At 42.1% G+C, this 66,879-nt stretch overlaps 1 protein-coding gene across 1 annotated transcript; it reads left to right on the forward strand.

Moving 5' to 3' along the window:
- Positions 1-11,815: 11,815 nt before the first annotated feature.
- T265_01138 (hypothetical protein) lies at positions 11,816-57,477 on the forward strand (the record flags this gene model as incomplete). Its single annotated transcript, XM_009165099.1, has 4 exons — positions 11,816-11,846; positions 35,079-35,184; positions 42,289-42,400; positions 57,394-57,477. 4 exons carry the CDS (start codon positions 11,816-11,818, stop codon positions 57,475-57,477), a joined length of 333 nt encoding a protein of 110 aa, XP_009163363.1.
- Between the last annotated feature and the right edge of the window lie 9,402 nt (positions 57,478-66,879).

The raw sequence follows: 66,879 nt of genomic DNA on the forward strand, positions 1-66,879 counted from the left end.
GCAGGAGCCTTAAAGCTTCTGTGGCTATTGGGCGACGTTCGGTGCCTTTGTCTTTTGTAAGAATGCCCCTGATATTCCCGTCGATTTATGATGTTTCTGTGCTTCCACGGACCGTTGGCATTTGACTGGGGTTGGAAAACGGTTTCATTTCACCGAAAGAGCCATCTGGATGTTACAAGACAGCTGTCACCACCACCCAAGATTAAAATGTTTGAAGTGGGTGGGCGTCAGATTCACCTATCTCAGTACCCGGTGGATACTAAGCGTAATGAACCAAGAGTCTTAGTGGTGGTCCCCAAAGATCTCCAAATTTTGATTCGGAAGCATTCTGGGTCAATTATCCTCACAAATTTGTGGGTGTTTATTCTTGAAGACTAGTACTGGTCATCAACTCGTGGTGTAGAACAGTAAAGACATATCTTCACTCTGGCTGAGGGGGTTGATGCCTATGTCCAGAAACGCCGAAAAATCATTGACAGACATCCCTGTGGATCCTTTTTCCTACGCATTCTGTGACTTGCTTTCAATTCAGAAGACCAACACATGACAGGAAATTATGGTGAACAATCTATTTTGGTATTTGGTCATAACATATTTATTGACAAGACCAGCTTAAAATTTACCTCAGAATCTGTTGTCTTGGGCTTTCAATGGTTGAGCCCTCTGAGCCACACCAAAAGTAGCTCAGCTGATTTCAATCTGCAAACGATACACGGTCGAAACAACCCCTTTGCTCAATTATATTGAGTCATAAAATTTCTCTATTTTTGGTGCGATCCAACGCGAAACTTAAGTAAAACTAAAAATGCACGTATTTGTAGAGGCTCCTACATTCGGGACCATGAAACCTCAAGATTTCATGGCCAATGTCTTCGCCACGCTTACTCTGAATTTTCCGCTTAAGCCGCTGCGGCTTACTTCGCAGTCGGTCTTTCTTCTTTTTGGTGCAGTAAAACAGGCTAGATAAGTCAATATAAAGGCGGCGAAATGCGTGCTGAACTATATGTCTAATGTGTAGGACAGATTATATAACACAAAATACGTACTCCAATAAAAACGGGTCCCGGTAGACAGATAGGCATAGATAGATAGATAAGCCACCAAATCACCAGTCTCACTGAGAAACAAACCACCTTAGGGTTTAAGAAAACGCCTAAATCGAGGATGCTACTTTTGAGGTTACATCTTCCCTGAACAACAGGTTTTGAAAGTCATGGGGGAGGATAATTGGGCAAAACCATCAGATGTGACAAACATGATTGTGATAAAATGGTAGACACTAAAGATAGGCGCAAGTACCATAATAAGAAAACTGCGATAAGCCACAATACCCGCCATTTAAAAATTGAGGCAGACAGTGCCAACCGTTTTTACTTGGCATGATGTTTCCTATTTGCGGCCTAGAATCAACCACGTTAGGAATACAAAACCTCGCACTGCCGTGATGCGTCGGGTTGGGCAAACCAGTATCAGTCAAATACGGGCTCATTCTTCTACGGATAATTCTAGCATCATTTCGAATCACGGATTCAAGGATTCACGGATTGATACACAGGATCGAGGCTATTGCCCAATTTTCCCGGGTCGCTTTTGTTCTTGTCGGTCAGTGGCTGTCGTTCACCTGAAAGACACAAGTGAAAAAGGGTGTAGCACTGCTCTCTATGTTCTCAGAGCGGGGCAGTATGCTCGCCAGCGCGAAGATTCGCATAAATAAATGTCTAATATTGCTTTAAACTGGGTTCTAGAAGCAGCGTGAACAACCGTCGGGGGAAGGCCATTCCACGCACCTACTACCCGAAATGAGAAAAAAATTTGTCTAACGAATGTGTGTGCTCTGAGCTTGAAAATTTTCTTACTATGTCCCCACCGTGTGTTTGCTGGTTCAATGGTAAAAAAACTGTTTGCCAAGCTTTGTTCAAACAGGGCATAAGTAAGAATTAGGTCCCCTAAGAGGCGACGGTTTTCCAGGGGAAAGAGATCAAGCATCGCGAGACGCGTTTCGTAGTCCACGGATTTGAGACCGACAACCATTCTCGTAGCGGCTCGCTGGACACGCTCAATGAGGATGACGCCTTTCAGTCCCGCCGGAAGGTAGTTCACTTACTTATGAAACCAGCCCTTTTCGGAAATGTGGCGTCATTCTTCCAATCTTCGGACAGGATCCCTGTGAGATGTCTCGTTGATTTGAGGGTGAATCTACTGACCGGAAGGTCCGCAGTGCGAACCCGATCTATGCCTCTCTACGTCCGCTGTCTAGACTTAGGCAACCTGGCAGTATCCAAGCCGTCGTGCTTCCTTCGGATAGCACGGCAGTAGGCACGGGAATGTGTTACAGCTAAACTATTATTTATATTTTTATGTTATTTCATTCCGTGTGTGAACAGTCTTAACAAGTATGGTGAAAACTAAGTGATACTGTCCATCGGTGGTTTCAACATTCGCGCGTGCGGTCTCCCAGGATCAGAACAACAGCCTGGAGGGACATTAACGTTTATTATTAGATTCACTGATGTATTGGCACGCAAAATGACTGCGCAACTCTGCGAGATCAAGGGGGTTTCTGGAACGTCTTTATGAACAAAACAACTGTGGCAGGTTTTAGGTAACATTCTGGAAACCCACAATGAGCTCAACTTCAGCACATTAAACAGAAACTCCGTATTCTAGCTTGAGAATGAACATACCCAAAAAACCACTTCATATTGTTTGAAGTCTGTCGTGGTAAGCGCAGATCAAATGCCAGACGTCATTCTTTTTTGATGACACGATGTCATCTCTTGCTGCGCGTGATGCAGTTGAGCCAAAAAAGCCTTATAGGAGTGCGACTCCAACTTCCAACTGGTATCGGCGGACCGCACCCTACTCCAAAAAAATGAACCAGATGTTCATCGCGGTATTCTTTCGGCAACGCTTTCCTCAGCTAACATTCATTTTGTGTCTGGCACAGTCTTGCCGTCCTCATTTAAGCGCTAACTTCTATCCTAACAGTTACGCGTCAGCTAACGTCGGACAAACGTTCGGTCGGCAGAAGTCATCGAGTTTCGAGGCGCAAGAGGGAAACAAAATATATTGAGAGCAACTTCAAAATTGCAAGAACAGCATGCCCCGAAGGGTTAGATTCAAGACCGTCTTTAAAATCTGCTGTGCAAAGATTCGAGGGAAGGAGCATAATAGATGCTGATTACACGAGACTCTGTAGCCAGCCCCACACATCGCTGTTCTAAGCGGAAATGATTAAATATATTGTCGACTGTTTGGTACACACATGAAATTTCTCTGAAACAATAGTTTAGCCAGAGGAAAATTTTGCGTAGATTTTAGCAGCTGAAGGAGTTTATTCCAAATCCTGGAATCCCCCCACACAGTCGCAGTTTTACTAGAATTTGTTTGAGCGTACAAAATATTATTTGTTGTGTTGGACTAGGAGATGTATTACGCCGACTCTATCTATGCAAACTCCAAAAGGAGCGGCTGCACGTAAACTGCGTAGGAAAAAGTTTTCCATCTTTGAAGCCGGCATCTTGAGAGACAAACCCAAAAAACTTGTCGCAGCTAGTAAGTTTGGTCGATTTTTCGTGACCGTCAGCGCACGCCGTATCGGGTGCCAGGCGAAGATCTACCTCCACCGGTATGGTAAATACTTGGGTGGCCTATTTTCGGAACGCCGCGCAGCCGATAAACAAGCACGAGCATCAAGTAAGAGTTTGATCGACTGCAATTCAGTGGGAGGCCGTGTAACCTAACATGGACTACGCGTAGTAATAACGGTTGGCATTGTCACAAATTTTACTCTTGGGATCAGTGTGAGAATCTGTTGCAACTGCACTGTTGACCTATGGTTGGCGTAATAAATACAAGGGATCCGTTCGAAGGTGACGCATGGCTGTTTCGTGTTTACCTTCGACACACCAAATCAGCCTACCATAAACCAGGCACACCAAGCTGAAGGCACGCCTGAGGGCATAAACAATTGTCAAATGTTTGTTGACAGGAGCTCCTCTGTTTGTTTTGGATGCTACACCCAATGTAAAACATGGAAAATAGATATTTTGCCCACGTTCTCGCCATTTACTGCCCTCTAATTATACTGCTAACAATGGCGTAGCTTCTTTCCGTTTGATACTGGAAACCAGGCAACTTGGCTTGGAAGTCACCAACGGTGACCAGCAGCCACAAATCAAAATATCAACAATAACAGCATTCAAGGTAGCACTGAGCGCCGAGATTGCTGTTGCACGAAAGCATCTACCATGTTGCGGATACATGTTTAGCAACACACTCTACACTGGACATGGGTCATGCGACAGGGTGCCACAAATCATTTGCTTGAGTTTAGCTTTACGTGTATCGACTCATGCGATTGACCGAAAACGAGTATGCTGACTGGTTAACTTACCAACCAACTAGAAAGAGTACGTGTTCAAATCCAGTTGACTCAAAAACTGGAATACTAGAAGCAAACCGAAATTAATTCCACCTGAAGCTATCGGGTTAGCGGAGTTGAGAATTTCAGAGTGAGTCAGTCTATTCAGGCTGCACTTTCAGGTTGTGTTGCTCATAGATCGTTACTAAAGTGCACAAAATTTCAAGTTTAGCGACCACCGCTGATTCGCATGTGATTATCAGTCCACGAGATGAAGCACAAAATCAAAGCGTAGCAAAGTTTCATGGCCCACAGTATTTTCCTAATGGACGATAACATCTACAAAATCCCCAATGTAAATTCCACCAAGGTGGACAATTGAACAACGTTTGGATCAGACTTATCAGACGTGACAAACTCGGTGAGTTTGTTCACCGAACTCTGGCACAACACTGCAGTTTGGGAGGCTAGTATTACGTGCAGCACGATACTGGAAGATAACTTGATGCAGCATGCAGTATTGATGCGAATATGCATCTCTGTGAGTGATATGCACTCTCGGGTAAGCATAACTAGTCAGAAGATAAAGTAAAGTTTTCAGATATCTGCATATAGATTAACACCATCCCAATCTACGTCCATATTTTGCCAGATCACCGAATTTCATTGTCCACTGGAACAGTCGTACCTCTGGCAGAAAAGTGTGGTGGAATAATTTCCCAGTATCTTTGAGACCCGGGATGCAAAAACGGGGCTCTGAACTCAACTACCCGATTGCTTTAGTCCATCAGGGACATATCATAGCTTTCGAAATTTCAATAACTCTGTGCGAATACTAAGTGCCGTTTTTGTGTGGATAGTTTAGTCATCATTCACAAGGTTGCTGAAAACTTTTCGACAGCCCATGATCGGTTTAGCCCTTCTTGGGTCTCATCAGGTAGGCGCAGTCCCCGAGTTTCCGTCAACCCTCTGTTCTACTCAAACCCAACTTGGACCGTTTTCAAGAACTACACTCACTTGCAAATCAATTTGATTTTCACGAGAGACTCAACCGAATCTCTCGTTTGTGACATTCTACAACTGAATGTCTTCCACACAGGCCGCCTCATGACTCAATTGGCACGATATACGAGATACCGCGGTATATTTTCGTAAACGAAACTACTCACAAGTTTGCTGAAAGCTTTTCTTCAGTTGAGTCTCTCGGGAGAACCAAACTGATCTGCAAATGAGTTTAGTCTTCTTCAAATTTCTGCCAAACTATGAGTTCTGATGCGGTACACTAAGAGAATATACGAAGTCCAACACCTAATAAACACGTTTACGATTTTGCAAGTGGTTTGCCATAAGTAGTATCACAGAAAAATTTGGTTGACCAGTGGTTGTTGGTTCATGTCTCATTTAACGGCTGCGGATAAAGGTGGGCATAGCTTGACGCATGTTAAGCACGACCGCAATAAGGGGCATCAGTAGATAGCTCATAGAGATGACCAACGGATGAAACAAGTTCCTGCGAGTTCAACGCGTGAGACGCCGGTAGTAAACAAGAAAGCAATTACAGTCTGTGTGCTTGTAACTTACTGAACTATTCTAGCACACATATCTTGTAGACAGTCACCGAATAACAGGTAAACAAGTAGGTGACTCCAGTCGTTCAATGGACACAGCCATGTATGAGTTGGTCGAGTGTGTTTACTTGGCCGGTTTGCCGTTGATGAAACAGAAGTGAATCTCGATTTGGATCCGTTAACTTCGTCTCATGTAGCGCTAATCAATAAGGAAATTTATATCCTTCAGGTTTGTGATACAACAGAAAAACGTAGGTTTCAGGTAAGAGAAGGAGATCCCGTAACTCGTAGTGTGGAGTCAGAACCCAGATATTTTAGGTAACACAAGACTCAAGTTGGGGGGAATAACTGACGCATAATCCATCAGTTTTTTAGCGACCAATTCGGAGTTTCTTAGACGGTACTGATCAAATCCACTGACTCGGCGAACCAAATAATGAAGACGACCAGTCACAATTTATGGCGACAGTCACAGAGTTTTGATGCCGACTATTTTATCAAAAGCATCAAAGGACAATGGACCCATCATCGATTCGCCTTCGAGTGGCTTAGCTAAGCCGCTGGGTAGTCGGTTCATCAGATGACTGGATAAGAATTACAGCCCAGTAAACAGTACTCTGCTGTGATCCTGTTTCATTCAAAACTGAGCTTGATTTCTGGTATAAGTGTACAAGTTAACCATCCCAATCACTTCTCATATGACAAGTGGAAATGGACTATGGATGAGAGTACGTCAAATCCAAACGGGCACCATGGATGCAGTTTTAACGTTCTAATGTCACATGGAACATGCTGACTACGAGAACCATTGAAAGGTCGAAGTGAGTACCAAAAGCGTGTGTGCCTGTAACACTCACATTAAAGTATGTCACATTGTGCTCTTTGAAGTTTTTGGGATGTTAGTTCTATACGTATACATTCTAACGGCTGCTGGAGATTCATACTTACATATTTGTTCTGTTCCAAATGAGCACAAAATACATCATTGTAGACTATATTTCCTGATTTTTGACCGTACCTAACAATTTCAACACTGATTAACGCACTTTTCAATGTTAAGATAGTCCGAAAAATCTCTTTTGTTCTTCTAAGGTTATCGTTGACGACCCCTGACTGTGTCATAGCTAGCCTATGCACCCTGAACTATTCGCGCCTACTCCCACTGAACTAGGGCACCGTATTCTCTAATTTCTACAGTGTTTCACACAATAGATTTTCACCTAAGCAATCAAACAACCAATACTTGACGCGTTTTAGCTTATAAAACTTACCAGTTTGAAAATAGCCAAACTATCCAGCGTTCCATCAATGATGCGGAACACAAGCGACAATTCCATGCACATAAAGCTGCATTTCAAAACCCACATATTGTTCCACTAGACGAAAACTCAAAAAAGACAGCGAGCAATACATCTGTAATTAAGTTATAAAGCGAGCGAAAATAACTCTTCCGGTATCTCTATGATTCACTCATTTTTCAGGCAAAAGCTAAAATTTACTGTGCAGTATATTTGTCAACCAAACGTTCGATTGGCTCAACATACAAACTCGTTCATTCTACAGGGTGTCTCATAATACACGCAAAATTTAGTTGGGTAAATAAACGCAAACATTTAAAAAAATGATAACAAAACTTTGTATTTTAGTAGCCACATAAAGGAGGTTTTGTAAGCAAGTGTTAATATTTTCTCTTGTTTACGACAGATGTCAGTACATTGAAATTGTGAAACTCTATTATTCCCTTGGTGAAAGCGCCAACGCTGCACTTCGTGGTTACATAACCAAACATGGTCTCATCAAAGATCCGTTCACCGTGTCGACCATTACACGCTTGATTGCGAAATTTGAGTCCACTGGATCTGTATTATTTTCCTGGCAAAGGAAGAAAGTATCTGAGTGATGAAAGCGCACCCGTTGTACAGAATGCCGTCGAGCAACTTCAGTCTCAGAGCACCATGGCATCTTCGTCAACAACTCAGGTGTCTCAGTTGACCGGCATTCCCCGCGCCAGCGTGCATCGTATTATGAGACGCCACCTTCATCTCTACCCGTATCCTTTCACTTTATTATAAAACATCACGGAAGACAAGGAGCAACGTGTCACGTTCGTGTCACTTTTTCTATGATGCTAGAGTACCTGGCGACAGTTACCTCCATATGTTGCAGACGCATTTTATTCCGCAACTCAAGCAGCACAAGAAATCATCGACCGTCTTTCAACAAGATGGCGTTCCACCTCTTTACCTCCAAGTGAGAACTTACCTCCGAGAGCAATTTTCTGATGAGAGAGTCACTGCTCGTGGATTTCCATTTTTTTGGCCCGCAAGGTCACCCGATCTCACACCTCTGCTTTATTGGTTTTGGAGAATGATCAAGGCTCGCTTGTATTATGAAAATAAACCGAAGAATTTGGTGGAGTTAAGAGCAAGAATTGAAGAGGAGTGTGCACTAGTGACGCTTGAGGAAATTAAACATGCTGTGTCTCACATCTCATACCGCCTCCAACTTGTTATAGAAGAAAGGGGCGGTTTGTTTCAACATCTTTTGTATTACCAGTTTATTAATAATATACCTCCATAACGGCTGTATTTTTAAATAAAAAAATAATAAACGTTTAAGTTAGTGGTGAAGTTTTAACATGGGTGTTATTTATCCCGTTTATAATGAGACACCCTGTACATTCTCTAAAGAGTATGTGAGTGCATGCCCGGGTTTATCAACCAGTACGCTAAACCAAAGTCCTGTTGACAAAGTGAATTAGTGCCGCATCTTCGGGGTACAAAAAAACGCGACTCCAATAAGCTCTCCACCAAGAAGACAGGCAAAATATAAGATGGACAGTCTAGGTTCCGGAGTGGTCCGAGAACATATTTGCGGTTTTCACGACTGATGTGTTCATAAGTTTTCCAAAATTAAGCCTGGAGGATAAATTTTTAATGTTTGCTACGTAAATCCGTGTGCAGGCCATAGACATACGGTCCATAGTGTAGACTGAACTCACTACTCATATGGTTTCCGAAGATCGGTTTCGCACTTCTTGGGTCTTATGAGTTAGGCGCAATCGTCAAGCGCAATCGTCAATCGTGAAAGAAACACAATCAGAAATACTACAGATTTTCATTAGCCACTAGAATATTGTTGGGTCGATGGAACACGAAATAAAAAAGACCCAACGCAAATTAACGGTACCGAAAGACGAAAGAGGTCATTTCTAACACAAACATCTGCAGTGTTAGAGCTTGGAGACCACAGTTGTCCTCAGTTAACATTAAAGCTGAAAAAGTTAGACAAGTGCTGGCACGCCAAAGATAGTTTTTAATAAATTTTGCGGCTAGAAGACCTTTATCTAAACACCGTCTTTCGTACTTTAGATGCTCATACGAGTAGTGATTCAACGCCATGTTCTTGTAGTAAGCCCAAGTCTTTCGTGTTCATGAATGAAAGAACAACTAACAGTCCCGCGGATGCTGATCATAACGACACCAGCGATTCCCTCCAACTGGTTTTGCGCCGTTCCGTCAGCAATACGGCTGCCACACGTAAGAAGCGAATAGCTTTATTTGTCTTTCAATTGTGAGCAGGGAAATGGAGTTTCTATTAAACAACAATCTGCTTACGATGCGACGCACATACAAGCACAAAAACAAGAGTCGCAGCTACCTCACATTTGAGAAACACGACCTTACTGGGTGTATTCTCGATCCTTCCTGGGTTTTGTCCGAATGACTGAAATCAACAAATGACACATGGGAAAACAGTAATTTTCAACCCAACTTTCAGTTGCTTTTGGAATTGGGGTTTCAGAATACAAACGGATATTGCCTATGGCTCTTGTTACCGGAACCCTATCGCTACTGACGAACGCGTAGACGGGTTGTAAGAGTGTAATTAAAACAAGTCGTTCCTGTATTGTTATCAAACAACAATTGAAAACAGAACTTTGATGTGATTTGTTAGTGGTTAACTATCCTCAAAGCTACATGATGAACCAATGCACGCGAAAAAAAGATTAATCATGCAAGTGGCACACAAGAGCCTCCGAGAGTGGCATTACCATCAATGAACGAATGAGGACAAAGACAAAATGGGACGGTAACTGGGACACACGACAGATGAGAACAGTCACATTAGGTTAGCAACACAATGGGACCCACTAGCCCTAGGACAAATGGGCAGACAAGTTGACAGATCCAGTTGATGCATGTTTCGGGACGAAACCAAGCGGCCGAATTCGGGCCGGGATTAAGGCAACGGAAATATAGATGAGGATAATGATTATACGGAAGCTATGGAAGTGAATATTTGGAGATATGGTTATGGATATGGATATGGATATTTGGGGTATATGGTACTCTAACGGCTGCAATCAGCACTATACACGTTCATGCTAGTAATTTGTTGAAATATTGGTAGCTCGGGTGAGTTTATTGGTTGCTGATCAGGTGGCTGTTGATCTGTTCACCGAGCTTGGCAACTGGCGTGTAAACGCTTCGTCACTACACGAGGAAACATCATCAGTGCGGAGTTGATTGGGTACTTCTTCCTTGCCTGCGTGCGTTTATATGCCATTCGAAGGTTATCTGTTATCTTCTGACGTGATTGGATATTTTAAGTATAACGAATTTAGTGAATCTATTGGTTCGCTTACTGGCTCAAGCAAGAACAAAAAAGAAAGCGAATTTATGGAAACGTGATACTCCACTGAAGAAGCAATCAACAACCAACCACTAAGAGCGAGAGGACGCCATAACCACAGAGCTTTGAGGTGCAATAGTAACTAGACAAGGAACACATTAGAGAAGCAGGAAAGCCCCATTCAAACGGACACATCAATTGGATTAGATGAGACGCTCAACCAAAGCACGAAATTAACCGGTGGATGCAGGGACACCAACCGCAGTGGTGGAGAAAATAGGGCGATATAAGCAACCAATCAAGCTCGAGGACGTCGGACCACAGCGCAATGCGAATCAAGGCCTAAGAGAACAAGCTAGTGGAAATAGAAGGCCTTGGGATAACCAATCAACACAGGGAAACGCGGAACACAACGCAATCACCAGCGATTCCCTCCAACTGGTTTTGCGCCGTTCCGTCAGCAATACGGCTGCCACACGTAAGAAGCGAATAGCTTTATTTGTCTTTCAATTGTGAGCAGGGAAATGGAGTTTCTATTAAACAACAATCTGCTTACGATGCGACGCACATACAAGCACAAAAACAAGAGTCGCAGCTACCTCACATTTGAGAAACACGACCTTACTGGGTGTATTCTCGATCCTTCCTGGGTTTTGTCCGAATGACTGAAATCAACAAATGACACATGGGAAAACAGTAATTTTCAACCCAACTTTCAGTTGCTTTTGGAATTGGGGTTTCAGAATACAAACGGATATTGCCTATGGCTCTTGTTACCGGAACCCTATCGCTACTGACGAACGCGTAGACGGGTTGTAAGAGTGTAATTAAAACAAGTCGTTCCTGTATTGTTATCAAACAACAATTGAAAACAGAACTTTGATGTGATTTGTTAGTGGTTAACTATCCTCAAAGCTACACGATGAACCAATGCACGCGAAAAAAAGATTAATCATGCAAGTGGCACACAAGAGCCTCCGAGAGTGGCATTACCATCAATGAACGAATGAGGACAAAGACAAAATGGGACGGTAACTGGGACACACGACAGATGAGAACAGTCACATTAGGTTAGCAACACAATGGGACCCACTAGCCCTAGGACAAATGGGCAGACAAGTTGACAGATCCAGTTGATGCATGTTTCGGGACGAAACCAAGCGGCCGAATTCGGGCCGGGATTAAGGCAACGGAAATATAGATGAGGATAATGATTATACGGAAGCTATGGAAGTGAATATTTGGAGATATGGTTATGGATATGGATATGGATATTTGGGGTATATGGTACTCTAACGGCTGCAATCAGCACTATACACGTTCATGCTAGTAATTTGTTGAAATATTGGTAGCTCGGGTGAGTTTATTGGTTGCTGATCAGGTGGCTGTTGATCTGTTCACCGAGCTTGGCAACTGGCGTGTAAACGCTTCGTCACTACACGAGGAAACATCATCAGTGCGGAGTTGATTGGGTACTTCTTCCTTGCCTGCGTGCGTTTATATGCCATTCGAAGGTTATCTGTTATCTTCTGACGTGATTGGATATTTTAAGTATAACGAATTTAGTGAATCTATTGGTTCGCTTACTGGCTCAAGCAAGAACAAAAAAGAAAGCGAATTTATGGAAACGTGATACTCCACTGAAGAAGCAATCAACAACCAACCACTAAGAGCGAGAGGACGCCATAACCACAGAGCTTTGAGGTGCAATAGTAACTAGACAAGGAACACATTAGAGAAGCAGGAAAGCCCCATTCAAACGGACACATCAATTGGATTAGATGAGACGCTCAACCAAAGCACGAAATTAACCGGTGGATGCAGGGACACCAACCGCAGTGGTGGAGAAAATAGGGCGATATAAGCAACCAATCAAGCTCGAGGACGTCGGACCACAGCGCAATGCGAATCAAGGCCTAAGAGAACAAGCTAGTGGAAATAGAAGGCCTTGGGATAACCAATCAACACAGGGAAACGCGGAACACAACGCAATAAAGATCACAAACGGACCGATAGATTCACTAAATTCCTTACCCTTTAAGTAGCCAACCACGTCAAAAGATGACAGATAGCTTCCGAATGCCATATAAACGCAGGCAAGAAGGCACAAACGGACCGATAGATTCACTAAATTCCTTACCCTTTAAGTAGCCAACCACGTCAAAAGATGACAGATAGCTTCCGAATGCCATATAAACGCACGCAGGCAAGAAGGAAGTACCCAACCAACTACGGACTGATGATGTGTCCTCTTATGGTGACGAAAAGTTTGCAATTCAAGTGCCAGCTAGGCGAACAGATCAACAGCCACCTGATCAACAACCAACTGCCACGCTAGTAGCCAGCTGCTTATTTGAAGGTTTACTGTCTCGGTGATATCGGCCAAATAAACAGAGTTCCTCATTACGATTTCATCTATAAGATTTGCACGCCCACGTCTCACCTGAATTCAGCAGATAATCACGCACCAGGCAACGTTACCAATCCCGACCAACCTTTAAAGTTGCCGATACATAGTCACCTACCCTGGATATTGGTTTCATACACTGCCTTCACCCATGAGTTGCTCAACACCGACCGGCTAGTTGTTCTACCGGATTGGAAGGGAATCAGTCGTAAGCCAAAATGTTAACCGATACACTTGTTTGTCCATGTCTATCCACTCCAACCATATAAAATACCTTGGTAGATAAGTGATCGACTACCTTCACACAAAAGACCCAGATTCTGGCTAGTACCAGTGAAAGGAAGAACGCCTTCGCTGCGGAGTTACTTAATGGAGGACGCCAACTGAACGGCTACAGACTATTGGACAGGAAAGCAAGTCTCTCATATGCATCTTGGTTATAAAAACTGTCTATCCGTCTTCTTCTCGAACGTGTCTTCCTAAGCTTTCCTGGATACACATTGCCTACCACTCAAACGTAAACGAATGCTACAAAGCGAATCCACAAATTCCGTAGTAAATTTCACTTTTCAATAGACGCAAAATCACGAACTACTCGCATGCTTCGTCAGTAGTATCCATCGTTATACCAGTGTAACGGTGATACTACTGATCGGGAGGCACGCGAGTAGTATGTGTTGTTCGTAGAATTTCGCTTGGCGTCGATTGAGAAATGGAATTCTGTTGCGGAATTCGTGGGGCCAATTTGTGACATTTGCTTTTATTTGACCGACGAATGATTGGAGGCAATGAATCTCCAGGAAGACTCGTTCAGGAGAAGATCTGTGTCCAGGTCTTGTAACTAAGATGCAGATTAGAGTTTTGCTTCCTTGTTCAATGGTCTGTAACCGGTCAGTTGGCATTTCCGAACAAATCTCTGCGCAGCGAAGGCCTTCTTCCTTTCACCAGTATCATAGCCGTTTCTGACTAGCCCATTACCTCAGGCTGCACAAACAACAGGTTGCTACAACTGATTGTAAATTAAGTGTTATGTGAAATTCAGTTACTCTTGTCGTTCCTCTTCAAAAAAGGAAGAAGCCCTCCGCTGCGGAGTTGCCTATTAAAAAACACCAACTGAATAGTTACAGATTATTGGACAGGAAGGCAAAACTCTCAATTGCAGCTAGTTTTAAAAAGCCGAATATCTATCTTCTTGAACGCGTCTTCTAAAAATTCCCTAGATATTCATTGACTACCAGTCAAATGTAATTCCACAAATTCCATAATAAATCCCGTCTTCCATTAGATCAAGGCGGATTTACGAGGAACCATATACCACTGGAACGCCCTATCAGTAGTATCGACCGTTACATCAGTATCGTAGCTGTTTCTGTCAAGCCTACTACCTTAGGCCGCACAATCAACAGGTCGTTACAGCCGATTGCAAATTGGGCGGTAAATTAAATTCAAAGTGTTTCCTGTCATTCCTCGTATACGCAGCTTTCTAAAAGTCTTTGAATTGGGACTCACGTAGGGACTATTGAACATGCACCAACTGCCCTAGAAGGCGTATTCGTAGAGGCCATGTTAACCTGTACAGAGTCATTGGGATTCTATATTTCAGTCATTAGCATACACACAATTAGTTTGCAAGGTGAGATGTCGTAGTCTATAACTTGGATATAACCGGGTTTGAAAAATATTATCCAAAGCTTCTGAGGTTTCATCGATCGGGTGGCAAAGTGAATTGACCTCGTTAGCACTAGCACTCAAGAGCTCGCCTGCTAAATGTCACCTCGGAATCTTCAACGAAAAAGCAAAATACCTCCAGTAGATGCTAATTAAGGATGTCACTGATGAACCAACGCAACTGGTGGTCGATCTCGAGATCATTTTTATGGCACAAATGAGCCCGTTGGGGCGTTCCCCCAACCAAAAATCAGCTCTGCGCACTACCAAATAGTGCCTGCTACCGTCTGCAAAGACCACCTTTTATGTAGCAAGGTAAAATCACCCTGAACAGTTTTTCCAGACCATCATCACTGCGTTGTCTTCGGTGAGTTACTCGGCACTGCATGTGAAGGCATCTGTTATTGCCAAGCTCGTTTCCGACAGATATGGCCCTTAAGCTTTTCCTCCCATTTCAGTTTTCTGCAGTACACTTTGAGCAGGTTTGAAGAGGTGACCACACTAAACACTGCTCTAGAGAGAGACTTGTTTTATGTCGATGAGGAGAGGAGCCCAGGAGGTGGTTTCTAACCCTTTTTTATGGCACGCGGCACAGAAACCTAAAACACTTCATGGGTGAAAGGCTGATCTGAAGACTGGGTTATTCAATGAAAAGAAAGCTTGGGATAGTTGATCGACCCAAGCACTGCTAAATATCTGGAGTAACTAACAAAAGAATAGTGACTGGTATTGTGTGGAAAGATTGGTAGCTCGGGTGCATGCATTGGTAATTGATCAGATGGCTGTGGATCTGTTCACTGAGGTTGGTAATCGACTAGCACACGTTTGGTCACCATTCTAAGAGCTCATCAGTGCGCTTGTGCGTGGGCAGTTTTTCTCCTTGCATTTGCGCTTATATAGTTTACAAAGAGCCGCTCCAAGTTATAATCTGACCGGCTATTGTTAACAATCTCATTCGGAGTCCTATTGATCCGATCTTTATCTGTGTTAAGTTGTGGTCTGTATTACTTACATTCCCTTGCCCCATTGCCTGCTGAAATTGCCACTCGTTATTTCCTGTCTTGGTGGGTCGATTCGTTGTGGTCCACCTTCCTCTTGCTTGATTATCAAGAAACACACTAGTTGACACCAACAATAAATCACATATAGTAAAAATAAATAAGTAATAGGGTGCTCTAGAGTGAAACCACGGCAGTGGAGGGCACAGTCAGAAACTTTCCGAGATTCTACTGGAGGCCCAAATACTTTTTAAACTATTTGAATGGTAAACTGAGTTCAGAAGGGTGTACTTGCGGAGGGTGTCAATATTTCAGTTTAATTCTATGGCTTCTCGATGTGTTCATGTAGAGGTCTGTGAGAAACGCATATTACTCATCGACCCTGCATTCTAGCACTCCATTAGTGCTCGTTGAGCAAGTGTGAGTGATAAGCACAAAATTCAGTGGTGACAAAAACAAACACAGAGCGGCAACTGGTTAGGATAAATGTCTCTGAAAAAAATAAGCAAGAATAAAGTCACATAAAAGAGCTGGTGGATAGTAATTTAAACAACTAAAAGACTCTATTGGTAGTGTGAGATTTGTAAGGCTTGATGGAGATTTAGACCTGAAAGTGAAACCAGTCTATGCCGAAAAGCCGCTGGGCTTGGCTGCTACCCTCTACACCGAATTTGGTACGAATGAAGTGTACCAGTAGTGAGTTGTTTTAGAAAAACAAGGTTTATGTTTTACCCGATAAACAGTCAGGCCTGGACATTTACGATTATGTACAAAGAGTTAACACATTTGAGGAATGTCAGACTGATCGATTGTACGAAACTGACAGAAACTGTCAATGGATCCTGATCAGATGCATTTTGCTGACAACACGGATGTCAACATCATCTTGGTTGGCATCAATGTCTAAGCCACAAGTAATGAAATTCACAACCGTCCAAGCGACTGCTGGGAGAATGACTAGAGAATGACAAACACTTGTCTGAATAAATTCAAAGGTATATTCCTGGTTGTCAAGACATAATAAAGATTGATAATTAGAATGAGGGGATGAAAGAATTCACTTACAGCCAGTCAGGTTATTAGGCGCATCATTTTGGGCCTTATACTAACTGAATAGCGAGAGCGGTAACAAGCATGCTATTGAATGAACGATTAGCACAGTAAAACAAAGCATGCAACACAAACTTAGAATTGTGCACCTACAGTATACAATCTGTACAGATTGTCTATTAAACGGGATGTCGTTTGCAGCCGTTTCGATCTTTGCACGGTCTGCCGCCCTGAAAACATAGTTGGGCAGATAACGATAGACAAAAAATCGTGAACTTATCAAAAGCACTATACTACAATCAAATTATAACATAAGAACAGGAAATGAGATCATTATCAGAGCAAACCAGACCCAAGCTTCTGTCCTTGAAGGGTTCGGGGGTGTTGCTTTAAGTAATAAAGCAGGAAGTCATTCCAATCGCCGAAATGTCCAAGCTCTACAAAATTCAAAAATATTGTGGTTTCATAAGGTTTCAATCTTAGTCATTATATAATTATAGTTGGCAGCATCAAAAAATGTCTGAGACCAATGCTTTGGAGCTATTCTGTCACATTAGCAAAGGTCACACTAGGTCCAGTCACTGTAACGACAAATCTTTTGGGCTGGAAACTTCCTGCTAAAAACGGGTGATGGTTCAACAGCAGCGGAGTAAGTATGCAAGGCTCTGGACCACGAAAATGACAAAGCAGTGAACTCAAGTGTAGATTTGCCATTACGGAATAGGGAATGAAATACTGCATATCAAGTTTTTGGTAGACAAATTGCCGAGCACCTTCTATTGTGGTTTCATAAGGTTTCAATCTTAGTCATTATATAATTATAGTTGGCAGCATCAAAAAATGTCTGAGACCAATGCTTTGGAGCTATTCTGTCACATTAGCAAAGGTCACACTAGGTCCAGTCACTGTAACGACAAATCTTTTGGGCTGGAAACTTCCTGCTAAAAACGGGTGATGGTTCAACAGCAGCGGAGTAAGTATGCAAGGCTCTGGACCACGAAAATGACAAAGCAGTGAACTCAAGTGTAGATTTGCCATTACGGAATAGGGATGAAATACTGCATATCAAGTTTTTTGGTAGACAAATTGCCGGAGCACCTTCTTAGAGAGCACGCTTCGGTTTGTGATGATACCAAGTGGAGTTTTCCCAAAAGAGTAGTGTGGTGTTGCTTTGTGAAATCGCAATGTGATCTATATTCAATTAAGGATAAAAGCTAGCCCAGTAAAACGCTGTAACGATTACCTTTCTGGTTGAGAAAGCTACCATTAATGTAGCGTCAGGTAACTTGGAGCTACCCCATCTAGCTAAATAGTGATGGATATGAAATAAGCAAGAGTTTTCACTGTACATGGGGACACAAACTGTGTTTAACTATAGCCAGCAGGTTTTATTTGCCAGCTTTCATGATGAAAAATCAAGCAGTCATAAGCGCTTAGAAGAATTTTCTGCTGCTGCAGAACGATTGACTGTGACTGCGCCAGACACCTCCTGTTTTCCATGTGAACATTGGTTCCTGATGTTCCGTTCCTATAGCAACGGTGCGTACGACAACCTCACAGAATCCGAAAGACCATCAAACGTAACGCGTATTCAGCTATAAAGGACAACAGAAGTGCCCTTTTCTTTGAGTACCGTTTCGAATAGTCAGCACAGTTCTGGTCCATTGTGTAGACTCCAGACTTGATTCACTCAAAGATGTCTACCTACCTAGAATTTCCTCCCATCATTACAGTAGCTTGGACACATAAAACCGAAACCAAAGACAGGCACCTGTTTGGGTGATCAAGAATCGTTTTATCACGGGCTCAATGAAAGAATCCTCAAGATATTTGGTGCCATGGCTTCTCTGAAGATGCACGCTCCGTCAGTTTAGCATCAACTATGGTGCTAGTGATCTTAACCATGAGCTAGAGTAATGTGTCAATAGGGGTGCGAGTGAGAGTCGTAAGCGAGGCCTGTCAAATTGCGCGAACTCCCTCGAATTTACGTGAAACAGATATGATAACCGAACCTATACCGAAAGCGGGTATGACCAGTAAGCATAACTAGTAAGCATAACTTAGTTTCTACAGGAACGGAAACGTTCTCATCTTGAAAGCTTTGCCTAGTGTCATTGTCTTAGGCAGAACCGGTCGAGTCGTTCTATGTTTAGCTAGTTATAACCTGATCTAGAGTCGCTTTCCAGAGTCACAGAGAGCAGTTTTCAGGACAGGATTTTCAAATTCGACAGCAGGTGCAACAAATTAAGTAGTTTTAAGAGACAGAGATGGATGTGATAGACCAGATTGCTAGAAAAGAGTGTGCTTTTTCCTTGAAGGACTTTGGAAAAAAACGTGACTTCGACGCCCTCAGAATTGAGCTGAGTTACCCACGAAACTTCAAGTCGCTGAACATCATTCAGTATCCACAGTGTCTACATCATTTACTTCAGCATTTTATGGACCCATAATATTTGTTGAACCACCACACAGTCTTTAACGTTTTGGTTGCTAGAACGACAAATTTGCGCGCTTAACGCACATATGATTAAACTGTGCGCCTGTACATGAATCACACCACAAGATCAGGCGAACTTCATTGACTTCCGTTTGGGAAGTCACGAATTCAGTATGGGATGGTAGCCCCACAAACAAATGAGGTATATCAGTTGGCATCTAACGTAGATAAAACACTTAATGTTCCTGACTATCGGCTTACAAAGACTATGTAAGAAGGTTAAATATAAGTTCCTGGTTAACTACAAAATAATCATGCCACAGGTGTTTTACAAAATGCTCCATACTGAAGTTTATGAGTAGCTATCGATGTGTTGAGGTATGTGAAATTTGCTTAGATGGGACATGCTGCCTGTAAAGTTATTGATTAATCTTCCAGAGCCCATGACCGGTTCCACCGTCTTGAGGCATAGCAAGTAGGTGCAATCTTCGAGTTCTCGTCATTTTTATGTTCTACTCGAGCATTTATTGCGTCAGTTGCAAAAACCAAATACCATCCGAGGTCAAACTGAGATTTAGACTGACAAGACATAAACATAAGCTGTCGTTGCGGAAACAAAAATTCATAGTACTAGAGCAGTCGAAACCAAGTACCGGACCACAAGGGTTCTTGTGCCGGAAATCTTTAGTTTCACAGCAATATTCCTGTTAATAAATCAACACTTAGCAAGATGGATGAGAAATTTATTCGGAGTAGCCAAACAAACGGTCAACTCAAGCGTGAGGATGTTGTATTGAATTTTACTGAAGGTAGGTCTTATCCCTGTCATTACTGAAAACTGATAATTCTCAGCCGTCTGCGTCTGGCCATGAAGCCTTCAAAGACACCCTCTCAAAGAAATAAAAAAAAACTTGACTTGACCGTAAGGGAGCTTGAGCGACATTCGAACTAGCAACAACAAATCCTGGGCTCCATAGCGGACGATGGTCATCCCTTGCTCCTGGACTCAACGCGAAAACTTTGGATACAGTACGCACATGTTGGATTTCAGTGGATGTCTTTGAACGCAGTGCATCGAAAAACCAATTGGATGACCGCGACTGCCCTGTTCGCGAATACACAAAGCCAAAGGGCACTGCAAGTGGAAGGTGGACAGTCGGCTGATACTCACATCTGATAATTACATCAAGCCACATAGTGATTTCAAACGAGGACAATTTTACACATCTAAAGTTAACCGTCTGCTGTCAGAAGAAAGCACTGTGTGTTCAGAAACAGGCCAAGCAATTTGCGGACTATACGTGTCACCTAATGAGACGGGAAGTTGTTGCATTCTACTGAGACGCTCTGCAACGGTTCTTGAGTCACAACAGCGTTTATCTCACTTTTCCCAAAAGATTATGTTAATACCGGCTATGTTGCCTACCTCAAAACGTAACCGGAAAAGAAGAGCAACGTGGAATGTCGGAAGAAAGCAAACGGGGCTGCATCACAGACGTTACATCTTTTTGGATAAAACAGTCGGCAAATAAAGGATGACATAAACTGCGTGAATGACTTTCAGCTAAAGCCCATTTAATGTAGAATCGTTTTGGAAGAGCTGCATTATTGTCTGTGATGTAAAGGAGAAAACTGTGATTCGCCTGAATTTGGCTTATATACTGTATGACAACCAGCTGTGAACCCAAAAATCTATAGCCAGTTTACGCAATTCTATCGACTTTCAAAATTTGATAATGTCCTTATAGACAAAGAGTCTTGTGAAAGATATTGTTCCAAGCGTTTTCATGTAAAATTTCTGGAGAAATAAGCCGTAAAATCTTGATCTAAGTAAAAACTTGGCCTACTCAGGACACCTGTGCCAACAGATCAGGATGCCACATTCGAAACGTTGCTCTGAAACATTCAAGAATGGTGTTTTCATACCTGCCAAGAGTCATGTTTTATTGATCAGTATTTCCGAGGCTGCACGCTGTCACTTGGCCTTACATCTATGCCGACTGCATACCACCTGGTAACAGGGAATGGCAACCAACTTTACCAACACTGGAGTGGGATATTTAAAAGCGTTTAATATAGCGTTTAACTGATTTTATCGTGTTCAGTCTTCAAAATTAACTTTGAAAAATGGCTTTTCATTTTGCTATTGATCAACTTAAACTAACTACGAAAGTTGGTCTGTGGCTCCCTCGAACATTTATTATCTCCTTACATTGGCCTGACTGCATGACTTCGAGCCAACCATGTAATAATTATACGTAATTACTCTCGATATTATTTTGCGATGAGCCGTTAAATTTTTGATGGTTAGTCAGATGTATAAATAACAGCTTTTTACGGCACAACACGCTTTCACTATTATCATGATAGACCTAATCGCACTTTCTTGCCTGTCCTTGCAACGTCGGTGGTATTCAGCTTTGAGGTGTCGCAGATTCGAAAACAGAACAAATAGTTTATCAACATCAGCTTACTCCACTGACTGTGGGATCTACTTAGCTGTTGCTTTCAGTGGTTCGGTAACTCCGAACATTATGAACTAACGGATTTTCTGTTTAATAAGTGTCCCGGGAATGTATATGCACCTGCATTTGTCTTAGTTTATCCTGATCAACCGAAGCAAGTAATGATGCAAGTGAGCGAATAATAATGCTTAATCCGTGTACAAAAAATCCTACAATGGTAAGTCAAGAGACGAGAAATTTGCACGCCAGAACAATCACATAACAAGCAGCTGTTCATGCGACGCACAGCTGGATGACGAACACCACTCATTCATTCGCATGTAACGTTCCGTTCACGTCATGTTAATTCTGCGCATGTAACAGGTCCGTCCAACAGACAAAGCCTACACAAATGTATGTAAGACTCGCATACACAAAAGAGGCTTCGTGCGTGTTATCACAAAATTCAGAAGGAAAATTACGGCCTTGTGTAAAAGCATAAGAGCTGTATCAAAATGAAAATAATTCCAAAGTTTTAGCGCAATTTAACTTCGCACTCACTATTTATTCTTTTTGTGGATTCACTCATTCATTCACCCATTTATTCATTCATTCGTCTATTTACTCCCAGAGTTCTCAACTCATACATTCATTCGTTTCTCTAATAATTTCTGCATTTGTTACTAAATTCACTTGTTAAATACTTTTGTTTACGAATTCGTTAGTTCATTTGTCTATTTCCTCATTTATCTATTTGGCCATTACTTCATTCAATAAGCAATTCACTCAATGTTCGCGCCATCTCAAAATGAATAACCTAAAACCCGTTGATGTTTTTCAACGATCTACCCGGAGGTTGACTTGCAATCAAATTGCCACCACTGCAGAAAATCGTCTACTGGTTTAAATTTACTTTCTGTGTACGTTCTAGTGCTGCGGAACACATTACTTAGCAGGGAAAATATGACAATTGCAGCAAAAAAAGCCATGGTGGGGGGTTAGTCAAGCCACTACCCTTAGGTGATATCTTCCTCTTCTCGCCTAGATAGTTCCCTGTTCAGTCAGATAAACGTTATAAGAACCCTCCTTGACTTTGACTATCACGATGGCAAAAGATTATCGAACGATAAACATTTTGTGGGCAATGCCACAAGAGCCAATATGGGTATTCTTCGAAAGTGTGTGATCTCCGAACTAATTTTGGTAACGACATTTAGGGAGACAAGGCCTATGCGCGCGACTGAAACATTAACTGAAGGTCAGTAGGCTAATTCGGCCCACTGTCACAATGGCACTCAGCGTACACTGATGACAGTACGGAAAGTTAAAAGCTTGACCACACGTCTTTCTAGCCGCGTGATCTATAAAAGTGCATTTATATGATCAGAACCATGCCCGACGATGGGCATGAGCAACTGACCAAGAACTGCTCATCAACTTGTCTAATAGTAGAAATCAGTTGTGAGACGCAACGATCCACCATAATGTCCGAGGGGCACTTATCTGTACAACGTTAAACAATTAGGTAACGCAACCACAAGAGAGAGAGAGGAACCTTTAACTAATTTATCCAGAAACTAATTTTTTTGACTTCTGTCCATAAGGACCAAAGTGCATCTGAACTCTGTGATAATAACTAAAAGCCTAACCTGAATGACATAGCCTTCCACATAAACAACTGCGTGAATTTTACTCACGAATTACTCGCTAAATTCAAAGGACAATTTGTCTTTCTAGCAAATTTTTGTATACATTTGTCTGAACGCTTCACCAGCCCACCAAAAAACTAGTGTTGTTCGAAACAAGATTATAAACAAAATATATTGTACAATAATAACTAAATTGGTTTACGCGCTGACAAATTTACGGTATCCTGGTATTGAGGCTTTTTCCTGTGTGTGTGTATTTTGTTTCCGGTCTACCAGGTAATTAGTTGTGGGACAATCAGAATACCACACATTCGTGCATTGGCGATATTACAAGCGCTCCGGTAGGGTGATGTGAAATTGGTTCATCTACCTCAAAGAGAAGTGGCCGGACGTGTGCAGTGGATCTGGAGTGTACATCACTTAGATAAAGCCACTTTTTGTGAATACACCTTAGGGAAATTGGGAACGTTCAAGCCTTCACTAAAAACAAATTAAAAGAGATAAATTCAACTTGTGATGAACAGTCAGGAAACACAGTACACCTGTTTCATATTTCACGGAGGATCACCACCAGTGTGTATCTCCACAGGGAACCCAAAGTCCTTTCTCTGTGCCCTCTGGAATTTTGAGAGGTGCGCCCTGCTGAGGATCTCCGATAAGTTTGAAACAGCTCTGCAGTGATTCTTGGCTTTTCAGCATAAATGGTCTTCATTTACAGGATGATGTCTTCATCATAAATTTTGAAAAATACCCACAGAAACCCCCCGGGAGATACTGTTTTATATTAGACCATATGTCCAATTAGCCTGTTTGCTTGTAGGGTTCAGGTTAGCTGCACGAATAAGCAACAGTTAATTCTCTTGAAGGAGCTAAAACCTGTTGGTTCTCAACACCAATACTCACGTACACAGCCGCATAAAAAATGGAGACCTTTCCACTGTATTTTGTACACACCTAAATGGATACTAAGAACTCTGCGACAGGTGACTATTCACCGGTGACTTCCCAATATATTACTTTGACCTGCACAGACAAAAACGGAACGCTGATTGGGCAACAACTTTGGTAGGTATTTCTCCGATTAAGGAGACGAATGCTGGAATACATTCAAACGAGGCATTTGCTAAATCGACGAGGAACAAAACACGGAGACAAAATAAGTGGGATGGGTTTGAAAACAATCGGCGGCATAGTTAATTTAGTTCTGGTCCACCTTGAACGATAAACTCGTCCTTCAGTACTCGGTCAAACGTCACTTTGCCATTTGGCGTACCGTGCGCCGGATCGACTGCCATAATCTACAACGCCTATCCAAATTGTCAAACCTTGTGAAACGACGTTTGGTGTCCACAGGCAGTTGTCACTGGTGTCAGAAATAGGCAAATGAGATGTACGCACGGAAGCACACACAGAAGAACGCACTATCAATACGCGGAAATATGTGCACAGTATCCAACAGCCAACGAGGCACAATATCACCATAGTTTCCATGTTTTTAACATGACTTGTAAAGCCACCAAGAAGTTCTAAGGATAACGCAAATCGTCGTGCATCAAGCAATGAAAATTGTTACTACGGGAACGTAACCCGATAAAAGGAAACGACATTATTCTCCATGTTGCTCAATGTAATGAAGTGTGCCATAAAATTCGTCCAGGTGAAGACGTAATGACGCCAACAGTCTTTATTCAAGAGCGGCTTGAATAGGTGCAGGCAAGGGGGTCGCTGTACTCGGCAAATAATGCAAACTCAAGACTGCCGACATATTCCCAGTTTTATTTCCGGACAACTTGGCAGATACTACTAAAGAAGGCAGTGCTAGAAGCCAAAGTCAAATGTTTCTAACTTCCACCATGCTTGACAGGTGGAGCAGGCGTATGTTAGGAAGTGATAAGCTCCACTTGATGACTGTTCTTATTCAGGGACCTGGTAAAATGACGAATTGAATTATATAGGTGTATATTACAAGCCAAACTGATTTGCAAATGAGTGTATTTCTCGAAAACAGTGTAATTTGGGTTCAAGTAGATCATAAGGTTAACGGAAACTCGGGGACTGCGACTACCCGATAAGCCCCAAGAGGGACGAAACCGGTCGTGGGCTGTCGAAGAGTTTTCAGCAACCTTGTGAGTAGCTTCCTTTATGAAAATATATTGCAAGTTGTTAGATAAACGATCTGTTGGGATGCTTTCTGGTGGATTATTGGTCACGATCTGATTATCTGTTATTTGTTCATGCAGATACAGATCCAGAGAGCAGACATACAATCAGATTGATTCACCACATGAATTCCCAGTTTCCGAGTGAAGCAATCGCCTAGCCTGCCCAGCGGCATCAAGCAAATCATAAAACAATATCCGGAAAACCGAAAATGAAAACTGAACGGGTGTTATTGGCCTCGAAAAACCAGAGGCATTCCAGTCCAAGTGCCTGGTTGTTTGGATCTGACCAGGTTACAAAATCACAAAACATTGTGTGCTTATCTCCTCACTGAAATCATTCTTCTTGTCCAGACTCAAAATCGTCGCGTCAGCTGATGCCTACCTGAGTTTTCACACCAGCTTACTATAAAAATTTGAAGGATTTACCTTTTGGTTTTGCAAAAAACATTACTATAGAAACATCGCGTTTTGGCTCATACCTATAATTTTATTCTCTACTTATAAATCGTGCAAAAACAGTCAGATGTGGAAATGATGAAAAAAATCCCGCAGGGTTTTGAATATACAATCGGTTCTCAGAATTTCCATCGTGACAGTAATAAATACGTTTAATCATCACGGCCAATAATGCATCGTTTCGTAACAACGAACCTACGAATCAACAAGCATCAAAACCACGTGGATCGTAACCAGTCTAGTGAACCAGTAGCACAAAAAGTGAACTTTGTGGCGCGAGCTTTGTTTCACGACTACCGTCCCCCAACAAAAACATGTACTTTCTTTCATTCACATGTGAAAAAACCCCCTCTCGTTTTTGTGCTCAAGCCATTTTTATAAAGTAAGAAGAATGACCAATCTGAAAGAAATGGACATGCTTCACGTGACCACAAAATGAATCGCAACTACTGTCCAGATATAACACACTACGCACACAATCATAAGCCAGGAATTTGACTGGATTCGGTTCAGAGTCCGTTTAAAACAAAATCCGTGCGCAAATATGTGTATTTGTTGAATCACAGTGAAACAAGATTTTCTATAGAGGAAAATGCCGGTAGCTCAGATAGCGTAGATGGTGGTCGTTTTGCCGAGGTTTGAAGTACAACGCAGGCGCAACTTCCCCAGTTTTCGCCTCGGCTGCACAATTAAGGTGTCTTTTCTGGGTTTGTGTCAACAAAAACAAGTGAAACTGGCTGCTGCAGAAATTAACTTTGCTTTCGCACGACCACTGTTAAGTCCGTCTACAACCGGTACAGTTGAAAAAGTCTATCTGTGTGCTGTTTATGAGACAACTTTCGTCCGTTTGCATAAAAATGATTGATGTGCATTGACCGTGTTACGTTGCTATGAAAATGTGTATGATATTTCTCCAGATGTTATTCGACTATCAAATTAATCCAGAGTCATATAAGTACGTTTCGGACTCCTCTTCCCATCAATAACCAAACAAGCTAGGTATGCATCGCAGACATTCGTCTGTCTGTTTTATCTAACTTGACAGTCCCCTTGTACATCCTGTCCAAGTCGATTAATTTGATCAAGTAGAAATGTCATACAAAAGAATCCCGCGGGACTGAGTCTACTGGCGCAAAAATTATCCGTTTACTCCGCAAGCATCAATGACCATTTATATAAGGCATTTAGACTCTCCGTTAGTGTTTGAACGGCTTGGATACAACAACAGTCTGTTTGATTCTAGTGTGCACTGAATTCACAGCTCCCCAGCCAACTAGGCTGGTAAACGTTTGTGCATTGATCAGCTCCTCAAACCTACTAGTGAAAGGAAGAAGGCCTTCGATGCGCAGTTATTTATTCGGAAATGCCAACTGACCGGTTACAGACCATTGAACAAGGAAGCAAAACTCTATTCTGCATCTTAGTTACAAAACCTGGACACAGATCTTCTCCCGAACGAGTCTTCCTGGAGATTCATTGCCTCCAATCCTTCGTCGTTCAATTAAAAGCAAATGTCACAAATTGGCCCCGCGAATTCCGCAACAGAATTCCACTTCTCAGTCGACGCCAAGCGAAATTCTACGAACAACACATACTACTCGCGTGCCTCCCGATCAGTAGTATCACCGTTACACTAGTATTCGATAAAGTATTCGATCCATCGGTGGCCGGCCGATGATTCCAAATAACTATCACATCAGTGTTAAACACCCATGTTTCACTACCTTACTATTCTTGTTTCTGAGACCAAGAAAACACCAGTGCCAAGCGAGTCCAGTGTGAGAGCAAGAGCAGCTTGTTTTCTTGCTTCTTTCAGATTGCGATTATTAAGGGCGGCCAGATAGACTTGACGTCGAGGCTTGAAGATAGATTTGGAAATGTCTGAGGATCTCGGTGCCATGAGACGAGCAGATGCTGCACGCAAAACCGATACAAGATGAACGGAATCATCAGTCCTAAGTGGTGGGCATACAAGAGGAGAGGTACTAATGGGGTGAGAGGGGGAAGAAGAAGTATTTGAGAGAGAAATGAGGGAGGCTTCAGTAGTAACCTGTTTTTGCTCAACTGCCCTGATCTATGCAGCGAGTAAGGCAACCCGGCTGATGGCACCACGCGACGGCTCATGTGGCATGAGTTTATTTGGATATGTCCAGTTCATGGTTGTACGTGAGCTGAGATATTGTCATGGCGTTCTCACCTATACAGGAAGACGATTGGGGTACTCAACCAAAGAGCTTGGCTCAAAAGTTTAACCACAAGGTAGCGGTGTTTGGCAGGAAATGCAAGCGCATTACAATTCCTTAGGAACAAGTTGCCACATGTTTAACCCCCCAACCTGGAGGACCATGAGACTGTGTTTACCAGACCTCTAACCACTGACCAACCTGGTATAGGAGACTCTGTCATTGTAGGGGGGGACACCATCCAGTATAGCTCAATAGGTCGCTGAGGTGCGCAAACTGTCACACCACAGTAGGGTCTCTCTCTCTTCTGACTATTCTAGGAACCGTCCACAAATTCACCACGGGGCATAACATTGTTGGAGAGAATTCTCTCCACACAGGAGGATTTTTCTCGGTCTGCTAGAGGTTCTACTGCTGAGTGATCCATCGTTGTATGCTTGTAAGAGATACATTTCATTTGCCTTAGTGTACATCCTAATTCTGGAAGATTTGCTCCGAATTCTCCTCGTCAACCAAGATTGCTTCCTTGCCGGTGATGTCTTCCCTCGGGCCATACCACGGCTCAATTCTGAAGGTGACGACTGGCCGAAAATCAGTCATAACTGTACGACTATGTATAGATACAATGGAAGAAAAGGAACAAAGTTATGGCTCAAAAGATTGGTAAAACTGACTTCAGTTTTGAAGGACCTTTTATATGAAATTATATAAGCTACACCCGGTAACAAGTAGGTCAAAAGTCAAGGCCAAATTTGGATAAGGTCCACACCTGAGCATAATGGATGTTGTTTGTGCAGTATCTCCAAAAAGGTTTGTGTACCGTTCAGGCTAACACTTTGAATGGATGCCTTTTAAGTAACTCCAGAGTGAAATACACTCATATACAAACTAATCTGGTTTCGCGAGTGACACACCTGGGACCCAGGTGAACCACCAGTGGGCTAGCGACAAATTTTCAGCAACCTTATGAGTAGTGCATTACCAATAACTCCACATTGGTTTAGGTCGTTGGCATTTTTTTCACGTGGATTGTCAGTTATGTGAGTAGTATCTGGCAGTGACATGCTTGCCTTTCTATTGGAAATATTGGGGGTCGACGAAGTTGGAAAACACGCCAAACTCAGTATTTACACGAATGGACCAGTTGACCAATTAACTAGGCAACATGTTGATACTTTCCTGTTTGCTACTATCTTACTTAAGCGGAAGAAATGGATGGTACGACAACCAACTAGGCTGGTCAATTTTTCAGGAGGGGTGTCCAATCAAAAATTTCCGACTGGATCAGAAAGGATGACACGATGATTGTACTTGAAGCAGCCATCCGGTGGTATCCAGCTGGGGTAGAATTTCCGTGCCGTTTTATCGGTAACTCAGGTCAAGATTAGGACAAATAGATGAGCCTCAGTCACAGTGTGAATGGCATATAGCAGTAGGCACGTGTTTGACGTGGCCATCAGCGGCGAGAAGCGTACAAAAATCTGAGCGATCGAAATTTGTTTTCATTCAAATCTGATGGCAGCATCGGCCGTCCGATCAGTGGTATTCTAGGTGCCATTTGCTGTGACTATGCAGAAGAGAACGTCGATCCTGCTAAATTTGAGCTAGGTCAGTAAAAAAATATGAAGTTGGATTTCTGCCTACTTGCCGTATTAGAAGGACCTTGGTTACTATGTGGTGAGGTTCTTTGTGTGGTTTGTGCTGCAAAATAGTCCGGGGCTGTAGTTCGCGTATATACACTAAAGCCTAGTGTTCGCGCTGTGGGTTGAAATCTTCTCTCCAAAGTTTTCTGTCTTTGTTACGACTACACTGTGCATATTCGTATACTTGCATGTGAGAACTTATATTAGTGTACTTCTTGAGAAAAAAACCTCTACAAAATTCAGAGTATTCTTGCGTTTATTTCATTTCACATACAATGAACCCACTTATGGTCGAAATGGTGGCCGAACTCGTGACCAAAACTAGTGCTGTGCGGCAGTTCGCCTATTTTACTGACTAGTGCTTATTTAATAGCGAAAGTATTCCTCCTATAAAATCAAGGAGCGGCTTTGAAAGTATTCTTTTGACTGTCAATTGTTCTGTTTGCTACTTTATGCGAAGGAAAGCTACTTTCTTGCAGATGTAATCGATCATATCTAAAGCACCTCAAACGGTGGAGTAGAGGCTTTGTGTCACTAACTTGTAGCAAAGTTATTGAAAATGGAAGACAACACCAGCCAAAGAAACCATGTATGAAACTTTTCGGTAACGTCACGAGAAAGTTGAAATGTCGGTTCGTAAAAGTGAATTGGTCTAAAGTAAATGTGGCCCTTTAGGTGAATTGTATGCATAAAAAATTTGAAAAGGTCTGTATGAGTGGCGACCAACCAGACGTTAAGAAATTTTAGCTTGGGTTCACAGAAAATGTCCCAACCAACCCCTTCCAGTCTGAATTTTTTTCGCAAGAGTTTCCGTACAGGAAGGTACTCAGGGTGGCTCATCAAATGATACTGTCTGTTATTGACCACGAATCAACTACCGCCAGACCTGACAAAAGTAGTTTCGTTGAAAATAATTACGATCGATTTCGGATAACTCATATCCGGAGATTGTGGTAAATTAGGCCATTCCCAACTGCCACTCTATAGTCGTCTGTTCAACCACATATCGGACTTGTGAGGCTGAAATGACAAAGTGAGCTCTGCGCAAATTGGTTTGTCTGTTTGTGCATTGAATGCTGATCTGAAAGTGCACGAGAAGCGCACCGAGATAAATGACGCATTTCATTGGAATTGAACGGCTATTGTTCATCCCAACAATGGCATTTTCGGCCAATATTTGAGAGGAAAATAGGTACGAACGTACAAACCTTTTAGGTTTGTAGGTTCCCTTCGGTGTTTCATTCGTCCTGACTTTGCCGGCTTCAAAATAACCGCCTGAACAGTCAAAACAAAATTACGTCTAACAGCTAAACCTCCGGAACCGTGAGCATCTGACGGTGACGTGCACTAGAATACAATGTACCTAGAAGTATTTTTGAAGATTCCTAGCTAGCATGTTCATTTGTGAAAATGAAAAACTTTGTGTACGTAAATGTACAGAAGAACCAACTGGAATTTTAATCTAGCTTCACTGGTGAGCTTATTTGATCGTACTGCTAACATTTGGAACAATCAGCCTCCTGAAATACCTAATTCTCACAATGTCCTGAACAGATGCGGAACTCACAAGACATCAAAATTCGGTCAAATGTTTGACATGTTTTGGCCAAATCTAAGAAATCAGTAAGTCAAGCTGTTTAACACTTTGGTGGAGGTCGATCTCTAATGGTTCCTCCAAGTGTGTTCTTTCAGATGAAGAGGTCCATCTAAAAGCACCCGCCTTGGGATCATTCAAATCGGACCAGAAAATGTCTTCACTTTTGCATCTGTCATTTTTCAATAGGGACCAGCATTTTCAGAAGCCGGAGCCGATCGCATGGAGACTAATTTCTGTTCAGCTCTAGTGAAATAGTATTTTCAAAGGCAAAATTTAACTCCGCTTTTTACCTTGGAAGTGCATGACTCATAGTGTTTTATTGGCTAGACAAGTGGATTGACCCATAGCTGAGATCTAATGCGATTACTGCAGGGACCTTTAGCGAAATATGAGGTCAAACTGCTAAAGGTAGTTGTACCGGCCAACACCGGGGCAACCCAGGGATACTGTAAGCTCGATCACTTGATCATACCTGAGTGTGCTGCCACCAGGTAGCTGAATAATCCTTAGATAATCAGGCCATGAGAACACGAGGTTCCTATCCAGTAAACTACAAACCATTCGGTTTACTTAAACAGATGTCAACAGGCACATGAGCAAATACTAAGGTGGTAACTGCTATCCATTTAGGGTTCATAGCATCGTTAAAATCACACAACTCTTGTGACTTTTCACCCACGGTTTGATAAAGTTACCTCAGTTGCAGTTCACGCACTTTTGACGTGCAATGGGAAAACAAAATGAGTTATTTAACTTCCAAACTCAGTGAAAGTTTGTTTTTTCCAGTAAACATTTAGTACGCCAACTTTTGCCTAGCCCTCTTCTTCACAAATTAATGAATTCACTCTGAGATCGGTTTTCCAACAAGAGCTTCAAGGTAAGTGAAAGCTGACTATTATCGTGACGCGGGCGTGAAGTAAGGCAAAGAGCTCTGAAACGTGGGCCAAACCGAACAAGATTTTTTAATCGTTAGAGATTTTGATGCGGAAACTAATCTTTCCGTTTCTGGGTAACCTTCGAATAGAGGATTGTGACGAGTGGTCGATAAGTCAACTTTAGCTCGTCAGGGAAACTACCTCTCCTTGCGATATTATCCAAGATGATACCCTTCAGCTTATGAGTAATGACGATCGGTGATTCAGTTCAGATAAAGGTGAAATGATGAACGAAAGGGCGACAGGGACTTAGATCAGTCGTATGTATTGTAGAGTCCTTTTATCTTCTTATCGTCTGACATGGGCTAATAAAACATTACTAATCAGCTGTTGTCGTGCGTATGACCTAATTTGTGACTAGTGAATGACAGCAGTGACATCCGTTCGAGCCCCCTTCTTTTTCCCTATCAACGTTGCACACTTTAGGTCATTTCGTTACTGCACAATCCATTTGTTACAAGTCATGACCCTGGAAACGCTATCTATACCTTATGCCCCACGGGCTGACTTCCTGAATTAATCAATAACTAGGAGACGGCAACAAGCAGCACCGTTATTAAATGTTAATGGACTGCAATCCATTTACTGGTTCCATAGTATGGTTTCCTCAAACGGTACCGGTTAAACGGATGACGAGTGTATTTATTCTGTCACTACTACACAGGTGCCCATGCACAGCCCCCTCGTCTTTCAAAAGGCTCAGATACTGGAAATCGGAGGATAGATTCGGGAGGCAGCTGATAGATGACACCGGGTGCTCGGAACTACTAAGACTAACTAAGAGCAGAGGTGTCCGCAAAATGTTCACTTGGCAACCAAATCCTGCGAAAACGACTGTTGCTAATACCGGCAACAAACCTTCGCGATAAAAGCACATTATCGGGCCCATTTAACTATGCGTACAAATCTCTGCTGTTCTTAACATATTGTCTATTGTGCGTAATACTCGGTCCTAGGATCTAAGCTGACCAATCAAGGAGATTCAACAAGCATGGGTCCATTAGACAACGAAGTATGACTTAAAAAGTTAGACGAAGCCAAAGATTTTTTAGATATGATAGCATTAAATCGGATCTTGTTTTTGTCCATACATGTACCAGACGCTTACTTATTGCTTAATTCAGTTTCTGGAGTACGATGAGAAACACATGAGAACTGGCACTTGGTATACCTGTTTCTAACGTGAACTTCTCATTTCAAGTTTCTCCAGAAACAAAAACGCGGCAGTATACTAACTGGGGTGCGTTGTAGCCACAACAAGCCTTCTCATCTCGGTCTACCTATTGTAAACTGCCAATCCAATCACACGGGAACAGTTGATTGGTAATTTTGAGGGAGCATATAATGGTATCTGGTTAAATAAGGCAAGACGACCTCAGTTGGCATTATTACATATAATATGAACTCAGGATTTGCCAAAAAATGCACCACATAGCCAGCACCGAGTTTTTTTTTGGAAAATATTTCTCGGAGGTATCTGTAGTACCATTCGCTAATATATGACAGGTTCAACAGTACAGCTTCGCTGGCTTTGTGTTGAGCCATTCAGAGAATGACCACCGAAGAATGGCCTCCATTGTGCGAACTTAATACGCGATAAAATATTTTGACCACATAGATCCATCTTCCGCTACCGATGAGCTGACGGTTTCAACATCCCAGACTCTGCCGCACGTTAGTTATTTTTGTCAAATGTTTCAGATACTTTCAGATGTCTTTAATTTACCACAGCTATTGTGAACTCTTCAGTTTCCAAAACTCTCCTCAGCGGTTGTAAATAATGATAGAATCTAGGTAATTTTGATATGCCTCGTAGTCGGTCAGGCATACTGCCAGTGATGAGGCACTGCACCAACGTCCTCTGCTCACTCAATTGGTCAGAGGTCACGTGATCAAAATACACACAGCATGCTGAAGGTTGACCCATGTTAATGTGCCAGCAGCGTATCACGAATAAGGGAGTGGAGTCTGGGTATTAGTAAATGGTCATCAGAGAACATTTTTAGTCACTTATGAGTCAAAGTAGTTCATTCTAAAGCGCATAACGCAACTAAAATGTGGAAAAATTACATGTCGGCCGGTTGGTGGACGTTTATTTGTGGGCTTTATGGCTCTTGTATGTGCTGAGAGGCCCAGAGGCTCCATGCAGCTGTTTTATTCCAATTGGGAATCCTCAGTAGTGCGCATCTTACCGATAACCATAGTAAGTTTCCAATTTACAACCTCCAGAGTGGCAGCTCAAATACTTGACCCTTCGGGAAAGTGAGGCTGATCAGCAGTGTGATTAATTTGCAATTAGAATATAGTGTCAGTCATCCTTCAATCAATCAAACAACAATGCGTGGTCCCGTATTGACTAGCTGCATGAGTTATGACCTCTCGGAAGGGAGTTTCGCCGGTGAAACTATATATGAGCTGTTTTTTGGTGTGAATAGATTTTGGAATTTGCAGTCAACAAAATGTTGACTGGAAGCAAATTTGTTCTAAAATTCGAATTAACTCCTGTGTTGGGTACGGCTAGGGACAAGGGGAATCTGCTCTAAGATGAACTTCAGGTGCTACAATTCAAGCATTTCAATAATAATTCAGAGATTTCAGCCATGGCAGAAAGTGCTGACCTCAAAATATTCTCATATATTCGCATATAAAGATCTTATTTGGGAAGTATGATGCGAATTCCTGCAAATATTTTAGTTACATCAGTTCATATTATTCGTTAGTAATTACTCAACCTTGTTTTACTCGGTAACTAATTTTTTCTCCGAAGATGAGTCCGCCAAGTCCCAAATTTGCCTCAGAAACCACAGTTCTTCTTCTGGTGAGGTTGGCGTAAATTCGCACGGAAATAACCCAGATCACACCGCTCTGTTTTTTTCTGTAAAGCGCATGTTGTGCGCAGGAGCAAATGTGAAGCAACTACATGGGCAGATGAAAGAGAACAAATACGGACAAAGAGACATTCGGGTCAAAAGCCACATGGGATAGACAGGTGTGTTGCACCTGTCTACCCGAAGAACAACTGAAGCTTTGAAAAGGGACGATTTGTAATAATGCCAACAGTGTGCTGGCAGTACAGTCCGTAACAAACTCATGTATACGTCAGGGTTCACGTGCGCCCGTGCTCTAAGTACGATACGGAAGAAAGTTCAGATCCGTTGGCCATTGGAACAAGAGTAAGTGGAGCTGTGTGTTTGGAAGGATATGAGTTACTGAGCACATTAACTCGACTTCGGATTTCATAAAACTACTGAGGGGACCACCGGAGTAGTTCTCTGTGACAACTTCGTCCAAAGCTGTTTCCACTGTGGTTAATGTGATTTTATGAAGGCATCCTGCTAAGTTGATTGCCTCATTTTGAAGAGTATCAAAGCATTTACTTGAAGCAGAACTCATTTAGCGTGTAATCGACCTGGTGGACCTCCATATAATTCATCGTTTGCTCCCCGTTATAAATTTTCGATGTGTAGAACAGGACGCGAGTGATTCCCTTATGAGACAGTGACCACTAAACTTATCAGTTCTGGCTGATATTTCGAAGTCTTCATGGGGTTCTGGCATTTCCGATGAACTGCCCATAAAGAGCACTCGTTTTGCTGCAAAAGATTGGGAAAAAACGCCATGACTTTTTGCTTTGAATTGTCTTAAGCACGGACACGAAATTTCATCCACATTCTTGGGTTCCGAAGGCGCAACAGTGCACCCGAAAAAAGATAATACCGCCATGCTTGACTGCGGTTAAGCCTGACAAGAATATACCTATCAGACCCTAGAACCAGTGCAGAATGTCAGGTTTGTGCATTGTTGGAGTGAAAATTACAAGCTCTTCCCAACTTTCACACAGGCTCGACCTCGAAGCCAAAATGGTTCTTTTGGTTGAGGTCAGCCAAGGGAAATTTTGGGAGAAAATTTCGACAGATTGTGGGCTTATTTTTGCGGACTATGATTCGTGATGAAATGTTGATGATGATGGTGTGCGAACCGGAGGAAAATGAGCGTAACTCAAAGGTATCCAGGCTCTGACCCGGATACCTGTTCACAGCATGCATTCATGATGTCGTCGCAAACATTTTAGTTCACTCCGGTGACAACAATCCTCATATGAGGAGCGTCAACGTGTTGTTGCAGCCGCGCAAACCGGCTATAGTGATTGTACATATTCTCAAGTAAAATGGCACATCAAATGCAAATAAAACTCTTGTTGTAGGACTGTCGTTACGCAGCTTGGTTTTGGGACCCATGGACAATGTTGTTGATTCGTAGTATAAGATCCTGCGAGTGAGTTATTGAAGATGCAAGCGGAAGTCATCGGAAGGACGAAGGGGGTCAACAAAGCTTGTTTTCTGCGATTGGTCCTTTTAGCTTCATATCAAAACAGAATTCACGTGGAACTTTTACAGAAAATTGGGGGCACGTGCACTTCAAAACAGAAAAAGAAGGGCTTAGCTTGAAAGGTACACGTGTCAGTGGGTCGTGGAGAAAAATGAGCAATGTGAATTTCAGACAAGGGTTTGGGGCCAGTTTTTCAAGGGGTGCTTACATTCAGCGATCGCACACTTTTTTTCGGATGTAGAGTTGTTGCTTTTGCGGTCAATTATAGTCACAAGACGACTAAGACTTTCATCTATAAAGTGACCCATTAAAGAGCCAGACATGTGATGTTGAGTTCATGATCGGAGGCTTAATGGCGTTATCTGCTGTCCCAGAACAAGTTAATTACACTGCAGAACGCTCGCCCCTGACCAAAGGGCTTAGCCTGCAACTTCTAAGCAGAATGCTACGGGTTAGAGTCTTCCTGAAGATTCATGTGATGCGTTCTGTTGATGATTAGCCATAAAAGTTGAAACAACTATACAGCGCTCGTCAGCTTTTCCGGCTAGACTTACCTGATTCACATGAAGGATTCTCGATTGAATTTTGTAGGGAGGTTGAAAATCTGTATAAAATATTTGGAATATTCTCCACTTTGTATCGAAATACTGCGGTCATGACGGAAATTCTTCCTTTTTCCCAGTGCTAGTGACCTTGGGGTTTTTTCCTATATGTTCAGATGAATGTCTGATGCGGTTTGCTTTAAAGCAATGAGCATATTGCAATTCATACCTGGACCAAATTCATGTCTTGTGGAGGTAAATTTACACGGACTGAAACATAGAGTCTTGCGTCGCCTTTACCTTAGTCAACGACTGTGAACTCAGTGAGTTTGCATAGGTTTATGATTACCGCTAGCGTAATCCATTTTATTCGGTTTAGTCTACACTCACTTTTATGTCGTCCAGGGTAGGAGTTTATTGTTCATCTAGTGTGTGTATGTTAGCTATCTTTGCACATCTACAAGCAAGGGAATAATCAACTCGGGCAAAACTAATCACTGATTTAGCCCAGCCGCGACTTCACAATAAGTTGACTGGGTAGACAGAAGGTGAAAGGCAAACTAGGGAGAACAAACTAGTCAAGTCAACTCTCTCTCAGCCCAAACCTCATTTGGAATATATTTGTTCATCAAGCCATTTCTTTCACTGTGAACTTTTTCCAAGACGATGTGTGCAACTCGGTTGCACCTGCACGCCGATAAATTTACAAGACGCGGCTGAATATACCCTGGTAGTCATGAACTGCTGAAACGTTCTTTTCGGAGACCATGGAGAGCTGTGTAAAGAGCCTAATCTACCGGTTTGGCTCTGATTATTACATTCAGCTTCCTCCACATATAACAGATGATTACGGTCTTGTAAATTTGAGAACGAAGGTAGCGAACAAAGCTTGTTTTCCTTGATTGTTCATCTTGACTAATATGGCACGAATTTATATGGTAGCAGAAATCACGTGGAAAAGGTTAAGACCGAGGCTACATAGAAATAGAAATAGAAATAGAAATCAAAGGAAGGGGGGTTGGGTGAGGGATAGATCAATGGGTCACGGAATCAGGTAAGTGACGTCAATGTCAGACAGACTTGTGGGACCGGATGTTTCGTAGGCCAGTTCAAGTTCTGCTACCATATAAATGTGTGATGTATTAGCCAAGATGAACAATTACAGAAAACAAGCTTTGTTCGCTACCTTCGTTCTCAAATTTACAAGACCGTAATCATCTGTTATATGTGGAGGAAGCTGAATGTAATAATCAGAGCCAAACCGGTAGATTAGGCTCTTTACACAGCTCTCCATGGTCTCCGAAAAGAACGTTTCAGCAGTTCAGTTTAATTCGGACGTATGGGGGCCCTTTCACTGTGGATGACGTTTCCAACCCAAAGTAGACTGAGTCTATTGTTTTGTTCTGTTTGTATGTTTTGATTGTTTTACTGATACTCGACCTGTGAGGGCCATCCATGGAAAAAATAATTCAGCACATTTAGAATGAAATCCTCGCTTCGGTGTCACCAGTATAAGGAATACGCTGACTGGTGATAACCGCGAGTTATTTGTGACTTGATAAAAAACCTAATGGACTTATACAAAGGACTGATGATCCACTGACACACATGAAGTTTTGTTTAGCAATCATTGGTTTTAAAATGTGCGGACTCCAGAAGTTTCAGTGGCTGAAGCGCGAACCCAACCTCTGCATGCTGACTACGTATGTTTAGATTTGGGCAACCTGGCAATGTCCCAGCTCTCGTGCTTCATTTGGATAGCATGAAAGCTGGGCACAGAAGTGCTACAGATTAATTTAAAAATATCGTATGTTAGGTAAATTATAAAATAAGACGACAAAAACTGATTAACGTATGCCTGAAACTCGGCTGGACACACTTGCCTCTATCGTTAAATGAATGACCAAAATGCACGTTGAGGATTGGTTTGGCCCCTCTCGCATCGGAAAATCTGTTAATCTCTGTGCGTGAGAACTGGCAGTGGTCTGATCAAACGGAACCTCTCTTAACCTTGGCGGCTGTGGTGCAAAGTTCAAGGGTTCTATCAAAATTTGAGTCCAATAATTGTAAGACAACGGTCATACAGCTATGATGCGTAGAACATCTTTCAATACACTTCATACAAATCACAAATATAAATGCATTTTCCTGGCAAATGCAGAATTGCTTATCCAAATGGCGATTTTGCCATCTTTGGAAACGTTCTGTTCTTACATCCGTACCGTGCCGTGTTTTTGCGTTCGTAAACCAACAAAATTTAAGCCGTTAACATGTGTGACATTTCAAAAATACCAAGGTAAAAATGTCCTATGCAAGAAGTCTAAAAGCTAGTTCACGATGGTAAAGTCATGGTCACATTTATACCTTTCCGGTATTTAATCATATCAGCAGACATTTCGACGGAACGAACAACGCGTGGGACTGTTGAAGGCGCTTAGACCGCCCATCGCTAGTTTTGTTTTTCCTGAAGCTCATCAGGTAGGCGAAGTCCCTGAGCTTGAAACAAACTTTCTGTTTGAGTTCACATTGGGCGCAACAGAAAAAACCGCTCAGTTGCCAATCAAGCTGATCTAAAAAGGAGGCCAAAGTAAGTTTCAGCCGAATATTATTACCAATATTCTGAAAGTGAATGTGCTGCACGGAGGCCGCCGCTCCACGTTTAATTTGGTACGATATTCAAGGTATCTAGGTCATCAAGACTTCAATAGGGGCAAGATTGGTGGTGAGTTGTTAGTCTTTTTAGCAGCCTTGCGAATAGTATGTTCCATTAAGGTGATACAAGGTGAAAATCTCAAATACCTTGCCATTTTAAGCATCAAACAGCTCGGGTGCATGAGAATTGTCTGAAGATCGACGTAGATCAGAAGTTCAGCTGCTATTCAGTTGAATCTATAGTTAAGACTTGCTTGATTTTTGAACGAGTATACACCCACATTTGCTATTCATAATGAAGGCCTCTTTGTACTCCTCATCTTTTGGCAAGATTCCGCTCATCAACATAAACACTTTAGTTGATAAAATACCTTTAAAAACTGAAAAACTTCGTGTTTCTTCGACAAGACTCTCATGCCCTTAACGTGTTAAATGTACACAGGGGTGGCTTATGTGTAGCGTACTGCTGTCTCCAACTGACGTCAAGCAAACAAATTCCTGATTGGAATTGAGGGATACTGAAAAAAGATCTCTGTGTGTCATTTCGCCAGAGCCTTGTATGGAAAAAAATGAATGCCATTAGAGCAGTTTTAAGCACATTTGTTTCAGGGAGATTATATGGAAACAACCGTTTGATTTTCAAGTTGATAACATCTTCCTACCATGAACAAATTAGGTAGATAGCGGGTGCTTTTCCGGAAGTGCGCTTCTTAGCTTCTACATGTTGACTTATTTGTTGATTTTTCAGTAGACTAATAACCGGAAGAACGGTATTTCAAATCATAAGATGTAATGGTTTGGCGTTTTTTAAAAAAAAGGAATGAAACGAATTTTTGACATTTTAGTGTAAATTCACCCTACTTGCTGCGCGAATTCGCGGAAGATTCAGAACCATATGAAATCTCATCCGATGTCTTAGAAACTAAAGCGGCCGGTTTTTGATATGCATCGCACTATTCACTCTCACATCCGGGATTGATCTTCGCTCTCATTAGAGCTCATCACCTGGCCTTGTCGGTCTTCAAACTCCGAGCGTTTAACGTGCGAGGGGAGCATGTTACCCTGCAAACACGCGCTGAATGCATCCGAATTTTCACGTGGGAACAGGCGAACGCGCTTGCGCTCAAGCGATGTGATCGATTGGTCGGACATCTCGAACTACGACCCTGTAATTGCGCAAGGGCGGGAAGACGACGCAACCACCTCCAGCATTCAAATGAAGCCGAGTATTATGGGTTGTCAGGCAAGATTCCTCTCTGTGTTACATTTTGAAGAGACTCAAGCAATTTTTAGTTGTTCATTTTATCAAAATTTCTTTTTTCCTACTAAAACCAGTAAAGTTATTACAGCATATAGACTAGCCAAATCTAATCATTCTTCGTATCCATTTTTACAGCCGGTGAACAAACTTGAAATTGGACAGAGTTGCGCCTTTTTCATATGCCATAAAACTGGATCATTCACCGGCAATCGATATTTGTTTGGTTATGGTCAGGCCAGATGGGAGTTTGAGGTACTAATTTATCGGAAACAATCGTGGAATTTAGCCTAAAAGATTCGCTTTTTGCGGAACCGTATTTACATTTCATGCATTATATTGAAGATGGTGGGACAACAATTGGTAAACGAGGGGAAACGAACACCATCAACCCACTTCAATCACGAAATTGTTGAAAAGAACACGCTTCGACACAAGTGTACCTGTTGACCCATGTACTGAAATTTTTCTAAGAGAACATTTTGAGATGAAACGCTGTGACTTACAAGATTTGAGTTACAAGCCACTTTCACAAATGTTCAGTATCGCGCGCATTATTACAGGGATCCATAAGTCATCTTAGGTTTTATGGAAGCATGAAAAAGTAACTCTAAGCCGTCAGGATTTAAGCGAAACGGGCAAAGACCAAAGTGTAATTAGGTCTGGTTTTTATATATCCGTGGTTGATTGGCTGATTACCAAGAGCTCTCATCGTCCACCGGGACAATTCACATGGGAATCAGTAGGCCTGGGGAGCTTGCAGAATAAAATTAAAAACATTCGTTCAACACATGCACATGTACAACGAGACATTTGTCAATCGGCGATCCACGTGCTTTTTGTACAATAAAACCACGCTGAGGCTAACTGGTCAATTTTTTGAACAGATATTTTGTCCTTTAAAGGATGCCAGTTTATGTCAAAGAGCCGAGAAACACTGTACCACTGTTTCACTCTTGATGGGACTCACAGGGATTGTGCATCTCACAAAGCTCAAGGGAGGCTTGAACAGACGACCACCACATTGGTAGTGCGAACAAACCTTCCAGCGACAAGTGTGTAGAGACTACTAACCGCGAAGTCATCGTTTGGAAACTTTTATGAGATACGCACTGTGAATGACTCCTAATGAAGATGGAACAACTGTAGAGTGTCGCTCGGTTTTTCAGCATCGACTGGCTTCAGTTGCAGGAGGAAATCCGGAAATTGCCTAACCTTCTCCAAATACCACACAAGTTCGATAACCAAAGCATATCAGCGTGGCGCAGTGGTGAAGAATACTCATCGAGTATCGTCATCATCTTCTTAATAGAACGGACTTGCTCACGGTGGCTGAACCCCTCAAGAAAGCTAATGGCGAATGCTGGTTCATCTACGAACAATGGAAAAAATCCAGTCGCACCGATCGCCTCCAATGTTCAGTGGTGAGTGAAGATGATGTAAAACGTGCATTTGCGCTAAAAATCGAGCAATCTTTTTGCAAAATGAAATAAGCATTATTTTGGTGCGAAATTTGAGGCATTGGTTTTCCGCAGCATGTAACGTCAACTGAGTAGATATAACAGTTTTATTTGTAAGGTTGTTCACATATCTGGTGAATTTTTATGCCTATTCGCACAAAACATGATTTTTCTCTCTCACTTGCCGTATGACGCCCCAGCGATTGAAATTACCGTGAGGCTAAGACTAACTAAACATTTTTGTGATTTCGGAAGACATTCCTGTCCGAATTCGCTTAGGTGGGCAGCTTTAATAACCAGTCACACAACTCCGTCTCCCTGATATAATTTAATATGAAACGATTCAGACTTAAATGAATTTTTACAACGCAACCTGTGGATTGTGAAGTACACTGAATAAACTCAATGTCACACCAAAAAAGAGCTCTGTCAATTCTGTAGCTAGCGTAAGCAAATGTGAAAAATAGCCCAATAAAAAGCCTCCTTCTTATTTAGAGGGCAGAGCATGATGGACTTTGTTTTTGTGTACTTCTGTACTCAGCTTACTCGTATAACCAGTGATGGATTGTACTTAGCAACAATTTACCTAATTCACATTTGATCTGCATCCACATGGTCCTGTGTCGCTATGTTATTAGAGGGAATTCGAATGCATCCGAATAAATTCCTTATGATATGATCAAGTTTAATTCAGTATTCTTGTCCTTTTCAAGTTATTCCAAATTAGATGTTACCCACTGCCAGAAAGGATAATAGCTCTTGGCTGGAAGATGTACCCACGGGAATTCTCCTATCTTCTAGTCAGAAAGACACCTTCGCCGAGTACAGAAAACCCATCTTGTGAATTTCTGCACTGATTTAATTATCATCTCCAAAGTTTTGTGTATCAGTAAATATAATTTGGGATAAGAGAGGCGAATTATTTTAATTGATAAACAGTCTTCTTGACGGCAGAGAAACCGATGTCACTAAAGTAATTTCAAATTATAAGGCAACTAAAATGACGTGGAAAAGGGAGTTAACAGCCGTGGAGTTCGCTTTCGCAGCTGATCTCCGTGCAGATGTTTCGAGTCACAGATCTCTCGAGTGGTTGACAACCCGCACATATCATGGAATCAGAAAAAATTCGCACATGCAATTTACGATTGATGGGAGGGATGTTCAGTTTGTCAACCGGGAACACCAGTTCAGTGAAAAAGTGGTGCGAATTTTGTGGAACTTCAAGAGTAGTATCTAAATGATGGGGTTAGATTTAGGCTTACCACACGTGACATGCAAAGCTAATCCGGGTGTAGGATAGAGTAAACAGATCTGGTCAGTCGGTCAGCTTTCGGTTGGTAAGCTACTGGCCATCGCGATATAGTACTTGCGAAGAAAACAGGAGCACAGAATGTCTCACAGGCAAATCAGAGTACAAACTGAGTTCTTTAACACATGTCTGTTCATTTTGCAAATGCTGTTTGCGCTATTGGACGTAAAGTTTAACGAACTCAAATCCTGAACAGTGTTATGGGTAGTCCACTGAACGGTAAGATCAATTAAATTTACACGCGAAATGTGAGCAGGTGTGTCCCGAAGTGAATTACAGGCGTTTGTTTCTTCCGGTGTACACCTCATACCATCATAAACTTATTCCTCACATAGACAGAAACACGAATATTAGGAAAAAGTGTTGTAGCCTAGTTAGTTTGTTTCACGACTAGCTTGCATCCTCGCAAATAGTCCTAAAAGGGGATGAATATGAGCTTCGCTGACTCAGGGGTCCCTAAGTGCAAACATTGCACATCAGCGATTTCGGTACGTTACATGCAACATTATCACAAATCTCAGAAGGTCGAAAGCACTTCCCTAGCCTAATTGAAGTCGTCGGGTGGGACGAGCTAGCTTCGCACGTTGCAATTTTTACTGATCTATCTTTAAGCAGCTTTGAAAGTGATCACAAAGGTAATGGTAACAGGCAACAATTTCTCACTGAAATGAACGATTACATTCATCCGTCATCCCGTCATGTGTAATTATGGCACTCAAGCTTCAAACCTTACGGATCGATTGACTGAAGCATGAGAGACTTGGTACGACTGAGGCGAGTGTGTGCGCTGATTTCGAACGTTCTCCTGTGTGCTCCAAGTTGTCAGGGGCAGCTTGGTGAAACAGCATTCACAGAAACGGACTGTAGATGTAAGATGCTAATTTTTGGCCATGAGATCCTATCGGCATCGTAGTTAAGTTAGTCTGATCACAATCCCGTTCATCATGTTCTCATCCTACTCTACCATCTCCTGTGCTCAAAATTACTATTTTAGCAAGTATATGTTCATATTATTGCGGATCAGGAAGAGTGGCAATCAGAAGAATTATAGCTAAAACGTGGCAATATGTTTTTGTCACAGAGGACTTGGTTTTAAGTCAACAGTAACCGCACAGAGGAGCACAGCTTTCAGTATTCTCCTCATATCAGGAATTACAAGTAATCATTTCAAGATTTCTCAATAAAACTCTTATGACAGTATATCAAACACAACACAAAACAGGTTGGTAGAATATCTTATCGCAAGCGTATGAAAAAACGGATAGGTTGCTGAAAACATCGAAATATGAACAACGCACCTACCTCAAGAGATCGGCTGGGTTCCCTATGGACAAGGAGCACAATTTTCAGATAAATCACAAATTGTTTATTCACAATGAACTTCAGGAAATATCGGACATATTTTAGGATTTGTAACACCATCATATGTTGCTTCAGACGCTCAGACGATTGAGTGTGGAACATATAAAAAAAAGTCATACATACATGCATGTCTGTTGCTTTCTTTGCGCGAAACATGGTTACATGAGAACTGATCAATCAGATGGAGTATTATTGCAGTAATGTATCGATTTCCCTGATTGACTGCATATCATGATATCACGATGGAAGAAAAAGGCAACGGAATGTTTTTCTCGGTGGTTAGGAGTTCATGGTTAGTGACTAGATTCGCGCGCGGCACTTGAATTGACAGCAATGGATGTGTTGTTTCACAGTGATTTATTCTTGGTTGTGCAGGCGAGTACATTAATTGGAGATTCACGCTCATTTCCTCCACGAAAGCTAAACACTTTCAATAGAATATGACATCGCCGATGTAACGTTTTCTCTCTCTCTCTCTCTCGACTGATTGCTGTCTGAACGGTAGGATGCACTTGAAATGTCTTCATGGATTCATCACGGTATCATCACTATACCTCAAGTATACTTTCGAGAAAGATATTTCTACTCTAAACTTGATGCTACTCCTTTCAACCGCAGATGTACTGGCTGGAATACAACCTACAGGAGAACGCAACATTGCATCCCGTCTTTGCAGAAATGGTCCTACGTTCCACAAAATTTTAGATTTCATTCCGCAGCACAAGAGATAACTTTTCAGTTTTGTGAGTGTGGACATCTTTCGTTTGAAATACTTTGTGTACAATTAAACCAATGAATAGCGACAACAAAAATTAGCAAAATATTATCTTATGCGGAAAATCTTCGGACTTGGCAGGAATAATGGCGGTACATGCGTTACGAGGAAAATTATAAACGGGCTTCAAAACGAAAAATTGCAGTTCCACTATTGCATAAAAACAAGCAATACATATCCAAAACAGAGCACATGGAAAACATCGCTCTTTGTATTTTAGGTAAACCGTGAGCATATGTTCCAATGCGTTCGACTCCACCAAACTCTGCTTTTAAGCAGAAAACTCACAATAGCTATTCAGCGCAGCAGTAATTATCTCCGGTTGTAAACTGTATGCATAGCTACAGCTCCCTCAAATTAACTCACATAGCAAGTTGGCTGAACCCTAATAACACATCCTCATTAACCGGTAGACTTCTTTTTTCACACCAGGTCCTCGTGTCTAAAACCTCAAATTGAATCAGCTGCACAGTCTAGCAGTGCTGTGTTGGTTGCTAAAGTTTCCTCCGCTTCTCCATTTTCGGTAACAGCGCAGGTTTGTTTTTGTAAAATGCTGACGCCACTAAATTGCTGCTTAGGCTAGACCAAATCTTCCAGACAAGATATTCTCACCCACAACCAACTCTGAGACTGTCCGACGTCTGACAAGAATTGCTCCATTTATGGCCAAATTCCATTGGCTCATATGTTCAGAAACGAGGTAATGAAACTGTGAATTTGTGAATTCCCAATTCTCAGCTTGCATTCTGGCAACAATAGCCACAATCGATTAGATTCTTCTTGGTGTGTCTAGGCCAATATCTATGGCCAGCATGCATGGCTTACAGATGTTACAGTATCCCCCGGTTTAATGAACTCATATTCAACCATCCTGCTCGGAAATGTCGGAATTTTCAATACTACCCGGTCACTTTGAACAACCACCGTTATGTCGTCCAGTACGAGAAAAAACGCAAACATCAAATGAGCGCAATGCTAACATTTCTACCGACTAGAGTCCATGGCGTTCATGGAGTTCCGCGAAGGAAATCGGTGGTAGTGGGTGCGGATTACGCACCTTAGCACTAATATCAGAGCAAATCGACCTGCATAATGCACTACAGAAACTGACAACAGCTGGCTGGGCACTCGGCTAGGTAACCAATGACGTTTTTCGGAATGTGCATGCACTACCTCGGCTGATCTCATTTTAGGCAAACGGAGCACAACTTGACTGCCAACGCACAAGAATCACGATTGCAATTTGCTGCCTGAAGCGCCCACCATTGTACAGCAAACCCAGAAAGGACAGGTCACCCTACTTCGATCCCACGAACTGGGTCGACAGCACATTTCGAAGGCCTTACCGATTGGTATTCCCCTTTGTAGATAGTGGTTAAAATTAGCATTGGTATCGTTCTCGTGTAAGCAGTCTTCCTTTTACTTTTGAGCAATTATTTAAGTGAGTCAACAATAAAGATAGAAAACACTGAATTCGAATTTCGCTGTTATTGGTGTATATCCATCTGGTCGTGCCGAGATTTCAACTTCAAACTTCCTACTTGTGAGACGAGAGTGTTAACATCTACCCACCAGCGCAAGCTGGATACATTTGAACAGCTGAATTTTCTCATGCTTGAGCGATGTGGCTGGTTTTCCCGAATTCTCAAATGACCATTAGCTATCCTGGTCAACTCGATCGGTTGACCCACCTGTTAGGCTCCCCAGTCAGATAGCAATACAGAAATTCGAAACCTGCCAGGCTGTTTTCTATCAGTTATTGTTTGTTGCGTGTCTTGCCAAGTGTAGAACTTAGTACAGTCTAGACCCTTTCGATGTGGAGTTGAGCTTGCATTTACAAATAGAAAGGAAATCATAACACCGTATAATGAAACGTAACGGAACTTCAAACGACGAAATCTAAATGTGGATTACCTGATGGCCGCAGTTCATATGCTATTCATTCTCACATTGAATGGACGCTACTCATGTCTTTCACCTATACCCTCGGCCTACTTTGACCGTCCGTCCTGTATTAGTCCTCTTCCTGAACGTTCCCCCAAGGGGCCAATAAGTGACTTGTTTGGGGTCATATATGTCACGTTCTTTTTTGTCAAATTCTTATTTTCGATTTTTTTCTTACCAATCAGTACATTTTAGCGCAGTCAAAACGTACATCGTTGTAGACGTTGTGTATTAAGTGCCAAATGTTACTTGACACTTCATAGAATAAATGAGGAGAGATTCGGTTTCATCCATACAGTCTCGCTGATCCAACATATCTAATTTAGTTCCTTTGTCTAGTTCAAATATTAACAAGTGTCTGCTAGCCTAACAGATGTCTCAACACTGGCACTTTGCCGTAGCTTTTGTCTACAGCGTCAGATAATAATCAAAATCTGCTGCTTATCCCCGTACTCCGTACTCCTAATTTCCTGTTTGCAATCATCCTTGATGTGTTCCCCGAAGATGATATTGGTTAAACTACATACGGCTACATGTTGTGGATTCAACTTACTTGAAATTCGCTTAACCCATACAAAATCTCAGATGGTATGCACACGTCTATAGTACACAATGCCACACATTAAGTAAGCAGTAGCTCCTCTTAGGCGTCACTAGACGATTAGTTTTTTAACGAGTGCCCCCCACACGCAATGACCAAACCAGTAATTATAAGCGCCCGGGTTGGTGGATCCATGGGCTCAATCCGGATTAGAGTATTGAAAAAATCAACCATCAGTACACACCAGTGGGTTCCATTTCGCATCTCGTCCTGTTAGTGTCCATTCCAAGCAGAACCTGTGGCTACAGAAATTTCAGAGTCATCCAGAATGTTTATCTACTGCAAAATGTTCAAAATCACTTCTGTGTTAGTTTAGAGTACAGAGTGAAATGAGGTACGGAAATCTTCCTACGGGACGCCGTCGTTGTCAGGGAACTGACCATATGAATTTTGTTGTAAACCCTAGTTTTCTGTAGGATCGTGAGCTATTTGTAGACATTTGTCAGTCTGAAAAGTGGTTTTCTTTCTTTTCAATCATTATTGAGCCTACATAGATCGTATTTCAAACAATCTCAAAGTAGTTACCACCGTCTGAACGTAACATACTACTCATGAGGTTGCTAAAAACAGTCAGTTCACGACCAGTTTAGCCACCGTTTTGGCAGTATATAAAAATGACGGGTAGTAAGTGCAATCGATCAATACCTTGCTGAATGTGCACGTTTGTGTGTGGGTGGTGAAATGTACCATTGGACACAAGGTTTTTTTAAATGCTCTTCTCTGAAATTTGGTGGATTGTCACGCTGTTTTCATACTCGTAGATGCTTGTACAAAAACTGTAAATTTTCCAACCTGTGAGTCGTGGCGAGACTGCTCAACCAGGAGAAGCTATCTCAGACTAAGTAATTATGGGCAGCGATCAATTAAGGGCAAGTGGCAACTCGTATGCAGAAACACTTGGGAATTCCGGACTAAATGTTTTTCGCCTGGTCTAACCGTCATAGAGGTGGTGTCTCTACCTAACAAATTCCCCTCACTGAAACTAGCGAAACCGTTTCACAGTTCATCACAAAAATAAAACACGTGACCATTTTTCACTAGTGAAATCAGTAGTGTAAACTGCATAGTGCACCAAATGTGAACAAAATAGGCCGGAAGATTAAAATCTTCGTGTGATGTCGAATATCATTGCTAGATGTTCCATGTCGAATAGAATGGACACTGCAAAAAAATTGGGACATGTAATTGTATCATTTCACTTATATGGCGCACAAACTTGGCCATCTCAACAAGTAGAAATACGTTTGAATACAGGAACCTGTCCATGTTAATGGTTACCTAAACCTTATTGTTAGGAATGTAGAGAATGGCTTGTAATTAGCCTGGTTTGTTGATGAAATAAATCATTGGAATTTGATTGATTTTCTCATTAACTCATTGCCAACATTCAGATGAATAAGTCATAAACAAGCTAAACAAAACGCTACTTTTACATTCTCTTGTTTGTGAAGCATAAAAGCAGAATGTTAGTGCATCCAAAATCAAGACACCTGCAAACTCAGTGGATTATCGGCTCCTCGGCATCTAGTTCGCTGAAACCCTAACTCATCAACCCGACATTTAACAAAACCTCACCCACTAAACTCTGTAAACATATCGTCTTCCATCGTCGAAATGAGGACCCTGTACATATATACGCTGGGTGAATGTTGCCGCTCTGCTTCTGAATATACAACAGATCAGACGCCGCATGCAGCTCTTTATAAACATAGAAGATACATATTCTATAATCAACGACCGGTAGCCGATAAAGAAGCCACTCTATCAATGACAAACCAAGTTTGCTGGTTATGTGAACTCCAGCCCACACATCCATCCTATCTTTAACTTCACACTTGTCTGTCTTGTATGAGATTCTAATACTTTTGCTATCCCAGCGTTTGTATGTACAAAAACCCTTTCCAGGAAAGACATCTTTTTCATTACTGTGATGAAATGCATGAGCTATAGCCTGGGTTTAATTCAAACAACAGGTATTTATTAGTCTTCCGGCCTAAATATCACATAGTATGGGACGCGTTTCGTCAACAATCAATCAGCGAGTATCAGTTTAAAAAAGAATTTAATTATCAACCTCCCCGGAGTAATAAACTATTTTTATCGGTAAGCAGTCACTCATTCCGGCCTATCGACCGTCCAGAAACGAGTAACCCTTGCCGAAACTGTCTTGGGGAGGGGTTGTCCGATGTTTACTTTGGCGAACAGAGTTGCCTCTGTTTTCAACCATGAGGATGTTTTACTTGATCAGGTATGTTTACCAATCTCTTGAATATGATGTTTGGAATGTGAAGTCGAGGAAATTTCAATTTCAATTTCCCTGAGTTGTCTACTTTTAACATATCGAATCGAAATATGCAGCACAATTTCGTTTATGTACTTCATTAGGAGTCGGAAAAGAATATTATGAAAATTTATTTGAAGTAATTTATTCACTGGTACCAACGAGGGCCAATAATACGCTCGCTCGCCGATCTCGAATTCCAGAGACAAAATTAGTGGTTTTCAACCCGATGAAACCAGAGTGTAAGTTTATATGGAAACACATAGAGTCCTCCTGGACTAAAAGGCCTGAATACTGACGTCCGGGCACGTCAAAAAGAAATTCATTTACCAACATACTGTAATCGATGCTTATATTTTCGTTAACTGGCATGCGCAGATGGTTTGCCAAACATCGCAACTAGTCATGACCATTTAGCGGTGATCCCACAGCTAATACTTAAACGAATTTTTCTACACGAGTCATAGGAATTAAACGACGCCTATAAATCAGGTCTACTGATGACTTACGTATCTCATTTATAGATAAACTATAAAGATCGGTATTTTACAGCAAGTTCAATACGCTCACATATGAAGACTCACTTTCTCGAATCTCCAAACGTACCTATCAGTAGTAAGACGGGAATTCCAGAAAATCGACTGTTTTTCTTAGAAAACTGTATTTTTGACGGTTGAGTGAATATGCTTGATGGTTTTTAGATGAACCAAAAAGCCTGGTCTGGTTTTGATTAACATTGGTGAAATTGTGCTGTGAATAGCGACGAAACCTGCTGATAAACATCTTTAAGATTGATTGAATTTTTCGATGAATGCGTATGGAGTGCGTACCCGCTGAGTTTATGACTAAGGATGTACCACCGGGCTATGCACCTGTATGGAAGCAGAGTAACTTGAGTGACACTTCTCGTAACCGTGGTTAGTGTTATCTGTTGACTCCATCGAGGATGACGTAAAATTTTGTCATTTTTTGTTTTGAATCAACTTAGACAGTTACCATGGAGCGACGGCCGATTGATTGTAAACCAGGCCATGATGCTTGACATCAGTTTCGTTCCTCCCACCCCTCTAGGAAAGCATCCCACTAGGGAAGAGAGTAAGACAGACTTCTTCGGCAGAGGCGAGATGCATGTTGACTCATTGCATGCAATGACTCCAGACTACTCCGACTGCACTTTAACGTGTAATCGCCTCTGGAATTAGGATCATACTCAACCATAAATTTTGCGGGTAAATATAAGCCTGTGAAATATGGGACCAAGGAAGCTACCCACCATGTTTTTGAGGAATTGTTTCGCAGATTCCACGGGATATGTACGTCAAACTGAAGCCAAGGAAGCCGGATCCTTTACGCCCAAAGTCATATGTAAGACTGATGTAATGAGTTAAACATTTTCTGCTGTGGAACCCGAACCGTTATTGTTTTCATGTAACCCGTATGAGTGAAGAAAGTGTGTTTGGGAATTACAAATTTACCGTATAACGACCAGCTCGAATTGCTGCGTCAATCATTTACAAGAATTCAACCCTCTCAACTCTTGTTGTCGATGTATGCACATTCAATGACGGGGGATCAGAAGTGTACATCGTACAGGTGCCGTGGGGCGATGTTTGATGTGGGAGTGATGGCATTTTGTGGAATGTATTTTTGCGCATGATGATCGCGCTTCAGAAACTTGACCGGGAAATGGCTAGGGGTGCTTCCATTTTGTCACGGTCAGTTTATTAATAGATAACTATTGGAGCAGTCGGACTTTTTCGTGAGGCGGGTAAAAGTTCTGTAGCTTACAGTTAAACAGAGCCATGAAATGCTTACTCCAATGTTGATGAGGAGTTTGCAATCTTAATGCCATGCCATTGGAACGGGTCAACTAAGTGATATACACGATCTCTCAATATACTCTCAAACGGCTAAGCAGTGAACTCATGTATATGGAGTTCGGAAACAAGAATTGCAAAGCAGATGAGATTGCGTTAGAAGGACAGCGAACATTTTTTAAGTATATGTTACGCTAATAAGGAAGTGTCGCAATGAATTTTATCAAAATTTCCTACGGTCAGCTTTTTAAAATGTTCTATATAATCCCAAGGTTTGAGCCAATGAAATGTCCACTTTTTTGTACTAGGTATTTCCGGCTTGTCTATAAAAAGCAGCCTTTGCGCTGTAGCCTGGATTCTGGTTGGTCCGATCTTAATGTGTGTCGAGTTGTGGTTTGTATTTCTTGCTTCCTACGGCAACACTACTGTTGAAATTGTCGTCCATTGTTGTCTCTTTGGGTTGGCCCATTCTTGACCTGTATTGCGTCGTGGCCAGCTTCTCTGCTGGGTTGTAGTGCACCTCCTATTTTTAGTAGTTTGCTGTTTTATTGATTTCTTCTTTGAGTCTCTGTTTCTGTGGTTCTGGATTTACTTTGTCCTCAGCCAGACCTGTGAGTGATTGATCGGATATCGATAGGTTGTGCTACGTGGTAGAATGTGACTTCACAAGTACACGTGGAGAAAACGCAGCTGTTGTCGCGTGGAGGCTTTTCGGCAGGCGAAGTCCCCCATCAACGAGCTGTTCTGAGCGTGGAACGCCCGAAATTGTTGATAGTGTGTTGTTCCTGCTGCTCTGACAACAAGACACACTGGCAAATCGTTAGTATAGTTGTCAAACTTGATCGTCTGTTGTAACAAAAGCAAAGGTTTTGTTTCATCTAGCTAAACTCAAAGAAAAAGACACAAAATACTGGTATTCCAATAAGAACTATTAAGAAGTCTACAAACTCTAGACTGAAACATGAGGCGGCCTGGTGCAGCACATTAAGTTGCCTGAGAACATCATAAACGAGAGGTTCAGCTGGGTTCCAGGTGAGTCTCTCGAAAGAACCAAATTGGTTTGAAAATGAGTGTATATTCGCTAGTTACAATTTTTGTTTCCAAACTACCGACCAACCTAATCAAAACCTGTCAAGCGTAACCTCTTCATTGGTAGCGCTTACCCCGTCAACTGCTTGCCCAACCGTTAACTGACATATCCACATCGCCGAAGTCGGTATTTCCATTCTTACGTTTTTTCTCTATTAAATCAACCATATTGTGATCGAAACTCCCCTCCACTCAAGAGGTTAGGGGACATTTCTCTTGTCGGTGAAGAGGCCCTTTCTATGAGTGAATACCAGACATCAAATTCCAAAGATTCCTTTTCCGTTTCCGTTAGGATTAGTTTTGTATCACTAAGCTAGTGACTGCTGGGCTCATTTTTTGGGCTTATGAAATGTTGACGTCAAAAATAGCAACTCATCAGAGTTTATACACGTCCTGCGCTAGGCTTCTGTAAGATATCAAACGCAGGAATAGGTATACATGGATAAACTCAGGAACAATGACTTCTACACTAAACAGTATTGATCAGCACCTTATAGAAGAATTTGTTCCGATTGGAAGTGGCGGTACTAAAGACAAACTCGGATTATTCACGGAAATTGATGAGTTTATTTCTCACCATTCTCTCGTACCAGAAATGAGATAATTCAAATCCGATAATTCCGTACATTAGGCCGCACAGGTAGTGTAGTAAGCAACCACATATTTTGCTTCAGAGTCTCTTCCCGCGCTTCACGTTCGGTTCACCGATTGCGCAGATGTTTGGAGAGGACACCGAGAAGAAAACAGGTTGCTCATCTACACAACACTCATTCGAAGCCGTAGAGATGTTCTCAATGTCACAACTGCCGAAGAACGCTATGCAACAGCCGTGTGACCCAGTAATCCTGGATGATCACATCTCTACGTTATTGCAATTCTTCCAAAAATCCACGCATCGAATTCGCGAAATGTGTGCTAAGCTCAGGAAAATATCAGTTTTTTTTCAAAATAGCGGGTGTTAGTACCGATAACTGAAAAAGTGCTAAAATCTCATTCTGTCCAATAACCGTTCTCATACAACGTAAAACGGTTCGGTTCATCAGTATGACACTCGTACGTGATACTCTGTGCACCTAAGGTCATCGCACGTGCACCCAACTTAGTTCTACCTTCAAGTCGATTAACGAGGAGACATTGTTTGGCGATCAAGTGAAAAGCCCACGAATATGCACATTCGTCCAGAAATTCCAAAACTTACACAGAACACACATTTCAGAGGCAACCAGGTGAGAAGAACAAACTTTCCACTTACATTCTAAAATGAACTCTCTGGAACAAGGGGAAATGATATGTTCACATTATCCAAAAGTTCATGTCACATAGATAGAAGGATCGCCCTAGGATGCTTCGCATTTCAGGGGACAGAATGGAGTCGCTGACTTGAAGTCCCCGACAACTGGGATTTTAGACACCTGCCTACATTTCGTGGTGTTTCAGTGAGGGGAAACACAACTATACCCATTTTGTCGACTTTTTATTGATAGCGCTTACTGGTGACCTACTTTTATCTAATAATGAAGGCGGATGGGTTGTCATGGGCCAACAGTGAAATTCGTTGCAGATGAATGGGTTGTAAAAGTTACCACTCATAAGTTTTGTGTGTCTTCCTTCTGTTCCCGCCCAACTTCGGTCTCAGTATTCTACAACAGGTCCTCCAACAAAAAATACTCTAAAAATTGTAGCAGTATCCCGGGAGCTCTGCCGACACAGTAAACAATAGTATGGTGCTGATACAATGAAGATGGCAAGCCAGAGAAAATGGTCGCGTCATACGTAATTCACAAAGAATTTACTCTCTCAACAAACAGTTTGAAAGTCAAGTAGTTGTTGCTTTTTGTTCCTATGTGGATTGCCCATCCGGTACTCCTAAACGTGCGTAATGTAAAATGGGTCAGTAATCATTAATGTGATATCGCTGCATAGAGATTGGGTACCTATGAATTTTTTTCCACAGATGACTCTTTTAAGTAGACTTGACTTGAGGCAAAGTTCCAAGATATTTCGATAAAGGCTCTTCATCGTTTTTGCAAGATGAGGTTCTTGTTACCCTACACTGACAACAGTAACAGTGTATCTGACATTTTACTCTGCCCATCTTCATTTTAGATTTAACTCTTGATCATGGATATATCAACGAGGGATAACAGTGAATGGAGTTAGTGTTCCTCATAAAACATCCGACCGTTGTTGTGCACATTGTCGTGAAATATTTATATTTTAAAAAAAACACAAGCTATCAAACTGAATTCAACAGGTAAGAATCCTGTAACCACTTTTCCCTCATTATCTATATAGGTTAACTAAAAGATTTCTCAGTATTTTGATTAAAGACTAGTGGAACCCATCCAGAAGGGTGAAAATCAGTTCCTTTTTTCTTTTGTTGCACCTACTTAGATTTGGCTTTATCAGAAAATACTACGAGATGGTCAAACTTTTTTCTAGTGAAGCCTAACAAAACTCTTGTTCTCCGAAATGAAAGAAATCCAGTCTGGGTCAGACCTCTGTCTCTAATTTCTTTTGGGTACATAGAGAACGAAAAGTGATAGAATTGTATAGAAGCAGACTGGCCAGCTCTGATCGAAAAATTTCTACCAAAATTAGTGGGTCAAAAAGTTTTCCTGAGATCGCCATTTGTCACACTGGCTGCGGGTGTAACTAGCAGACTATGTGGAAGACATATTCCACAGACTGGTGCAATTTGGGAAGCGCTTTTCGATTAATAGAGCCAGGGAGTGCGTGTATAGAATGCAATGAACGCACAAGAGCCTGTATGGTACAGACGGCCAGGGGACGCCTCAGAAGAATAGATGAACGCAAGAGAAAGCTAAACAGGTAACCAAGAAAGGCGGATATATATTGGGTGTCACTAGAAGAATAAAAAAAATACGCTAAGGTCATTACAGATGGAATACAAAGACGATTTGGAAAAGTTTAACTTTTTAAGGAACCACGATTGACGATACAGCGACCGGTGGCCAAGGCGCCGGGATCCAACAACCATTCCACTATAAATAGAATAGATGCGAAAAAATTGATGAGTAATTAAAAGACTGTTTTAAACCAGTCAAGCTGTGTGTGGCTACCAGTAAAGAGTCATCAACTGCAGTGGCCTCTATACAATAACTGACCAGGCACTGCTCGTCTCGTCTATAAGTATTTGAAAACCGCACTCACTGAATAAACCTTTATAACTAACACTAATAGAAATAGACCCCACATCCTGACTGTATTTCTTCCATAAAAGTCGGACAAAGTAGTAGCCTACGTATTTGCCTTAATCAAGCTTTTGCGCCGAAGCCTATACGATGCCGAGTGAATAATCCACCCATTTCGTATAAACGGGGGTCCTGAAGTCACAGGCTTCGGTGTACCGAACTTTTGATGTCACATATAAACTGGGTTAGAAGATTATTCCATTTTTTTCCTATTCGGCCACTTAATGAGCCAAGCCTGATATAGAGTATGAGCTACCCTCCGGATAGATGAGTTCACCCAATGGTGAGCTGGATTTTTCAACACAGCAGAGAAACACGTATACACAGTAAAATCAGTTCGACATCTCTGATACTGCAGCGGTGATTGTGGATTTTCCGTTGTGCGGTTTTGCATGGATGGCGTGTGATGCCAAAAATCAGCCACTTGAGGAGGGATAAAAAACCGGATTGTGGGGTTTTTTAGGAACGCAAGTCAGTGTCTCGTAATTGGTGATTTTGTAAAGGACAAGAAAAGCATCTTCACCTTTGTTTCTGAACTTAAATGACCCTCATTGTTCATTTTAGCCCGCGAAGGTTTCCGATCCTGACGGTACTACAAAGGCACTTTACGCTGTTTTAAAACTGAAGCGCGCCTTGGATTGTTACTGACTGAATAAGCGCATTTACAGTGGATTTTAAACTCGTCAGCAAAATGTCAGACGGAATATCCGGCTTGCTACAGGCGAATCACGAAGACCGTGAGAGAAAAATGAATTGCAGACATCTTTATTCACAATAGTGGCTGATTTAAAAAAGATGGAACAAGCATATATCAGTGTGTGTGCATTCGTGGAATGAATACATTGAAATGAACAGAGTGAAAAAATTCAGTTTAGTTAAGGGGCTTTGAGATTCTCGTATCGCAGAAGTTCAGCGGTTGGAACATGAGAGGGTCAACTGTTCGAGCACTACTCAATCCTATTGTAATCTTGCTTTGTCCACTAACCTCGGTTTACATTTGTGTTGGCAAGCGCCATCCCGGAAAATCACTGTGTGACGTTCTTCATACATTCTTGACAGAAGCAGTCGGGTTACCATGACCAACACGCTACATCAGGTGCAAGGTACAAAACAGTGGTCTCGTGACATTAGTTCTTTCAATTACGTTCGCAAAAAATTACCAAGCCCCAAGAAACCCATTTTGTGTCTGTTAACTACTGAGTGAAAGGGTGAATCCATGATCTCCTCTCCTCACATTGCACTGATTCAAGTCCTTTCATTAATGCATCGAACCGGTTTTCCGTTTCTGATGACCTGCCTGATCATCGGTAACTCACGATGTCGTCGTAAACCGTACAAACTTCTCCAATAACGTTTGTAATGATAATAGGATGGAATTACGTTAGTACTCTCCACCTACGCCCTCATCCAACCAGTTAATAACGTTTGTAATGATAATAGGATGGAAGTACGTTAGTACTCTCCACCTACGCTCTCATCCAACCAGTTACGCCACAAGTACACACGCCAGTTTTCAAGCCAAATGTACCAGGTTAGTCTAATGCCAAAATAAATAGATAATCATGTGATCCGATTTACGAATTCAAGCAATTAGAAGCGCCCGACGTTGTACTACCGGTGCGCCCAAATGCATATATAATCCACCGATCTTACGGATCACTTCCCATCCACAATCCAGGTAATTCCTCTGGAAACATGCCTCACCAATCTATGCAAAGTATGCATTTTACCAGGATGAGCAGAACTAAATCACATTCTCCAACAGTTACAGTCAAATAAGTTAACGTGGAGCAGATGAATTGTGTGAATATGTGGGCGTGACGGCGGATACTACTGATGAGACGTGCGAGTAGTATGTAGTCTTCAGATTACTCCTCGCGTATAATGAAAGGTAGGGTTTATTACGGCACATGGCTTGCTAGCTTACGTTGGTCGTACAACTATAATTTTCCCTCAGTAAGGATCTGTAGTACAACTCGGCCAAGGCGCTGCCCTATGTGAAAGGTTCTGTATTATAAGAGGTAATCCATATTTGCAGGTAATAAGCAGAATGTGGGCTGTGTGACAAACAAGTTACCTCCAAATGAGATAGATGATATTTTGAAGAATTCTCTGTCACTGAACTTGAAGGCATTCCCACTGTGAGTCTTGTTTAAATATAATTTCTTGTGTGCGAAAACAGCACACATAATCTGCGGCAGCGAAGAGATTTGAACAGATTTAATTCGGTTTCCCCGTTGTCTTTAAACCAGTCGTCAGTTTCCTGCCATTCGCTTCCGATTATTTTTTGGCGTTTCCCCAATATATTCACCTATGATAGAGTTTCGTTGGTTAAATCCCTGAGATTCCCATTCTGAGAAACCGTTCAAAGTATAACTGTCTGATTGAATATTACCAAACACCAGAGATATTGGCTTCTATCTCGTAAACATTTTCTTGTGTTCTCTGCAATCCAGTTTCAAAAATAGGTGGAGCGTGTTCGAACCCTTGTCACAGTCACGCGAGAGGCTCACTTATTGCGTTGAGAGTAGGCAGCACTGGCGAGCTATCTTTGACGCTTGAGTGCATATTACATGAAGGGTAACCAGCATGTTAGATAATTCAGTCGGTAGAACGTTCACCGGTAATCGGGAGGTCAAATGTGGGCAGATAACACGACTCCACTGAAAAGCACTTAGTTCGAGTGTAAATATTTATTTCAGCGACGACAACTGTTAGAGAGGCGGAACTTGTACATGCACTGCCCTGTATTGGATAACCATAATTCTGTCTTCAGGCGATTATCTTGTGATCCACACACTGGTTCTCAGTTTCGGCAAATGCATATCCTTATTCTACGGTTCTAAGGAGCGCTAAGCTTGGACCCCAATCAGAATAGTTGCTCCAGGAATGCAGAAGGAATGCTACTCGAAGAGTAATGTCTACAAGGGTAGTCGAGTTTCCACTATCAACTGGTTCGACTGACCATTTACACCTGGATTGATTTGTAGGTAAACTTATCCAAGTACCACTTAAGTGACAGAATCTTGGCGCATTCACATCAAGAAAGTGGTTAACGTTATAAATTGCGAAATAGTAAACCTTTAAACAGCCGCTTAAGTCGGAAGGACCGTCTGAAATCGATGCTGGCTGCCCTAGGCTTGATAATGCTACAAACTAGAAATGGGACAAATGAGTTTTATACAGGAAATTAGGGACCGTTCAACTGTTTGGCAGAGATCTGTTTCGACTGTGGAACTAGCTTATGAGAAATGTGCCTGAAACGAGTCAGACAACTCATTAACTGTAAGTGCGCAAACTCGTAAAAAGATGAACAGAAAGGTATACGAGAGATTGCACTTAAGCACGAAAATGGAAATGTGACTCTCCCGAAAAGTGAGATTAGGGCTTGACTGAGATAAACAAGGGTCTTTCTCAAGTAGGCCTGGCAAACTAAAAGATGAAAGGAAAAAATAGTGAATGCACACAGTAGTATAGGAGAGGATGTATAAAAGTAAGAAGGTTGCTCTCGAAAAAATAGGGATTTCTCAGTCTTGAAGTATTCCCAACGCAAGAAGTACAACTTAAAAAATGGAGAAAGAACCAAGTCCTAGTCATTTGAACAACTGTAGTCAGGGTAGGTCTTTGGCACGCCATACGAGAAATTTTATACGAAAACCAACAGAGGATAAACAGAAAGGTCATTTTTTGGAGCCAAAGTTAAAATGCAGTTTTATTCGGGAGCTAGAGAATGGTATATCAGAAACAAATGGTGTCGAATAAGAAAGAAACAGGGCGCCAATAAACAAAGTCATCAGCCTATCATCTATCCGAAGGTCAACCGTATGGCGTTCTACAAACCTTCATAAACCCAACTGTTTGTGGGAGGAGGCCTAGGAGACTGCCTTATCATCGCATACTTGAATTGGGGTGGAAAATAATCATCCAGCCACCCTGTTGGGGGAAACTAACACCCATCAGAAAGAAGCCAGTGCACAAACCTGTTTATTCAACGGGAAAAACGTTGAAGCATAGCCAAGAAAGCAAGTAAGGAAGGGCGTAACAAAACTGGGTGTATTACGGCTTGTATTATTCCAAATTTAAAGAGGTCAGAAGAAAATAAGAAAAACAAGAGAAAGTATCCTGTGCTCCTCTTTGGTTATTTTGGATTTTCCCCAAACTCAGATGTACTAGAACCGAAGTTCCAATGTCTAGTAGAGTGGCTGCTGCATATTTGAAGCGCCTATCTGCTTGAATTCTTAGTATCAAAATCTACATACAATGGCAATATTAGACCATATGATTAACGGAAAGCACTTAGAGTTGACAATTACATGAGAAGCTTTGCTAACCCCAGCGTAGTGTTTTTACCCGACTTAAGGTAACCTAGCAAGGAAACCCAGCAAGCGATATGGCAAACCATTGTCCCAGCTATCACGCGAAACAAAACACACAATGCTCTATCTACTAAAGAAAAAAGAGCAATAGGCAGCCTTTAAACGGACGAAACCAGCCGAAAAAGGGTGAATGACAGCCACTCTGGAGGAAGCGGAATACATCAAAAAAGCCAACGCTCTACTCAATAACACAACCACACACCGCCGTCTGTAGAACAACCAAACCGCTTACGGACAAGATGAATAAAACCCTCAAGAAACTCAAGAATCCTTACAGAATTACAGGGGAAGAATACTGGAGAATGAAGGCCCGCGACTCAGAAGATGCCCAATTCTACGGACTTCTAAAGTTTCACATAGAAACGGTTCCATTACGCCCAGTTGTCTTATTACCAGGAACGCTCAGATACAACACTTCAAGAGAATTAGGAGAGCGGAGGAAATATCTCACCACGCAGGTCAATTTCTGGGGGAACTTAAGAAGGTGAGAGTTGAAGAAGACGAAATAACAGTGTCCTTTGATATAACCTCACTGTTTACATCGGTTGATTTAAATGCAGTGCGGACGACTCCTGCACAACGGCGGAAATTTCAACGGAACGCTCGGAAAGGAAGAAACATGTAGACTACTAGATCTGTGCTTGACAACCCGCTGTGAGCTCAATATGAACAAATCAAAGAAGCGCCGATGGGATCACGAGTTCCTCGACTCGTCGCGGAAATTACAATGCAAAAACTGGAGCAAATTGTACTGCCAGATATCAAACCGAAAATATTGGTACGATATGCGGACGACACATTTGCTATTGTAAAGAAAAATGGAACTGTCACGAGCGGAGAAGCTCCTGAACAACGTTGTTCCCGACATCCACTTCACAATGGAAACGAAGGAGAACAACCAGTTGACGTTCTTAGATGTGCTCGTCACAACGACAACGAACTGCAAATTACAAACTGAAGTATACAGGAAAGAAACGCATACAGCCCAGATTCTGCATCACCACAGCAACCATTTGAACTGCCTCAAGCCGAGCTGTGTTCAAACCCTATTCAAGCGGATAGGGACACATTGCAACACAACACAGGCGAAGAAAGAAGAACAATGACTCTACGAGACATTCCGGAATAACGGCTACCCGAGGAATTTCATATGGAGTTGCTTACGAGACCACCACCAAGTTGATTCGTCAACACAACCAGAGCAGAGGAAGAATGCGCTGCTGTATATCAGGAACGTGGCGGATATGACTGCACGACATCCACGGCAACATGGAATTACAGTCGCCTTCAAGCCTGCAAACACGTTGAGAACTCTCTCGAAATGAAAGGGAAGGTTGGATGCATTGAAGAAGACTAACGTGGTCTACAAACTTAAGTGCAACGATTGTGACAAACACTACTTTGACCAAACTGGGAGAAAATTTACTACCAGAATACACAAACACAAGCTTGCCAGCAGAAGACATGATCCAATGGCACTTATCTCAGTTCACAAAGACAAAGAAGGACACAAGTTCGCTTGTGACACTGTTCAAATACTCGCTCACACAAGAACAAAACGGAAGCGAGGATTTGCCGAGGTGTGGTACTTCACACAAAAATCTATCAATAAACACATCGACGTTGACCCAGTCCATCAGCCGTTACGAGCAAAAGAACCACAAACTCACGGAACTCTGAGCCAAGAAACCTAACGGCAACCAACGGACTAATTGGATCAAGGGAAAACAATCGTTAAAAACAGAAGGCCACTGAATCAACCAATCAAGTGAACAAACTCACACCACAAAGCAATAAGAAAACGACCGAATCACAACAGGACAACCACACACAAAACTGCCGAACTGGATGCACCCAATGAACCAACCAGTCACAGGAGATTGAGACCACGTCAGATTCGAAGGACACCAATCACACTACGTGAAGGTCATTTCCAGAACTACCAGGTACTATTTATAAGCTATATAGTCATCTGTGGAAGGTGGAAATTAACCCAATTAACCCTTCACTGACGATGTCACCTCGATGAGTGATGAAACATTTGCAATGTAACTGCCAAGCTCGGCGAACAGACCAACAACCATGCAGCCTACCCTAGCTACCTACATTCCATAACATTGCTAGTAACCTAGTCAAGCCCATAGTCACTGTTCATATTATTTTCTACAAGGTACTGTAACCACATCTGCACCATCCATTTGGTAAATATCATGGTCTTTGTGCCTGCTAAATTTAGACTCACGTCGCGCCCATGTGGAACGTTTTCCGTCGAGCGCGAATTTCAAACTGCTCGCCAAATTAAAGCCAGCCTTTGTTCATCTCTAGCGAGGCGAAAAGTATGTGCGCACAAGTTCTATCTCAACCAAGGGGTGCTGCCGTCTGTAGAACAACCAAACCGCTTACGACCAAGATGAATAAAACCCTCAAGAAACTCAAGAATCCTTACAGAATTACAGGGGAAGAATACTGGAGAATGAAGGCCCGCGCTCAGAAGATTGCCCAATTCTACGGACTTCTAAAGTTTCACATAGAAACGGTTCCATTACGCCCAGTTGTCTTATTACCAGGAACGCTCAGATACAACACTTCAAGAGAATTAGGAGAGCGGAGGAAATATCTCACCACGCAGGTCAATTTCTGGGGGAACTTAAGAAGGTGAGAGTTGAAGAAGACGAAATAACAGTGTCCTTTGATATAACCTCACTGTTTACATCGGTTGATTTAAATGCAGTGCGGACGACTCCTGCACAACGGCGGAAATTTCAACGGAACGCTCGGAAAGGAAGAAACATGTAGACTACTAGATCTGTGCTTGACAACCCGCTGTGAGCTCAATATGAACAAATCAAAGAAGCGCCGATGGGATCACGAGTTCCTCGACTCGTCGCGGAAATTACAATGCAAAAACTGGAGCAAATTGTACTGCCAGATATCAAACCGAAAATATTGGTACGATATGCGGACGACACATTTGCTATTGTAAAGAAAAATGGAACTGTCACGAGCGGAGAAGCTCCTGAACAACGTTGTTCCCGACATCCACTTCACAATGGAAACGAAGGAGAACAACCAGTTGACGTTCTTAGATGTGCTCGTCACAACGACAACGAACTGCAAATTACAAACTGAAGTATACAGGAAAGAAACGCATACAGCCCAGATTCTGCATCACCACAGCAACCATTTGAACTGCCTCAAGCCGAGCTGTGTTCAAACCCTATTCAAGCGGATAGGGACACATTGCAACACAACACAGGCGAAGAAAGAAGAACAATGACTCTACGAGACATTCCGGAATAACGGCTACCCGAGGAATTTCATATGGAGTTGCTTACGAGACCACCACCAAGTTGATTCGTCAACACAACCAGAGCAGAGGAAGAATGCGCTGCTGTATATCAGGAACGTGGCGGATATGACTGCACGACATCCACGGCAACATGGAATTACAGTCGCCTTCAAGCCTGCAAACACGTTGAGAACTCTCTCGAAATGAAAGGGAAGGTTGGATGCATTGAAGAAGACTAACGTGGTCTACAAACTTAAGTGCAACGATTGTGACAAACACTACTTTGACCAAACTGGGAGAAAATTTACTACCAGAATACACAAACACAAGCTTGCCAGCAGAAGACATGATCCAATGGCACTTATCTCAGTTCACAAAGACAAAGAAGGACACAAGTTCGCTTGTGACACTGTTCAAATACTCGCTCACACAAGAACAAAACGGAAGCGAGGATTTGCCGAGGTGTGGTACTTCACACAAAAATCTATCAATAAACACATCGACGTTGACCCAGTCCATCAGCCGTTACGAGCAAAAGAACCACAAACTCACGGAACTCTGAGCCAAGAAACCTAACGGCAACCAACGGACTAATTGGATCAAGGGAAAACAATCGTTAAAAACAGAAGGCCACTGAATCAACCAATCAAGTGAACAAACTCACACCACAAAGCAATAAGAAAACGACCGAATCACAACAGGACAACCACACACAAAACTGCCGAACTGGATGCACCCAATGAACCAACCAGTCACAGGAGATTGAGACCACGTCAGATTCGAAGGACACCAATCACACTACGTGAAGGTCATTTCCAGAACTACCAGGTACTATTTATAAGCTATATAGTCATCTGTGGAAGGTGGAAATTAACCCAATTAACCCTTCACTGACGATGTCACCTCGATGAGTGATGAAACATTTGCAATGTAACTGCCAAGCTCGGCGAACAGACCAACAACCATGCAGCCTACCCTAGCTACCTACATTCCATAACATTGCTAGTAACCTAGTCAAGCCCATAGTCACTGTTCATATTATTTTCTACAAGGTACTGTAACCACATCTGCACCATCCATTTGGTAAATATCATGGTCTTTGTGCCTGCTAAATTTAGACTCACGTCGCGCCCATGTGGAACGTTTTCCGTCGAGCGCGAATTTCAAACTGCTCGCCAAATTAAAGCCAGCCTTTGTTCATCTCTAGCGAGGCGAAAAGTATGTGCGCACAAGTTCTATCTCAACCAAGGGGTGCTGATAACTCTATCAGAATGAAGTTGTTTAATTCTGATACTGAAGAATCGCGCCTTAGCCGATGGAAAGTTGAGAACAACAACAAACAAGAACGAAACGATCGGCTTAGCTGCGACCTAGCTTGTGATATAATGCATTCTAGACTCGCACGTTTGATGAACTGTGAAGGACACCACAACTAGACAGGGTTATAATGCAAGGAAGCTTATGGAAAACAGTACAACACCTAAAAGTTGTAAAATCCATCAGCACCAACATGTCTTGAAGTTTCATGGAGGTAAGACATTGTTTCACCGTTTCCATATTCTTGTGTTGTTCGAAGTCGTGTTATAAAATGAGGGTAAAATCGCAGAATCTGACTGCGAAAAGGGTTGGATGGGGTTTTATGGGATCAGACTTCCATGTTACAGTCCGATGTCTTCAATCCAATGTTACTGAAAAAATTGATAGATTAAAGTGCGATCCAAATTTTTCAGACCATATCAGTTCACTCATCGTCTGACTACCTGAACAGAGTTTGTTGGGTTTTTATCAGCGTCAGGCTACCGAGTGTTTTGGACGGAGAATGCTGTCCAGTTCCATCTATTCCTAATGTAATCTGCAAAAATATGTCCACGAAAACGACTCTACATAAGAAGTTTGCTGATGAAAATAACGAGGTGTCATACCGCAACCATGCATTTAGATTTTGGGGCAGCAAAGCTAACCCACATTTCCTCCCTGACAGCTGTACGTGATTTGGCATCTTACTGCTGATGAATCCAATTATTCAAAACATTTGATCGTGAATTTCATACTGTCAAATTACAACTATGTTGTACAAATGAATAACGACTTCGTTGAGTTTCGTCTGCCTTGATGGAGCGCTCAGTCGTCCGGGAAATTGGTAGCTATCAATTCATGTTATTCATGCAGGAAGATGAAATGAGAACCATTCACACACACCAAAGCAGTTTTGCGCATGCTTATTCTGTGTATGAGGGTTATGAAACAAATGAAAAGAATAGTCACGTGACCTTTGACAGCGAAACAAACCTTTAAGGTGGCTTACATGTGAACTGCAACGTTAGTTTCACTGACTTTTTCGACGAGGATCACTTATTTTGCTAAGCCCAATATGTATGTCGTCTA

Source organism: Opisthorchis viverrini (genome assembly GCF_000715545.1).
Source record: "Opisthorchis viverrini unplaced genomic scaffold opera_v5_12, whole genome shotgun sequence".
Lineage (NCBI taxonomy): Eukaryota > Metazoa > Platyhelminthes > Trematoda > Opisthorchiida > Opisthorchiidae > Opisthorchis > Opisthorchis viverrini.